Source organism: Cricetulus griseus (assembly GCF_003668045.3).
Source record: "Cricetulus griseus strain 17A/GY chromosome 1 unlocalized genomic scaffold, alternate assembly CriGri-PICRH-1.0 chr1_0, whole genome shotgun sequence".
NCBI classification, from domain to species: Eukaryota; Metazoa; Chordata; class Mammalia; order Rodentia; family Cricetidae; genus Cricetulus; species Cricetulus griseus.
In genome coordinates, this window is record NW_023276806.1 from 50,783,896 (window position 1) to 50,853,464 (window position 69,569).

General features: G+C 47.0%; 5 protein-coding genes across 5 annotated transcripts in view; 4 read left to right on the forward strand and 1 right to left on the reverse strand.

The window, feature by feature from the left end:
- Positions 1–11,787: 11,787 nt before the first annotated feature.
- On the forward strand, positions 11,788–25,837 carry Rorc (RAR related orphan receptor C). Its single transcript, XM_035451303.1, has 10 exons — positions 11,788–11,870; positions 15,008–15,134; positions 15,340–15,481; positions 16,601–17,122; positions 17,315–17,436; positions 18,838–18,970; positions 19,156–19,263; positions 19,412–19,522; positions 20,639–20,748; positions 25,343–25,837. The coding sequence occupies exons 1-10, from the start codon at positions 11,788–11,790 to the stop codon at positions 25,502–25,504; spliced, it is 1,620 nt and encodes a 539-aa protein (XP_035307194.1). The 3' UTR covers positions 25,505–25,837.
- A 1,903-nt stretch (positions 25,838–27,740) lies between these two features.
- On the forward strand, positions 27,741–31,670 carry Lingo4 (leucine rich repeat and Ig domain containing 4). The gene is made up of 2 exons (XM_027392764.2): positions 27,741–27,805; positions 29,879–31,670. Exons 1-2 carry the CDS (start codon positions 27,741–27,743, stop codon positions 31,668–31,670), a joined length of 1,857 nt encoding a protein of 618 aa, XP_027248565.1.
- A 12,942-nt stretch (positions 31,671–44,612) lies between these two features.
- On the forward strand, positions 44,613–52,036 carry Tdrkh (tudor and KH domain containing). Its single transcript, XM_035451304.1, has 12 exons — positions 44,613–44,727; positions 45,441–45,547; positions 46,213–46,402; positions 47,511–47,650; positions 47,738–48,059; positions 49,392–49,552; positions 49,683–49,855; positions 50,001–50,065; positions 50,355–50,506; positions 50,667–50,765; positions 51,471–51,567; positions 51,987–52,036. The coding sequence occupies exons 1-12, from the start codon at positions 44,613–44,615 to the stop codon at positions 52,034–52,036; spliced, it is 1,671 nt and encodes a 556-aa protein (XP_035307195.1).
- A 2,603-nt stretch (positions 52,037–54,639) lies between these two features.
- Positions 54,640–57,657, reverse strand: Oaz3 (ornithine decarboxylase antizyme 3). The gene is given in 5 exon segments (NM_001291938.1): positions 54,640–54,897; positions 55,703–55,788; positions 56,198–56,373; positions 57,014–57,156; positions 57,423–57,657. Coding segments are annotated over 5 exon segments (705 nt in total). The 5' UTR covers positions 57,590–57,657; the 3' UTR covers positions 54,640–54,763.
- Positions 57,658–66,152: 8,495 nt separating this feature from the next.
- Mrpl9 (mitochondrial ribosomal protein L9) overlaps positions 66,153–69,569 on the forward strand; it is a 5,058-nt gene continuing 1,641 nt past the window's right edge. The window contains exons 1-4 of the mRNA XM_027392762.2: positions 66,153–66,324; positions 66,502–66,658; positions 67,657–67,781; positions 67,952–68,002. Coding sequence (XP_027248563.1) covers positions 66,181–66,324; positions 66,502–66,658; positions 67,657–67,781; positions 67,952–68,002 — 477 coding nt within the window. The 5' untranslated portion in view covers positions 66,153–66,180. The remainder of the gene's footprint in view (positions 66,325–66,501; positions 66,659–67,656; positions 67,782–67,951; positions 68,003–69,569) is intronic.

Here is a 69,569-nt window from a genome sequence, read left to right on the forward strand (position 1 = left end):
AAAGCCAGGCCCAGCTAATCAAACTCTGGGTAGAGGCCACACCGAACTGTGGCATCCAGTATCCACAGAAGCCTTGGCTCTTGGCCCTCCTCAGACTCCAGGGCAGGCCTTCATATGAACAGGCTTAGTTGGGGACAGGGCGTGGGGGACTCCCCTCCTCCCAACTTATCGCCCAGTGCTTTTCTTATCCTCTGCTCTCCTCTCCTTCCTTTTACCCTGACTCTCCACTTTGCTCCTCCTCCTCCTCCACACATTCCCCCACCCTCCACCCCTCCAGGAGTATGGGAAGCACCTACAAGCCAGGGAAATCCAGAGGAGGGCAGCATGGGGTTAGATAGAGGCAAAGTAGACATGTCTCTGGGAACCCAACATGCAGAAAAGTATATCTGAGCCCTCCTGGAGTTCAGAGTCTCCTACCCCCACCTCCCTCCTTCCCCCTCTCCACTCCCCCATGCTGTCTCTTCTTTTCACTCTTCCTTTCTTCCCCTTCTTGCTATTCTGTTACCTGTCCTAGTCTGGTCAAAAGTCACAAAGACCTGGGTTCAAATCTCAGCTCAATCACGAATTGCCCATGTGAAGTCCTTGGCAAGTCTTCTCTATTCCGAGCAACAGTGGATTCATGATTATGAATAATCGCACTTGCCTGTAGAGGCGATCATGTGGGTCTCCAAAAACCACAATCTTGATTTACCTTCAATGCCTGGCAAAGAACTCAGCACACAGTAGGTAATCGATAAATGCTAGTTCCCTTTCACCTAGCTGTTTCTCCTCAAAACTCCAGACACTGGTCCACTGCTCTCTCCCTGAGTCCCCTCCTAGTGCCAGGACACTCTGCCAGCCACTCCTTTCCCCTGCCTGCTGACAAGCCAGGTGCTCCCTCCCTCTTCCCTCCTCCCTCCCCTGGGCCCTGCTCCCTGCCCTCCTGGGCAGCCAGGGCAGCAAGGACGGCACCAAGGGAGCTACCCCATGGACAGAGCCCCACAGAGACACCACCGACCATCTCGGGGTAAGAGGCCCTAGAGCCCTGCAGGCAGGCAGAAGGGAATGCCAGGAGGCTCAGAGGAGAGGAAGGCTGGGAAGATACTAGGGAAGAATCCGGGAGGAGAGACCATTGGCAGAGGAGAGCACAGAAGTGGGATAGGACAAGTCTTCATATAAAAGTAGGGAAACAGGAAGAAGGGTTGAGGTTACAGCAGGAGGAGACTTGGGAAGACGGAGAAGACAAGAAGGAAGAACCAGGCTGGAATGGGGGCAGGAGGGAGGAGCTGTGTTAGGGAGGCTAGACCCAGAGAAAGGATGGGAGTGTGGCTGGCTCCCAGGTGTGAGCAGGCCCCTCCCTGCCACAGGACCCTGGCAGTGGTAACCTTCCCCTTCATTCCCAGTGGAGTACCCTGTCTGCTGTAACGGGGGAGGGGGCAAGTGCAGGGTGGGGGGAGCAGCTGTACCCTTCCAGCTGCTCCAGCCCAGCAGTCCCACACTTTCCTTCAACCCCTTCCAGGAGTTTTATCTCTGCAGAGTGTGAGGCACCTGCGGAGCACAGGAAGGAACAGAGTGAATAGTCCTTGACTCCACCAATGGTGTGGGGAGGGAGGCCCTCAGAACAGGACACCCCCCACCATGCTTGTCAGCTGGGAACCTTAGGGAGAGTGAGCGACAGAACTACCAGCTTCCAGGGCCACCTAGAGGAAGGTCCCTGGGGCCAACAAGGGGAGTGCTCCCATGCAGGACTGCTCAGAAATGCAAAGCTGGAGGCTTGACAGGGGTGCCACGTCAGGGAGGAAACTGAGTAGGGCCAGACAGGATTAGCAGGGAGGTGGGCATGGCATGAAGCCACTCTCTGGGCAGAACTTCCCCTCCCCCACCCCAGGGAGCCAGGCCACTAGGCCCCATTGACCACCATGGCTATGAAACGTAGTTAGCCTGGCTGCAGGGTGCATCTCCTGGCAGAGCGACAGAGAGGGAGGGACAGAGTATGTGTATCAGTCTTGGTCCTCAGAAGGCAAAGAGTAACAGAACTGAGTCAAAGGTTAAGGACATTACAGGCATGGCTGATGGGCTTTCTGTTACAAAAGACTGGCCCTGGGCAGTGTGTGGATATCGGAAGTGGAATGGAGGTCTGGCAAGAAAGTCTCTTTTGCCAAGGGTTCCCTCTCTAGGTGTTGCCCAAATAACAACTGCATGCATGAACAACCCTGTAAGGACGAAGTAGCCAAGGCTACCCTCTCGGCAGCTGCTCCCTTGCACAGCTGAGCATTTCTACAAAACTCTCTGAATCACTCTGTGCCTCCCGCTGCCTGATCTTCACCCAGGCCCAGCCACAAAGCAGAGCGGCAAGGAAAAAAGCTCCTTCCTCTGCCACCTGCCTTGTGGGCCAGTGAAGCTCACAGCAGTGGTCAGAGAGGGTCTGCAATCAGCTCTCTCCTCCTCTCTTCCTCTTCTACCACCCAGCCCCACACCTCTGCAACTCCCTCAGGCTTCCTGGACCAGATGAGCAACCAAAGGATTGTTTTCCCACAGGAATGTAACTCTGGGTGCAGAATATTTGTGTACTTCAAATGTACCAGATACTAGAGGGTTCTGGGTGTCCCCAGAACAGCAAGCTGAACAAGACTGACTGTGGCTCTGCCTCAAGACCAGCTTATAATCTAGAAGGGACTATGGCACACCTAGGGCAACTGGCTGTTACATCAAGTGCCAGGAAACAACACACAGTGCTGACTGAATAAACCCCAGGGCAGGGGAGAGGGCATGGGTGGCTGTTCCAAAGAAAGACAGAGATCTGAGACCTTGCTCGATGGGGTGGGAGAGAGGCAGCGTGGCATGGGTAGTCCTGGAGGCAGAGAGGAGCTGGGCACTTTCAGGACCTGGAAGAAAGCCAGTGTGGCCAAAGGGCAAAGAGATGGGCACTGCTGAGGGGCCCGGCTTCTCCTCAGAGGCCAGGCAGTGCTAGGGAAAAAATGAGGTAGGATGGAGGCCAGTAACTGGGGGAGTCTGTGCTCACCCCCATGTCATCAACTATTGACTGGCCCCTTCCTTCTCTTTACAGAGCTGCTGGCTGCAAAGAAGACTCATACCTGTGAGTAGGGGTTTGAGCCAAGAAGGTGGTGCTGGGTATAGTGAAACAGTTCAGTTCAGGAGGCATGAGTAAAAGAAAGGCCCAGGACTGGACAGAAGTAAAAGAGGCAGGCCAAGACTGTAAGGCCCGAGAAATGAGGATGAAAGGAAAAGATCTACAGGCTGACAGTGAGGGACAAAAAAAGAAGCCCGAAGAGTGTCAAGTAACAAGCAGTATATAGAAAAGGGGAACTGTGAAAAGAGGAGGGTAGGGTGCTGGACAGAGGCTCAGGCTGCTGGGCCAGGGCAGGGAGGAGGTTTAAGGCCACCCCAGCCTCGGAATTTAGCAGCCACAATGGGAGGCCTAGGAGTGTGCCCAAGGCTTTGTGGTGGCAGAGCCAGGTTTGGTGTGTTCATCTCTGTGGTTAACACATTCTGAGGTGTGAGCAAGCCTGGATCGAGGCTCTGCAGAACTAGAGAGCAGGAAGCCTGCTGTCTGTAAGAAAGAATGGACAGGGACACTGTTTCTTGGGGTCCTGAAATCCTGAGGCTAAAATGTGTGAGGAGGAGCCTAGAGTTCCAGAAGGACTTCCCAATGGACACTTTCGAGTAAGTGTCTTCTCCAGGACCACTGCAGCACCTCAAATCCTGTCACAGAGAGACAGGCTATTCCCCCACCAAGTGAGTCCTGCCCAGCACTCTGAAAAAGACTTACACAAGCATGGACATTGAGTTGATGATGATCATCTCCTCAGAGGAGGTAACCTCCACGCCTCCATAACATACTCTTTGTCCACCAATTCCTCCCTCCCACCACCAAAGCCATCTGCAGCCTTGTGTTCCAGCATCCTTCCTCCCTGAGCTTGGGGCTTTCCATTCTCCTGGGGGGTCAGGCTACTTGGCTCAGCATAACCCTGATTAGCTTCGTGTACCACTAGCCACAGGGCCCCAAGGAAATGCTGAGCAGGCCCTGGGAGGAAATCAGAATGATGAAGGCAAGCTGGAGGAGGGGACCAGGGACCACACTATCAGGGGGGGAAAGGGGACTTTTGGAGAAAGTCCAAGCCTAGCTTCCAGCCCTGCCCTGCCCTGTCCTTTTAGTCCCCACTATGAATATCCTCATGAGGATCCAGGCCAGCCACCCTCACCAATCCAATGCACAACTCCCAAGCCGGTAGAGAGAGGCTTTCCTGGTTGAAGAGCTGAGGGTTCCAGCAAGATTAAAGACCTCTCAAGGGGGTTGGCCCAGATGTGGAGATCCATTCCCTGCCCCCAGGTCAAAAAAATAAAAACTGTTCCCCAAGTGAAATAACCTCAAGAAAGAGGTCCATGATAGGAAAATTAGGGGGCAAGACCAAGAGGGAATCTACTGACTAAGGAGCCCGAAGAGGGACCTCCAAGGCTGGGGTTGGGGTACTCCACACAGCAAACTGAAAAATGAAGGGACCCATCAGTAAGAAACCTCACACCAACAAAACCTACAGAGAAACTCAAGTGCCAGGAGACTGGCCAGCCTGAGACACACTCAAAAGCACACTTGAACCAAAAACACCACCATGTCCCTCAAGTGGATCTGAGATCACTTTGCCTGACCCATCTACTGTTCTTGACTTGTGTGACCTTGAGCAGGTTACTTAACCGCTCTGTGTTTCCCCTTACTCGTCTTTGAAATGGTAGCTATCACAGAAAGTATTTTGTGGGGCTTACATAATCCACCCAGAACTGAGTCATTCCCGGCACTGAGTTAAACACTACTGTTAAGAGGACGAAGATGGTGGTGCTCTCTCTGTGTATTCCAGTCTAGCAGTTCCTAAAGGCCTTTCTGAAGGACCAACCCATCCTACAGAGTCTTGGGTATTTGCCTAATGATACTGCCACTGTCATTTCCTCAGCCCAGGATAGCATCATGAGCAGAGGAGGAGGAGGGCGGGTGTGGTGAGGGTCAGCAGTCTCCTGATTACACCACACTGGGTATGGCTGTTGACAGTCCACAGGGTCTCAGTGCCATGTGACACCACCCAAGACAGATATCCTGTGACTTACCTCTGGGACATCCCTACCCCTGGTGTCACCTGGTGAGGAGGGCCTGGGGTACTCAGGAAGAGGGGACTTCGAGCCTGGCCTCTGCCCTTGAGCTCCACGAAGCTCCCCAGCTAGAACTGCCCTGGCAGTGGAAACAGCTTTTACCGCGGGCTGTGGCTGTGGTTTTGGAATTTTCCAACGCCCCCTGTGATTGGCTGCCCCGCCCCTCACACCCTGCCCCAGACCCAGATTGGCCACGTGGGGTGCCTGTCATCATACCCAGTGCACCTCTGGGGGCTTGGGGGGCTGTCACTTGGCCACCTGTGTGGTGCAGAGCTTAAACCCCCCTGCCCAGAAACTGTGGGGAAGAGCTTTGTGCAGATCTGTGGGCTGAGGCATCGCTGAGAGAGCTTCACTGCACCTCCCCTGCCAGCTGTGCGCTGTCCTGGGCTACCCTACTGAGGACAGGGAGCCAAGACCGGCAAGCCTAGGCTCAGTCATGAGAAGTAAGTGAATGGGGCCACCTGGTCATGGGGAAATCCTACTGAATAGGAGGGTTGTCTTGGAAGCAGTGCCTCCTTGGCAGGGTGTGTCCCAGTCAAGGTCAAGATCTGCTGGGAGATGGGTAGAGTCCCCAGGGAGTTTCTCTCCCCAGGCAGCTTCCTTGGCTGCAGTGGTAAATGGATTGTTGAGGAGTTCCTGCCATATGTTCTGGGAAGACTGAGAATGCCCCTTGATTCACAAAAGAAACCAAGACCAAGGGAGGGGAGTACATCACCCAAGAGCTCATAATTGGGGCCTGGGAGCCAGTGCAGGTTGGTAGTTACCAGGACTCAGCTTACTTTCCTAGCTCCTCATGAAGAGTTTCTCTTTGTGCCTCCAAACACAGGCACAGCTGTGCCCGGAAGCAGGAGTCACAGTAAACTGAGGTCAGCAAGCAGTGGGAGTCAGACAGCACCATTTAGGCCTCAGAACCTCCAATCTGTCTGACCTTACCCCCCCACACACACACAACATACACATACTGGGAGTGCTCTGTGTGTGCTTGAACATGTGTTTATGTATGCACTTGCATGTGCCTCCAGGTGCAGTTGCCCATCTGAGGCAAGTAGAGATGGAAGCTGACAGCCCTTGACCTCACTCCCTTCCCTGTTTGGAACCATGGGCTGACAGCTGCTGGGCAGATATCTGGGGACCATTTGTCTCCCAGTTGAGTAATATGGGCAAATGAGGCCACCCTCCATGTTCATGTAAGGGACACTAGAGGATCTCTGAGAGTCCAGAGTAAATGAGGAAAAGGGAAGCCTGTGACCTGGAGTCCTATAACCTGAGGCCTAAGGCTGCCCCAGCTTCAGCCTGGGGTCTTTCCACAAGCCACAGAAAGGAGGCCATTCTGGGTCTTGGAAAGACCCATGGCCTAAAAGTCTAGTGAGCAGATTCCAGCAGCAGGTCTCCTGAGGCAAGCCACTGGGCTCTGGGCTCTGGTCTCTGGCCACAAAACAAAAGAGGTAGTTTTCACAATAAAGCTAAACAATAGAGAAAGTCTCCCAGTTCTAATAGCCCAGGACCAAAGAGTGGCCCCCTTGTCTCCAAATGAGACACCCCCCAAGGATGAAAGAGAATTAACCCAAAATATATAAGGAAAGCAGGTCCTTGCAAGCATGGGATGGTACTACAGTTCAGAGACTGGAGCCTTGATGGGACAGGAGGACTAGGAGAAGAGCCAAAAGTCCTGATGATGGGAATGGGAGCAAGATCAGCCCTGAGATGTCATGTTTCTGCATATTTAATGCCCAAGCAAGGGGCAGAATTCTCCAACAGTGGCTGAGGGAGACACTTGGGCAGCTCTGCATTACACACACACACACACACACACTTTCTGACCCTATTGAGTACCAGTTACCACCAACTTGGGAGAATCAGAGTAGTAGACAAGGCTTGGGACCATGACACACCAAAGAGCAAGGCCGGAGAAACAAGGAGTAAAATGAACCCAGGAATTAAGTGATGGATTAAAGGTCAAGGATGGGTCTAATGTCCAGATGGAGGAATACCAGGTTTGCCATAGAATAAGATGCCCAGAAACTACTGGCCACAAGATATAACAGGATATAAGGTACAAACACAAAGGGAGATAGTAAAGATATGGACAGTGTCTCATAACCAAACAGACCCGCTGCCACTACCAGCCATCTTACTGTTAGGAGCAGCTGGTCAGTGTGGATGAGTAGTCAGGAGATCTGAAAGTGGGAGGTCACACATCTGTCGTCTTCCTTGAATCCAGCAATGATAATGCAGAATAGTGGACCTTAAAGAGCTGGAAGTCCCAAGTGTGTGTGTGTGTGTGTGTGTGTGTGTGTGTGTGTGTGTGTGTGTGTGTGTGTGTGCAGGTGCCACAGAGTGCACGTGGCAGGCATAGGACAACTTTGTTAGTTGATTCCTTCCCCTAGAGTTCTGGGGATCAAACTCCTGTCATCAGACTTCCGTGGCTAGCTTACCCACTGAGCCATCTCATGGCCCTATTTGGTTTTTTGCTTTTGTTTGCTTGCTTGTTTGTAACCAAAACTCATATAGCTCAGGCTGGCCTTGGACTCACCATACAGCTGAGGATGACCTTGAATGTCAGACCTGCCTACCTCTGCCTCCCAAGTGCTGGGATTATAGGAGTGCACTGTGAGCCCGGCTCCACCTGGGCTTGCTCCTTCCTTATATACCTCCGGCACCCTTCTGGTGTCCTTTCTTCTCATTCCTAGCTGAAACCCACCTGCCTCAGGCTCAAGGTACTAGAATGGGAAGCGCTTCCGTCTGTCCCATCACCATGAAAATGTATATTGATAACTGCTGTACCTACCAGGGGCTCACTCACCCCTCCTTTGCTCTGTGCTGCTGACTCAAAGCAACAGGGACAGGGACTTTCCCCGAGATGAGTGCTCTCTAAGGAAGATAGCCTGGGGTCTCACTCCTGTCCCCCTGAATATTTCCTGAGGTCTAATTTGTGCAACAACACATTGGCCTCTTCCCTGAGACTCCAAGGCTCACAGTGGAAATCTCTGTTTGGGAGCAGAACAGTAATAACAGAGTGTCAGTACCACAGCCAGGTGTTTCTGGGTCTGCTCACCTCCCAGAAGAGCCACTGCCCTGGAGACGGGAAGCTGCTGAGTGTGGTTCCCACTCCTCAGAGTTTCCTCCTGGTGATTCATCCCCTCCCCCATCCACTGCTTGTTTTCTTTGAGTTCTTTTATTTCCCCTCCTTTCTCCTGCCCCAGACTGTGGGGGTGGCGGGGGCAGCAAGAGGGGGTTTCGAGTGGCTGGCTGGCTTTCATGGCTTTGCAAAACCCTTCTCTCCCTCGCCCACCTGAGTTTTAGCGTCACTAGTTTTTTCAGTTCTGGGATCAGATATGTAAGTAGAAAATTCTCATGAGGGCTTGCCTGGGCTGGGGGCATGCCCACCAGGTAGATCAGTGGTTCCTAGCCCTGTGGTGGCAGCCACCACCTTGGTTTCCAGCAGAAAGTAGAGGAACTGAGAGCTCAGGAAGGAGGGAGGCTGATGACAGGCTGCGGTACACAGGGGACCGCTGGCTGGAGCTGTGGTCTCCGTGGAGAGAGAAGGGGCCTGAGCTAAGAGGTGCATTCCTCTTTCTCATCCAGCCGTTCACTCATTTCTGCAAAGAAAGGCCTAACTGGGATAACCTAGTCCACACTAAGGAGCTCTGCTGGGGTGCACAAGTGTTCTGACTAGAGAAGCAGATAAAGGGGGCAGGAGCCAGCCAGGACCCCTGGGGAAAGCTGGACCCAGGGAATGGTCTCTATCTGTCCATCCACCCATGTATCCACCTATCCATCCATCCATCTATCTATCCTCTACATATCTACCGTCTATATAACTATCATCTACCTACCTCTCTATCTTTGGACTTGGCATCAGTCCTGGTTTGTTCCTCGCCTAACCCAAAATCACCCTCATTTAGAAGTTGTTTATCTTGCAACCAATGACCTTGTTCCATCCCTCTCTCCTTTGGTGTACTTAGGCATCTCATCCTCCAAGAGGATACAGATGTAAATTCCTTGATTGCCTTTTTCTGGCTGTGTAGGCTTGGTCTGGTCACTCTCTAGGCCTCAGTTTTTTGAACTGTAAAATGGAGACAATATTAATAGACCTTACTCTACAGAATCCTTGTGATCATTGAAAATATATATAAAGAACCCCGAGGACAATGTGGTTCTGCAGCTATAGGACCTTGCTGTGCGATTTTGACAATTGAAGTTCAATCTCTAGAGCCCATGTGAAGGTGAAAGGAGAGAACTGACTCCAAGAGTTGTCCTCTGACTGCCACGTGTAAGTTGTGGCAGTTATAGATAGCATGCACTATGCAGTATAATAGTCCATGGATAATTTTTTAAAAGAAATCTGAGTGTGATAGTTCACATCTATAATCCCAGCACTCAAGAGGCTAAAACAGGAAGATCTTGCATTCCAGGCCAGCCTGAGCCCACAGTGAGACTCTGTTTAGAAAGGAGAGAGGGGCAGTGAGATGGCTCAGAGGACAAAGGCACTTGCTGCCAAGTTTGATAACCTGAGTTCAATCCCCAGGCTCCACAGGGTAGGAGAGCACCAACCCCTGTAAGCTGTCCTCTGACCTCCACACGCTCACCGTTGCAGGTGGCGTATGTGCATGCACAATCAATAAATACTGTAATAAAAATAATTTTTTAAGAAACCAAGGTTGGGGAAACGGATCTGTTTATAAGGTGCTTGTTTTACATGCATCAGACCTTGGGTACTGTCCCCAGCACCACACACACACACACACACACAGTGTAAAGCCTGGCATACACTAAGAATTCCGGTAGTGCTTACGTCTTTCATTATTATTCCTCTGAACTCAGTATCAGTTGGAAAGCGGGGAGAGAGGAACAGAAGAGAGAACCCTAGCATGCCTCTGCCTGAACCAATCCTTCCCTGAGACTGGGGCTTCTGGAGTGAGAACCCCTGGGTTGCAGCCCCTCTCTGTTCCTACCACTTCCTCTCTGTGGCTAGGCACCTGGTCAGGACCCAGGGCCCAGCTCTGGATAAAGTCAAAAAGCACTATCAATGAATCTTGCAGCTGTGAGCAGTGTGCGATTAGAGGAGGGATTAGAAGAGGTAAGAGGCAGAGGCACTTGCCTCTGCCTTATTTCTCCTTGTAGGAGGTTCTAAGGTACTCCCTGGGGAGTCCTCCCTGGGGAATGCTCCCTAGGAGTTTCTAGGGCTGAAGCAATCCAAAGGAGAGTCACTTTTGCTCCCCAGGGCTGCATCGTAATTATGGTTTTCACATTACATTAGTAGGGAAGATGCAGAGATAAAGTCGGTGAGCTGGCCTATGTAAGGAAAGGGCTTGGGAAGATCTCAAACCGACCTTGACGCCTTTGGAGGAGCAGCCAGATGGACTAAAATATTGCTATTCCTAATGTAGTCTCAAGGCAAAGAGGCACCATTCTGGAGCTCATTAAAGTACAGACTCTCCTGAGCCCGGCCTTGGCTGCTTAAACACAGACCTGCTTTTGTTTTGTTTTGTGGTGCTGGGCCACAGCACTCAGAACATTGTAACATTGTGAATACTGGGCCAACCCTCTACTACTGAGCTCCATCTACAGCCCCTGGTACTATATTTCAACAAGACCTCCAGGTTGCCTGACCATCAATAGCCTGCACCAGGCATTTCCACATTTCCGGGTTTTGTGAGACTGGAAATCAGAGCGTTTTGCTGTCATTTTTGAAACAGAGTCTCAAACTATATCCCAGGCTGGCCTGAAACTCATGTCAACTGGCCTGCCCCAGCTTTCTGAGAACTGAGGTGTCCCAACTTGAAGGTTTTCTTGATAACCTTCAGGAGGAAGGTGCGATGAGAGAGCACTTAAGACACAAAAATGCTAAGAAATTGTATAAGCGGTGTTTGGCTGCTGTAGGAGCCATAGGGCAGGAGCTGGCCTGGAGGCTCCTGACCTTTGATTGGCTCCAGTTCCTGGCACCGTTGGGCCCTGAGATGGTAAGTTCCTGGCAGACTAGGCTCCCAGGCAACAGTTTGAGTAATCCTGTGATTACTCAGCTCCCCCTCCCCAAACTGGGTTCCCATGGCCTGCTGTTCAGGTACTGGCTCACCCTGTAAGTCTTCAAGGTTGGCTGTGGAAGGCCCTGTTTTCTCTCTCTCTCTCTCTCTCTCTCTCTCTCTCTCCACACACACACACACACACACACACACACACACACACACACACACACACACACACGGTGCTTTCTTTGATATTTAAGCGTTTCGGGTGGATGGTACTCAAAAGACTGGAGGAGAGAAAAGTGAACTAGAGAAAGACAAGAAGCCTGATCATGTGGAGGGTGGGGAACAGGACCAGGACACAGCAGGAGTTTCCCTCTATTTCTGTTGTCTCTCCATTGCTGTAACTGACTGTTTACCCCCCAGTCCCCAACCTCTTAGTCTTTCTAGCTCATTTGGCGAGTCTAACACAGAGAGCTCTGATTCTATGTGCTGGTCTCATTGTGGACCACTGCCTCAGACTGATGATAGGGAAGACAGAGGAGGGACTGGGCTAGTAGCTGGCGTCTAGGGCTCCCACAGCCCCCAAATCTCCCAGTTCTTGGCTGACCAATCTCTTAAGACAGGCAAGGTCTTAGTCACACTGTACTAAGGCTGGGCTAGGACCAACAGTGGGTCAGGTATGGGACAGGGCGGTGTGACTGGGGTCATCCATGCGGTCAATGTACACACGCACACGGATGTGGCTCTTGGAGAAGGGAAGAGGTAGGAAGGCCTGTGGTTGCCTGCTGGGCCAGGGCCTGAGTTCCCACTGTGGCTTGGCCTAATCTCCCTACCACTTGCTTTTCTGGGTGACCTATGTTGGTTTCCCCCCTCTCTGGTCTTAGGGCCACTAAAGAGAGACACACCACACACAGTACATAGATGAGAAGGTATTGGGTAGGAGCAAAGCCCGTGGGCCAAAGTGCTTTAGCCAGCCTGCCGTGCCCATCAATTTGCTTTGTCTCAGACAACAATAACCAGCCCTTGTAATGTTCTGCTCCTCCACAGTGCACAGCCCCCCCACAAAAGTATGACCTACCCAACAGACAATGTTACTTTCGCCCTCGTTTGCTGCCAAAGGAACTAAGGCTGACAGTAATGTTAAGTGACTGGAAGTGTGCGTGCCCCCACACTTTCCACCCCTCTTCCAGACACCCAGGTCCCCTCTTGTTCGCTCTTCCCCCAAGCATTAAAATCAGCTTGTAACTTACAGGAAACAATCTGAAAAGTGCACTTGCAGTTTGGTGGCTGCAGCTTGCTGTGCAGTTGGCGGGTGGCACATACATCTGGGGGTGGGTCAGGGAACTGAGTTTTAGTGGAAGGATTTCAGAAACTTATGTGGCAGGTCCCTTTAAGAGACAGCTACTTAATCTGACTCAGCTCTAGGCTGGCTTGAGAAGATGGTGGTTTAAGGATGATGGAATATTTTGGGAAATGGTGGGCACATCACAGTCTACCTCTCTCCCTCGAAACAGCAGGCCCATGTGTGGTTTTGGTTTTTGAAACATGTCTTACATAGTTCAGGCTAGCCTAGAAGTCACTATGTAGCCAAGAATAATCTAGAACTCCTGATCTTCTGGCATCCACTTCTTTTTGTTTGTTTGTTTGTTTGTTTGTTAGTTTCTTTCTTTCTTTTTTTTTTTTTTTTTTTTGAGATAGGGTTTCTCTGTGTAGCTTTGGAGCCTATCCTGGCACTCGCTCTGGAGACCAGGCTGGCCTCGAACTCACAGAGATCCGCCTGCCTCTGCCTCCTGAGTGCTGGGAGTAAAGAGTAAAGGCGTGCGCTACCACCGCACAGCAAGGCAATCACTTTTTAAATGCTGGAATTACAGGGATGTACAGCCCCACTCAACTAGCAGGCTCACGTGTGACCAGGCAACAGGCCCAGGCTGGAAGTGAGCTTGTTCTACATGAGGCCCTTCCTCTGTCCCTACAGTGGGAGACATGTCACAGATGAGAGGTAACTTTACTCTAGACCTTTTGTTTGTTAGTTTTTGTTTCGTTTGGTTTGGTTTGGTTTTTCAAAATACATTTTTTTTTTCTGTGTAACAACATTGGCTGCCCTGGAACTGGCTCTGTAGGCCACACTGGTCTCAAACTCAGAGATCCTCCTTCTCTGACTGCCCAGGGCTGGTATTAAAGGTACATGTCACCATACCCAGCTCATCTAGCTCCCTCTCAAGGAAGGACTGGAACAAGGCCTCTTAATATCCCCTGAAATGCTGCAAAAGCTGTAGGCACTGACAGCGATAAGACAGAATAAAGGAAACCAGCCTGAGAGCGGCAGCCACCGCAGAGGGCGATCAGGCAGCACTTAGAGTTCAGTGGGAGTGAAAACTTGGTTTTTTTGTTTTGGTTTGGTTTTTGGTTTTCAGTTGTTTGTTTTTGGCTTTTCAAGACAGTTTCTATTGTAGCCCTGGTTGTCCTAGAACTGGCTCTATAGAGCAAGCTGGCTTTGAACTCAGAGATCCTCCTGCTCTGCCTCCTGAGTGATAAGATTAAAGTAGTGTGCCAACACCGTCTGGAAAAAAAAAAAAACTTGGGTTTTAGTGGTCAGTAGGCAAGATCTTCCTAACAAATGTAAACAAGTGCACTGGTAAAAATTATCATTGATCCACAGGCCACATATACCTTCTTTTTTCTCTTTCTTTTTTTCTTAAGACAAGATCTCACTATTAGCAGGGTGCTGGTGGTGCACGCCTTTAATCCCAGCACTCAGGAGGCAAAGGCAGGTGGATGTGTGTGAGTTCAAACCCAGCCTGATCTACAGAGCAAGTTCCAGGACAGGCACCAAAGCCATACAGAGAAACCCTGTCTGGAAAAACAAAAACAAAACAAAAAATCTCACTATGTAGCCCTGGATATCCTGGATCTTGATATGTAGATCAGGCTGGCCTTGAACTCACAGTGGTCTACCTGTCTCTGCCTCCCTAGTGCTGGGATCAAAGGGAGTGCCACCATGCCCAACAAGTCACATATACTTTTCACACAGGCACACACAAGTATGTCTTCAAACATGTCAAGAAGTCATGCACATAATACAAAATGAATAGTTCAGGAGGGTGGGATTGGAAAGCTGGCACTCAAGTAAACTAGCTGTGTGAGCCTGAGCTAACTAGTTCTTCATCTGTGAGGAGAACAGGTGGATGAGATGGTTTTAATCTCAGCCAATTTTAGCAGTTATAGTCAGTGCTCATAGGGATGGACACAGACACCTTTGTACATCCTCTAACGTGCTAATACACAGAACACTACTTTGTGTTGGTTCTGGGGCTAACAGCCTGGAAACCCTATTTGGACTCTTGGGCAGTCAGCAAAGGGTTGAGCCCTTCCTCAGACAGGCTCCATCCCTCTTTCTTCCTAGTCTCTCTGTACCCCACTGTTTTGGTCCCCCTCAATGTGGCCTTCCTTTTCTTCCAAGAGTGACTGACAGCTCTGTCTGGTGCCCAGTGGCTTGGTGTACCTCATGCTCCTGCCATGCCACATAACTCTGTTCATAGGAGCCAAGCCTCAGTAGGGGGAGGAGGCACAAAGGAAGCCCCTTGGGCGGGAAGCAGGTGTTATGAAGCAGTAAGGACTCCTCTGACTCTTTCTACAGGATGGGGGCGGGGAACACTGGAGATGTTCAACTTGAAGGATAAGCAGGTGGCCTCTTTGCAGCTGCTTTCTGCCTCCATTAAAGCTGCTGCAACTCCCAGCTGCTTTGTGAACAAAGGCACAGGCTCCTCAGACCCTTTGCTGAGAAGCATTTCTCACTTCACTTCCCCTTCTCTAATACAAGAGGGCATGCTGGAGCTCCCAGGAGAAATGGAGGAAGCACCAGATACCTGCACCTGCACCCCAGGTTCATGGTAGTGAAGTCCAGAGAAGCATCCTGGGCTAATTTCTCTCTCTCTTCCAGCACAAATTGAAGTAATCCCTTGCAAGATTTGTGGGGATAAGTCGTCTGGGATCCACTACGGGGTTATCACCTGTGAGGGGTGCAAGGTGAGTTGCACATGAACATAAAGAAGAGAACCTTCTCTTGGTGTGGGAAAGTGACCGCAGGGTCAATCACAATTATACAGTGGGGTTGGGGGGCTTTGGTGGGTTTCCAGATGTGGGCAGTCCTGAGAGCAATGCATGTGGGTTAGAGGTCCTCAGGACCACCTTGAGCTTGCCCTGGGTGGAATAAGCAGTCTCTGTTCCCCAGGGCTTCTTCCGCCGCAGCCAGCAGTGTAATGTGGCCTACTCCTGCACTCGTCAGCAGAACTGCCCCATCGACCGTACCAGCCGTAACCGATGCCAGCATTGCCGCCTGCAGAAGTGCCTGGCTCTGGGCATGTCCCGAGATGGTGAGGATGTGGGGGCAGGCCCCAAGAGTCCCTGCACTCTCTAGAGGAATCCTGGCTCTTGCCAGACAGAGTTGGCCTGCAAAAAACACCCTGCCAGGACCCTCTTGCCATTCTTCCACCCATATAGCCCTTTGTCCCATCTTTTTGGAGGTCCTCAAGGCTCTTCAGAGTCTCAACGACAGGCTCTGCTCCAGAAAACCTTTGCCAGCTCCCTATTACTCTTGTCTCTTCTTCCTCTCATGAATTCTCTTCACTCTGCCTTCTCCTGGCCTACTTCCCATCCTGTTTCCATATTGTTGTTTCCTGCCCTATCCTACCCTGTTTAGCTCCATCTCCCTCCCGAACCCTGTGTGACCATCCCCAGACACAGGATTGTGGCTGGGAACACCATCAGAGTTAGCCTGAGAATGACCCAGAAGGTGGGGGATGGAGTGTGGTGTTCCTAGGGTCTTATCCACCCTCCTCACCCACCATCCTCACCACAGGAGCAGCCCTGGGGGGGGGGGAGGGCAAGGTGAGGAGGAGCCAGAAGGAACCTGTCAGCACTTTTCAGTGCTCAAAATAACAAAGCGAAAGGAAACATGCAGGGGTGCAAAGGGGCAGGCGGGGCCAAGGGCTGTACCCCCACACCTGGGAGGGGTTGGGGGAGAGAAAAGGCAGGAAAGAGAGAGCAGAAGAGGATGTTCAGAAGAAGCCGCGGAGCCTGGGTTGGGCTGTGGTGAGTATCTAGGTCACCAGGGAGCCTACAGGCCTGACCACAGGGAGACCTATGTTCGCAGCCCTTCTCTTCCTCCAGCCCTCCCAGACAGGCACGCTGACCCCAATACAGCCTGAAGCCCCCTATTCGACCACCCCCAGTCTGAGACCAGAATCTCCAGCCCAAGCTCCTTGCTTGGTTTCTGTCACTATTGGCATCTAGTTTAGAATTAAAAAGATTTTGCTAGGGAGATGGAAGTGCTGGTGGGACAGAACCAGGAGCGGGAGGAGCCTAAACTCCTGCAAAGAAAGTTGACAGACAGAGCTGGAGAAATCCGACTGCGGATCAGATTTGTGTGCCTGTTGACCCTGCCCTGTGCTATGTTCTCCTGCCACCCGTACTGATTCCTGACCCTTCTTCAGCTGTTAAGTTTGGCCGAATGTCCAAGAAGCAGAGGGACAGTCTGCATGCAGAAGTGCAGAAACAATTGCAGCAGCAGCAGCAGCAGCAGCAGCAGCAACAGGAACAAGTGGCCAAGTCTCCTCCAGCAGGAAACCATGGAGCAGATACCCTTACATATACTTTGGGGCTCCCAGATGGGCAGCTACCTCTGGGTGCCTCCCCTGACCTTCCTGAGGCCTCTGCTTGTCCCCCTGGCCTCCTGAGAGCTTCAGGCTCTGGGCCACCATATTCCAACAACTTGACCAAAGCAGAGGTCCAAGGAGCCTCCTGCCATCTTGAATATAGCCCAGATCGAGGCAAAGCTGAAGGCAGAGACAGCATCTATAGCCCAGGCAGACAGCTTTCTTCTGGAAGACGTGAACTTCATTTTGAAGGATCCAGGCATCCTGAGCTTGAGGAACCAGAGCAGTGTCCAGACAGCCACTGCAGTCCCAGTTTCTGCAGTGCCCCAGAAGCACCGTATGCCTCTCTGACAGACATAGGTGAGCATCTGGGAAGGGGGATGGGTGGTGAAAATGCGAAGAACGTCCCCCAGTGCCCCTTGTAACTAAATGTTAGTCCTAAGGGATTAGGGACAAAGAGTCAAGGGAGGAAGCAGAGCAAGGTAGACCCGGGAGAGCCTCTTTATGAGAGTCAGGGTGACATCTAGCCATGCCTTCCTCTTCTGGCCCCAGAGTACCTGGTACAGAATGTCTGCAAGTCCTACCGAGAGACATGCCAGCTGCAAGTGGAGGACCTGCTACGGCAGCGCACCAACCTCTTCTCCAGGGAGGAGGTGACCAGCTACCAGAGGAAGGTGAGGGCAGGAGACATGAGGGAAGGAAGGGCATCACCCCCCACCATCAGAAGAGCCCAGAGATGGCTACTCGCACCGGTATGGGGGCCGAAGAGTATCACAGACAGGCTGGCCAAGTGTGTCTGTCTATTCCCTAGCAGCTAGATGAGAGTGTTTCCCTAGCTCCTGCTTACTGAAAATGTACCCAGCTAGCAACCTGCCTCCTCTTCCATCTGGACCTTACCACAGCTGCCTTCATGCTCCATCAGTACCTGACACTAACGGATATCTGAGGGCCATTTATTGAATACTCTTTCTTATCAGTCATTGTAATAGAAGCTTTGATGGAGTATGCCCAACATGCAGCCTGTGTGCTACATGTGTCTAGAGATAGTGATAAGTGTGGCCCAATGCACAATCATGAGGTTATTTTGTTTAGTTGGTTGGCTTTCGGTTTTGTTTTTTTGTTTTTGTTTTTTGTTTTTTTCCGAGTCATGGTTTTTCTGAGTATCCCTGGATGTCCTGGAACTCACTTTGTAGACCAGGCTGGTCTTGAACTCCAGTCTGCTTCTCATGAGTGTTTGGACTAACGGTGTACACCACACTTGGCAAAAAAAAAAAAAAAAAAAAAAAAAAAAAAAAACATGAGATTTTAAAAACTTGATTCCCAGGTGTGAATTTTGTAGATAACCATGTCATATCACCATGTCAAAGGTTAGACATACCTGTGAGATCATCCTCAGCCCCTCCAACAACTGGCCTCTGAGAATAGCATTCCACTAAGGTCAGGTGCTAAGAATCACAAGGTGATCGAACCAGTCCAGTTCAAATCTGAGGTCTCTACAGTATCTGCTGTTCCTTCAGTCACTCCAGGACTATACCAGCTGCTTTGAAATCAGCTGGCACTTCCCATCTGCATCTCTCAGCTGCTGAGACCTTCTTTAGGGGGTACCTTACTTAACAATGTGTACCTTGTTTGCAAGTGAAACTATCTTGCCTGGTTTCCCTTTCTCCACTGCAGCAGGAAGTTTTGCTTTCTACACCATGTTTCAGGAAAGCCATCACCCCCTATCTGGAGTCACCCTCTAGGAGTCTGGGGGGTTCTCTGGAAACCTTTCCTTGCCCATAGCAGAATCCTCATACCTAGTATTGAAAAGGCATCATGAAAGAACAGGTTATCAGGAAGAAGGTAGCTTGGATATTAGAAGCTCTCATCCCTTATATACCTCTTCATGTTTCCTTGTACCGGGCTGAGGGAGGGGGGATATCAGTAATTGGAACCCACTGACAGGAATTGGCCCTGGGTACCTTTGTGCTAATAGGCTTGAGTGTTGAAACATGGAAATGGAGAACCAACTCCCCGCAGCTTACGGGGATGCAGGGACCTGGGAGGATCACGGGTTTCCTCCTCTGTCCCTGCAGTCGATGTGGGAAATGTGGGAACGCTGTGCCCACCACCTCACTGAGGCCATTCAGTATGTGGTGGAGTTTGCCAAGCGGCTCTCGGGCTTCATGGAGCTCTGCCAGAATGACCAGATCATACTCCTGAAAGCAGGTGCCCCGGGATGGGCTGGCTGGGGGATGGGAGGAGAGCCTGGGCTAGGGATGAAAGCAGATCAAGTCTGGGAGGCGGAGCCAGGGCCAAGTGGAGGGAGGTAGCCTAAAGAAGCCAGGATACTGGGAGAGTCGTTGCCTGGCTTTGCTTGACACTGCCCACCTATCTTTCTCCCCCTTATCCAGGAGCAATGGAAGTTGTGCTTGTCAGGATGTGCCGAGCCTACAACCCTGACAACCATACAGTCTTTTTTGAAGGCAAATATGGTGGCGTGGAGCTGTTCCGAGCCTTGGGTGAGGGGCAGGGGAAAATGAAAAATTCCCGACGCCAATCTCTCGAAAGCCTCTACAAGGCTAATGGTCCCCCTACTCTAAACACCCAAAGGGTAGTGCCCTTGGGAACCAGCTACCATGCTTACTGTCTTCATCTCCACTCTGGCAGGCTGCAGCGAGCTCATCAGCTCCATATTCGACTTTTCCCACTTTCTCAGTGCCTTGCGTTTTTCTGAGGATGAGATTGCCCTCTACACGGCCCTGGTTCTCATCAATGCCAGTGAGTGTGGCTGGGCCTGGGAAAGGGCACTCTGGTGACTAGGGCAAAGCAGCTAATGGAGAACCTAGGTCTTCGGATGTAGCTAAATCTGGGAGATTGCTTGAAACAGCAAAATGAGTTCTGCCCAATGCTTCTGGAAAATAAAATAGATTAAAGCATCCAGAGGAACCTTTAGACAGAACAAGAGCAGCATATAATGGGCAGGAGGAGCACGGAGAAGGGAGGTTGGGAGGAAAATGAGCCACTTCCCCAGTAGACATCCACCTGTTGGTCAGTGTGTGGCAGTGACACCTTTGTAGCCTGGCAGTCACCTGGGGAGTTTTAAGAACTGATTGTGTGCCTGGTTCCCACTTCCAGATTCTGATGTAACTCATCTGAGCTGCCCCCAAAATTTTAATGGCCACCTTCAGATTGAGCCACTAAGATTGAGAATGACTGCTTGGTGTGGGCTCATTTTGAGACAGAATGCCTGCAGTGGCAGTAGGGCTCTAGGTATGCACTCCACTGGACTAGAGTCAAGTCAGCTGAACACTATCCAGAGAACCTAGGGCAGTGAGCCTGCTGCTCAGGGTTTGTTAATTAGCAGCACAAGTCTTCCAACTCTACTAGCATGGCCTCAAGCTGGAAGCAAGCTGACTTTATAGATGACTTCTTGGTATTTGAGAGAAGCAAAGCCAGAGATAGCTTAGGAGTTGACAGAGCCACAGAGTCCTACTTTAGAGGCTTTGATGCCCACCTGGATGGCTTCAGGAGCTCACATGAGTCACTCTTGTAGGAGCGGGAAAACTCTTTTCCAACATTTTACCTCCATGTCAGAAATCTACTGCCTGACATTGAATGAGCTACATGAGAGACCAGGTTACCTGGGCTGAGGTAGTTTGGAGTTGGAAGGCTAACAGTCCCCACCCTTTCATCACTACAGTTTCCCTAGTAGTTAGCTAGACATCTCTGCTGCTATCAAACCAACACACACACACACACACACACACACACACACACACACACACACACACACACAGCTGATAGGGCCTCTTCAAGAAGATACATGACACCATTTTGCTGGGCAAGACTATCTGTGTTGTTTCTATTTCACTCTGGTCCCATCCCTTCCTTCAGACAGGCCTGGGCTCCAAGAGAAAAGGAGAGTGGAGCATCTGCAATACAATTTGGAGCTGGCCTTCCATCATCATCTCTGCAAGACTCATCGCCAAGGCCTCCTAGCCAAGGTAGGAGCAGTCCATAAGACAGAAGAGACCAGACCTACTGCCAGTTCTGTGCCATCAGGGCTGGGGTCTTCAGGAGCCAAGGAGGGAATGCTGAAGTGCTGTGTTATGTCAGAGTGTTTGCAACAGCAGTAGGGAGGCAGGAACAACTCTTTCCATGTACCAAGAGATGGAAAGTTAGCCTGGAGTTGTAAGAGACCTCCAGGGAACAATTCAGTTTAATTTAGCCAGCACTTACCCAGCACCTGCTTATGCAAAGCACTGTGGAAAGATACAGAGATGCAGTTCTTGTCCCCACTAAGATACTGGTACAAAGAGACTTGCATGCCTTCTAATATAGCTCTAATATGGAGTAGGATGTGTGATATTTTAATAGTGAGATTAACAAAATGCTTTTGATGATATGTCCCTTATCCTTAAGGCAATCCAGTTATGATCGGACAGGTGTTAAAATCTTCCTGTAACAATAAAGTGACTTCCATGACATGTATTAACTGATAACATGAATCTTAATCACAGTGCTCTTTCAACAATATCCTTGAGACCCCTAGTTTAATATTATAAAAGCTCTTAAAATCACAGCATTGGTGGTACGTGCCTGTGATACCAGCACTCAGGGGGAAAAAGGAACCAAGAGAAACAGGAATTCAAGGTCATCTCAGCTCCATAATGAGTTTGAGGCCAGCCTGGGCTACATGAGACCCCCCTCTAGAAATGGGGGGCACTTTTGGAAAAATTATGATGATGTGGACAGGGATTCAAAATAATTTAAGGGACTAGTGAGATGGCTCTGTGAGTAAAGACATTTGCCACAAAACCTAGCACCATGGCCAGAGTTTGATCCCAAGAACCCACATAATGAAAGCAAAACTCTTAACTCCTGCAAGTTGACCTGTGACTTACACACACACACACACACACACACACACACACACACACACACACACACAAAATGTAAAAATTCTCCACAATTTGAAGGTAAAGAGAGTAGAACATAAATGTGAGGAGGGGGATTTCTGTCCCACCTGGTCCCACAGCCATTTAGACCCAAATAAACACACAGAGGCTTATATTAATTATACACTGTTGGGCTGATGGCTTAGGTTTTTATTGGCTATCTTTCTCTTAATTATTAACCCATGTCTATTAATCTGTGTATTTCCACATGCTTTTGGGCTTACTTGGTAATGCCTGGACCTCTTCCTTTCTCAGCAGCTACATGGCATCTCTCTGGTCACTCACTCTCTGCATTCCTCTTCCCAGACTTCCGGTCTGCTAGCCTTGCCTATACTTCCTGCCTGGCTAATGGCCAATCAACATTTATTCATCAACCAATAAGAGAAACATATTCACAGCATACAGAAGGACATGCCCCATCATAAATGTTTCCGAAAAAAGCAAGAGGATGGATGAGGCCATGAAAGATGCCTGGTTTCAACAAACATTCATGAGGGCAGAGAGGTGATCCAGGCTTAGGGAAGGAGATGAATGGAACTCTGAGGAGGCCAAATAGTGTAGAGGGAGGGTAGTTCATGGCACATGTCACATATTCCTATATATGTGCATGTGTGTCTATGTGATTGTGTGCACCCGGTGCACATGCAGAAGAGGATGTGTGTGTATGCCTTTAGAGACCAGGCAACCTAGGGTATCATTCCTTGGTGGTGCCACCTTTTTATACTTTTCATTCATTCATTCACTTATTTATCTATTCATTTTGAGGCAGGGTATCTCACTGGCCTGGTCAGTGACTGACCGAGGACTGCCGATGGCCCCAGAAGTGTGCCTGTCTCTACCTCTCAAATGTTGAGATTATTTGCATCTGCTACCTTGCCCAGCTTTCTTTTTTTCTTCTTCTTTCTTTTTCTTTTCTTTTTGTTTGTTTTTTGTTTTTGTCTCAAGTCAAGGTTTCTCTGTGTAGCCATGGATGCCCTGGAACTTGCTTTGTAGACCTCAAACTCAGAGATCAGCCAGTCTCTGCCTCCCCAGTGCTGGGATTAAGAAAGTGCACCACCACACCCAGCCTTTGCCTGGTTTCCTTCATATGGGTTCTGGAAACTGAATTCAAGTCCTCATGCTTGAAGGCCTGCACTTCATTGACTGAGCTGTGTCCCCAACCCTCATGGCGCTTTCTGCTAAATGTGAGGCCAGAAGCTGGGTAGCCTGGTGAAGCAGGAGATTAACAGAAGGTGGGCGTGAAAACTGTTAGAGGAACCAAAGCAGCGAAGACTTTCTGTGCCATAGGAAGTGTGAAGGCTTTGCTTCTAGGCAATGGGGAGCCCCCAAAGACTAGAGCAATGCCGAATTCAGAGCTGTCATTAGAGAATTTACTTCCTAAAGGGCCCACCTTTGTAGTCATCCTCTTAGGGCTCTTGTGACACACAATCATCGTGCTGGTACTGAGATACAGAAGTTACCTCAAACAGTGTCTCCCTACAGAATGTAAGCTTCAATCTACAACAAAACAGGTTTAAAGAGGGAGAGACTGGGCCTGGGGAAGCAACTGGAATGCAAATGTGGTTGGATCCACTTTGGTGTGTTTTATATTATTTTTTTGAGACTTGGTCTCATGTAGCCAAGGCTGGCCTTGAACTCATGATCCTCCTGCATCCAGCTCCCAAGTGCTAAGATCTCAGGCATGTACCACCATGCCCAGAAGGATCCACTTTGAAAATACATCACACCTTCCATGATAAACCCCCAGCTACTGGCGACACTAGACTATTAAACTCCTAACTCAACTTCCCACTCCGTCTTTGTCTGCCAGACCAGAGCCACTCAGTATCCACGCTAGCCCCTTTAAGGAGTCAAGACCGTTACCTGTTTCTTTTGTTCCCCACCCTCCTGTAGTTGCCAAGGATTCAACTCTGGTTCTGTGTATGGTCACCCTGCCTTCTTCCTACCTGACTTTGCACCACTCTTTTGGCTCCATACTCTAACCACACTGTTTCTTTGCTAGTCCTTCAACAAGCCATGTCTGGTCCCAACTCTCTCAGAGCCTTTGTCCCTGCTGTTGTCTCCTATAGGATTCCCTCACCTCGCCCCTCCCCCCCCCCCCCGGTTTCTAAATGTTTTTCTTCATGCCTTCATTCAGGAGAGGTTTTCCCTAAACAATTACCCAACAGAAGGACTCCGTCCTTCACCCTGATTTAGTACTGCGTAGAACTGTACGCTGCGTACTAACAGGTGTATGTGCTAAGAACACAGACAGCTTTACCTCGTGGGGTACCACGAGATATACTCACAAACAAACACTGTAGTTTAGAACCACTGTAGTTAGAGGTTCATAATTTCCCAAAAAGTTTTTAGGCAGCATATAGCTGTACTTAGGACTCCCAGGCTACTGTGTACATTTAATAAAAGTACAGTTTTTAATTCACTGATGTTAAATCAGAGCTCATGACAGTGCCTCATCTAGATTTATTGAGTTTCTCAACAGATGTCTTTTAAATGAATAAAAGAAATTATTGTAGTAACCCAGGCAAACCCAAAGTACTAAAACACAAAAAAGATAATAATTTCAAGAGATATGGGGGAGTCACCCCATATCTTGTCTGCTTTTCTCTGACTGGTACTTTTCAAAGGAGTTAAGATAAGAAGGGAAGATGGCAAGAAAGAGGTGTTTTTAAGTCTCACTTGGTTGTGCTGGAAATTGCACAGGAATGATGGTGTCTGAATCTTTCTCCCTGCCTCTGTCCCATGGGCTTCTGTACCTCCCTTTGGCTGAAGGCTGACTCTAGACTGATTTATATTTGCTGTGTTGGGTACCAGCTTAGAAACTCTGTTTAGTTCAAACAAGCAGTTCTTGAGCTTATATGTCACCATTATAATAGGAACACAGAAGATACCTAGTGAGAAAAAGACAGATGGACCTTATCTAAGTGAATGCGGGGCAGGAGGGCAGACTGGATCCTTTTTCTACAGTGTGGCAAGTACTACTATATAGAAGGAAGCCTGTAGGAAGGGCTTTAACCCAGTAAGGGATGGCGGGGAGAGTGTCCTCAGAAGAGATAACACCTGAAGGTAAGGACTGGCAAAGCAAAAGACAGTTAGAAAAGTGGGGCGTTGGTGGCGCATGTCTTTAATCCCAGCACTGGAGAGGCAGAGGCAGGCAGATCTCTGTGAGTTCGAGACCAGCCTGGTCTACAAGAGCTAGTTCCAGGACAGCCTCCAAAGCCACAGAGAAACCCTGTCTCGAAAAACAAAAACAAACAAACAAAAAAGATAATTAGAAAAGTACTCCAGATGAGGAAACAATATGAACCAAGGCAGTAAAGTCAGTTCAGGGGTAGGCAGAGCCATGTATGCTGTCATCCAAGCATGCCCTCGCTAAGCCAGTCACAGTGCTGAGGGTACGGAAGTGACTTTCAAAACTGAACCCAGAAAAGGTTCACCTGTCTCACAGCCGCCCTCACTTACCCTTAGGTCTGCAGACACACATACGTCTTACCAATGGGACTGACTGCTGGAGGGGTGGGGAGGCTGGAATGGGGGAAGGCAGCAAGGAGGGTTACCCTAGCTCAACAACAGCAGGAAGACAGTTTTGCTCTGGTAAGCACTGAAATACTGACCCTCATTCCCTCCTAACCATCCCCAGCTGCCACCCAAAGGTAAACTCCGGAGCCTGTGCAGCCAACATGTGGAAAAGCTGCAGATCTTCCAGCACCTCCATCCCATCGTGGTTCAAGCTGCCTTCCCTCCACTATATAAGGAACTGTTCAGCACTGACGCCGAGTCCCCTGAGGGGCTAACCAAGTGACCTAGAGGAAAAGACAACTTTCTAGTTCCTTCAGCCTGATTGCCAGCTGTCTCCCTGGACTCCATTCCCTCAGCCTTCCCTTTCCTGTGCTCTATGGAGGGTGGTCTCCCTAGGAGTAAGCAAATGCTAAGACTGGTTTTTCTGCCCCAAGGCTTGCCTGGCAGAACAACAGTATCAGGCGATGAAGAAAAGGCTTGTTATGTTTGATTTCCCATAAATTCCACCCTGGCTTCTGGAAGGTGTGGGGTAGATGGGATATAAAGGACTGTAGGCGACCAAGTCAAACTAAAAACAAACAAAACAACAGGGGGATAAAGTCAAACTAAACAAAACAAACCAACAGGGGGAGAAATCCAGGTACGGGGATGAAGAGAACTCAATTCTAGGCTCAAAAGCTAACAACAGTTCTTTGAATACCTCATTGTATTTCCCCCATGGGCTCCGGCTGGGGGAGATGGATCTAGCTCAGAGACTGGTGGTAGCAAGCAGCCAGAAGGACCTGTATATAGCAAGAATCCAGAACCTTGAGATTTTCTGCCTTCCTCCTTCTTAGCTCAGTAAAGAAGTTGTTGGCCACCCTGCCCTTTCTCTGGGACCTAAAATACCTGGATATGTATTGAATAAGGATGGGAAGGAAATGAGAGCCAGGATAATGGTTTGATAGGGTTTGGGTGTGGAGAAAGGGAATGGTGGGAGCTGAGAACATCACTGGAAGAATTAGAATGTGAACCTCTTGTGTGCACTTTAAAAGCCGACTTTGTTAGCACAGTCTAATCAGAGACACACATCCACGAACAGAGATGGAGCACAGAGCAACTCTGCCTGCAGTGACACACTTCTGTAGACACTTCCCCAGTGACACCATCTCTTCCTTGAAGTCACAGCTCAGAGAAACCTTAGGGTCTTAGCAAAGAGTTCCAATACATGCAGGGTGCCAGAACATACCATCCCAGCTCCAGCTGTTTTCTATACTGAGAACTACCCCTAAGAGAAACAGAGGACTCGATGCTGATCAGCCAGAAATCCAAGGACCAGCACCAGGGAAGGTGTCGCTACCCTACTACTCTCTTTATGAGGAAGGAGGGCAATACCACCCCACCCTACCCCCGATCTGTGCCTGTGTGCCACTGACTCCAGCATGAGAGAGTGACTAGGAACAGGGCAGGGACCTGTTTCTCCTCCATAATCTTGCTCAGGACTTCTCTCAGCTTTTTTTTTTTTTTTTTCCTCTCAGGGAAAGGGTTTACCTACGTAAACATAAACCCTTACTTGTGCATTCTTTATAAAATGATTTTAAAGGCTGCAAGTGTGTGTGTGTGTGTGTGTGTGTGTGTGTGTGTGTGTGTGTGTGTGTGTGTACTTGTGCAAGGGTGCAGGGCACATGTGTTGGTGGGAGACTTGAATGTGACTGCCCAGGATACACCCCTACTCTTCAGTCTTGTTTCTGTGTCAAGCCAGCAATCCATCTGTTTTATAGGAATTTTAGCCCCCTCAGATTCTTCTGCAAACTAAGCAGTCCCCAGGGAGACTTGGAAACTGATGCTCAGATCCCCAGCATTGGAGGAATGTCAAACCAAGCTGCAGGAAGACATTCTGGACTGAGAACTTCTGACAGATGATACCCACAGGCCCGTTTAGATTTAGAGACTGCACAGAATTACCCTGCATCTAAAAGACTAGAAGCTGTGAAGTGGCGTCCCGGGAGCTCTCTAGCTCCCCAGGAGGAACCAGGATGTCAGAACTCTTTCAAGCTTCCCAGGAAGTCTCAGTGGCAGACCCTGCCCCTGCCCCTGCCCCTGCCCCTGCCCCTGCCCCTGCCCCTGCTCCTGCCTGCCCTGCCCTGCCCCAGGGTCCCTGTCTTCATTTCCCCCATTCTGTCATCCCATAGTGACCCTTGCTGCAACCCTCCCTGGTTGCTTTATTTTGCACCAACAGAGTTGCTGCAGACAACTGATTTAAAAAGAGAGAGAGAGAGAGAGAGAGAGAGAGAGAGAGAGAGAGAGAGAGAGAGAGAGAGAGAGAGAGAGAGAGAGAGAGAGAGAGAGAGAGAGAGAGAAGGAGAAATGCTTTCTGGCTCCTTTCTCTCCCTTGGTCTTGGCAGCGAGGCCACAGTAGCAGTAGCGGCGGCGGCAGCCGCAGCAGTCCCGCCAGCCGGCTGACGCTGCAGGCGGCTTGGCAGTGGGGAGTGGAGAGTCACACACAACAGGGGAGGTGGAGGGGCCAAGGTGCAGCTCGGATGGGACAGACCCCAGCCCCAGAGAGATGCAGCGCCCAACTTGATGCCAGCCTCCAGCTTCTCCGGTAAGTGCCCCTGCCCTCTTTGCGGAAGTCTCAGCTGCCCTTTCCCGTGGCTTTCTCAAAGACAAGGCCAGGCTAAGTGTGCCTGTAAAGGAAAGGGAGCTTGCGCACCCTCCGCCCCAGTCAACCATTCACCCTGCCCCACAGGGCTGTGATTGGAAAACTAAAATGTCCCAGATAACCCTGGTGGGGGGACTCCAAGGAGACCACCCCTCCTTCTCCCTAGTGTTGCTTCTACCTCTAGAAAGGGTTTTTCCCCCCTACAGTCAATGTGGATACTCGAAAAATCTCTCTCCTAAGTGACCCCTCCCCATGCAGGTCTCCGTGCCTCAATCAGGTGTGCTTTTAAAGTGGATATGTGTTCCTCTGGGTCTGTGGTTGTCACACAGAGACAAGAAGAAAGCTCCATATCCCTGAGGGGGCAATGCCCCAGACTCCAGACCCTAGAAGGAGAGAAAGGGCTTCTGTAATATCTGTCTCTTCCTGCAAAGTGCCCAGAGGCCAGTCCTGTAGCCACAGAGGATAAGAAAGTAAGACTCTGATTAAATTAGCCACCTTATAAATAAAAGATGTTAACCCAAAGTTCCCCAGCCACTGAGCCAGAAGGCTTTGGGGACAAAGAGGAAACTCATGGAAGCAGGAAGGAGGGAGCTGGCACACATGCTTCACTGCACTTTTGCTGAATGCAGAGCAAAGGAATGAGCAGGAACTGCAGCAACAGTGATGAAGAGCTAGCTGTCAGGTGGACTTCCCAGAACAGGCACAGGGAGAGGAGAGGCTGAGAATTCATAGCACCCCAGAGATGCCTGTTGTTCTGGGAGGGGGTCAGAAGGGTCAAAATTTAGCAGCCATTGTCCCTTGTCACTCTCCCCCTCCCCAAGTCACCCCATAACAGTTTCCCTGCATCCCTCATCTCCTGCTCTTTCGTCTATCCTCCTTACTGAGGATTCAACTTGGCATCCATGGTTTCCCAACTGCTTTGGTCCTCTGAAGTGGCTAGAGAAGAATCTCCAGAACGATTCTCCAAGAGTGCAGGAAGAGCAGGAAGTCGCATCTCCTAACAGCCCCTCCTGTGTCCCACATGGAAGTAAATAGGACATGCAGCAGAAGGCTTGAGGCCCCAAAGTCCAGAGGTGCAGGACCTTCAGCTAGGGGAAACACAGCAGGTAGCCTGCAGGATGTCAGCTTGTCCTGCTCCTGTCCCTCTGCCATCTCTTTCTAGCTCTACTATTCCTCCTCTTTGAGGTCCCTATTGCAGTAGCAAGGCAAGCAGGGGCACTGGACAGTTAAGACATCTCTATCTCTGTCACCTTGTCCAGCTTCCCACAGTTATCATGGTCACCATCTGCTGATACTGGCCAGGCTTCTGGTACCCAGAGTCCCACTTTATATAGATGGGTGCTATGCACTGCTTGTATCCAGGTGTCCCCTATGCTTGCCAGTGGCTCTCTGCCTCCCCACCCATGGCATCTGGTCATTGCTGTCTCTCCCTCTTTATCCATGCTTCCTTGTCTCTCGGGCAGCTCAGGTGGAAAGGGGGCAAAGCTTTCTTCAGATGCACATACAAATGAGACTCAAAACACCACTAAGGGAGGATAGAGGTGTAGTCCAAGGCTGAGGACCCCATGCAAAATCTCAGCACCATTTACATAGTTTCCACATCCCAACCCCTCTATAAAGGGAGAGGTGCTGTCCTGGGGGCTCTTGTAAGGGATCCCCAGTCTTGTCATCCAGTGCCCCTGTACTCTGTTCCATAGCTAATATACAGTGAGGCTTGTCATCCCCACAAACATTCTGGGGATACCAATATTGGCTCTCCCAGAGCCTGGGCCCTGAGCCATGCACAGGAAGTTCATGGCTGGTTATCCAGAACTGCATAGGACAGATTTCCCCACAAGAGGAGCCTTAAGAAGCCCCAGGGAGGTGATACAGGTTTTCCCAGATGTGTGGCACACTTGCTGGCAAGCTCGAGACAACAGACCACTTTTCCTCCCCTTTAAGGAGGCTCAGGGGAGTACAGGGTCGCCATCATCTAAAGCCACTTTCCAAAAAAGGCCATATCATCATCTATTCCAGGCCTCAGGGAATGGACGCAGCCACAGCTCCAAAGCAAGCCTGGCTCCCCTGGTCCCCACTCCTTTTCCTGCTCCTCCTACCTGGAGGGAGCATCAGTAGCTGCCCTACTGTGTGTGACTGCACTTCCCAGACCCGGGCAGTACTCTGTGCCCATAGGCGACTGGACGCTGTCCCTGGAGGGCTTCCTTTGGACACAGAACTCCTGGACCTGAGTGGAAACCGCCTGTGGGGGCTTCAGCGGGGCATGCTCTCCCGATTGGGCCAGCTCCAAGAACTGGACCTCAGCTACAATCAGCTCTCTACCCTTGAGCCTGGGGCCTTCCATGGCTTACAAAGTCTACTCACTCTGAGGCTCCAGGGCAATCGACTGAGAATTGTGGGCCCTGGGATCTTCTCAGGTCTGTCTGCTCTCACACTGCTGGACCTCCGCCTCAATCAGATTGTCCTCTTCCTAGATGGGGCTTTTGCTGAGCTAGGCAGCCTCCAGCAGCTGGAGGTTGGAGACAATCACCTGGTGTTTGTGGCTCCTGGGGCCTTTGCAGGGCTGGCCAAATTAAGTACCCTCACCCTGGAACGCTGCAACCTCAGCACAGTGCCTGGCCTAGCACTTGCCCAGCTCCCAGCACTAGTAGCTCTTAGGCTACGAGAACTGGATATTGAGAGGCTGCCAGCTGGGGCACTTCGAGGGCTCGGGCAGCTAAAGGAGCTGGAGATCCACCACTGGCCATCTCTGGAGGCCCTGGACCCAGGGAGCCTGCTTGGGCTCAATCTGAGCACCCTGGCCATCACCCGCTGCAATCTGAGCTCAGTGCCCTTCCAAGCACTGTACCACCTGAGCTTCCTCAGGGTCTTGGATCTATCTCAGAATCCTATCTCAGCCATCCCAGCCCGAAGGCTTAGCCCCCTGATCCGGCTCCAGGAGCTCAGGCTGTCGGGGGCCTGTCTCACTTCCATCGCTGCCCATGCCTTCCACGGCCTGACTGCCTTCCACTTGCTGGATGTAGCAGACAACGCTCTTCAGACTCTAGAGGAAACAGCCTTCCCTTCTCCTGATAAACTGGTCACCCTGAGGCTGTCTGGTAACCCCCTAACCTGTGATTGCCGCCTCCTCTGGCTGCTCCGCCTCCGCCACCACCTGGACTTTGGCACGTCCCCCCCTGCTTGTGCTGGCCCCCAGCATGTCCAAGGGAAGAGCCTAAGGGAGTTTTCAGACATCCTGCCTCCAGGCCACTTCACCTGCAAACCAGCCCTGATCCGGAAGTCAGGGCCTCGGTGGGTCATTGCGGAGGAGGGAGGGCAAGCTGTTTTCTCCTGTTCTGGAGATGGAGATCCAGCGCCCACTGTCTCCTGGATGAGGCCTCAAGGAGCTTGGCTGGGAAGAGCTGGGAGAGTACGGGTCCTGGAGGATGGCACACTGGAGATTCGCTCTGTGCAGCTTCGGGACAAGGGGGCCTATGTCTGTGTGGTCAGCAATGTTGCTGGGAATGACTCCCTCAGGACCTGGCTGGAAGTTATCCAAGTTGAACCACCAAATGGTACTCTCTCTGACCCCAACATCACCATGCCAGGGATCCCAGGACCTTTCTTTCTGGACAGCAGGGGTGTGGCTATGGTGCTGGCAGTGGGTTTTCTCCCCTTCCTCACCTCAGTGACCCTCTGCTTCGGTCTGATCGCTCTTTGGAGTAAGGGCAAGGGCCGGGTCAAGCATCACATGGCTTTTGATTTTGTGGCACCTCGGCCCTCTGGGGATAAGAGCTCTGGGGGTAACCGGGTCACTGCCAAGCTGTTCTGATCTTTTCTCCCATGCTGAAGACTACCCAAGTCCACCTCAGAAGCCAAAGGAGAGGGAGGACTAAAGTCTCTTGAACCACAGCTTCATGTCAGACAACACAGCCTCCTACAGCTGTCACTGCATTCTGAAAGCTGCTGTAGTCTGAAGACAGCAATGTCACCTCTTGCCGAGGGCCCCAGGGAGCTATTGATACAGGCCTTATCGCCAAGACAAGCCTCACTTGGCACCCCCACACCAGACAGAAAAGAAATGCATGGCTTCAGTCCCCTCTTCACACATGTATCCTTTAGTATTCAGGACCAGTTGCCAAACACAACCGTAAAATTACTTCAGAAGTGCCACAAACTTCTTAGAGTCCACTCATCTGGCAGGCATTCTCCCTTTCTTTTCTGCTACCCAGTACCAAATCCAGCAGCACCCCTGGGTGCAAGAAGGAACTAGAGCCAAGGATTCAGAGGATGCCTGGGAGTGTGGCCTGATTACACTATGGCACTCTGCTGGGAGGCAGGAGCCTCTACCACCTTACTGACTGCCGAAGCCACCACAGTGGCAACAAAAATGAATCATGATCTCGGGAACTTTATTTACTTCAGACTACTTCTTTCCCTTCCTCCCATTTCAGCTATTGATCATCCAGCCTCCACTTTTCCCTTTACTCTTCTTTCTAGGGCCAAAGAAGACAAGATTCCCCCACCTTTGAAGGGATCCCTATACAGAAACCTCCTATTTCACATCTTCGGTATTCCAGTGTTACAGGTCCCAAGCATGCTTGGCAAGGGGAAAGCCAGAGGGAAACGCCTAGAGAAAGGCTAACAAACACAAGAATGTGCAGCTGGGGGCAAGGATGGGGCTCTGTAAGCCACAGTGAGAAGTGGAGGCAAGAGGGCAGCAGCTGCCTGGATGCTTCACACCAGCCTCAGCTCCCCAATCTGGATTCAGTATGGCCCTAGTGGGAAGCTGTCCCTGGATAAATGTCACCTCAAAGAGGACGTGGAGTGAGAGGTAGAATTGCTGACTGCTACTTGCGCTTCCAACAGAGGGCGGAGTCGAGCTCCAAAGCACAGAGATGCTGGGTGCTCTAGACAGTGGCAGCTTCAGCATCAGAAGGGGAGGAGGAAAGGGGGGTAGGGAGGACAGGAGGAGGGACTGACAAATGGTGAGTCGTGCAGCCCTAGCGAGCCTTTTTCTCTTGGCTGCAGCATCTACCCAGTGTCCTTAGTTTCCTTCCTCCTTGCTGAGTCCCTGCCCACCTCACACCATGAGCTTTCTTGTGGCTGCTGTTGCCTTGCTAGGAGGAGACTCCATTCACTGCAAGATTCCCAGCTCAAACTGTCCCTGACAGGTGAGCGCAGCTGGTGGCACTGAGCCAGCAAAGCTGCACTGAGAGGACACAAGCGCACAAGCACTTGGGAGCAGTGGAGAAGTGGCTGTGAGAGTTTAGGTGTTTATAGAGCAAGGCTTGAGAAACAGGCAACCCTAAGACCCCCAAGCTGCTCCATGCCCTCACAGTCCAAAGAGCATTTAGGCAACCTCCTCTCCCTCATCTTCTACCAGCAGCTTGTTAGGTTGGGACCTGGGAGATGCCTGTGGTTTGCTCCCTACTACCCTGATTCTAAGAGTTATCTTTTCTATTTTATGTGTATGTATGAGTGTCGGCATGTATATATGTGTACCACGTGCGTACTTGGTGCCCACAGAAGCCAGAAGAGGACACTAGATCCCTGGAACTGGAGTTTCACGTGGCTGTGAGCCAACATCTGGGTGCTGGTAACCAAACCCCGGTCCTCTACAAGAGCAACAAGTGCTCTTAACCACTGAGCATCTCTCCAGCCTCCCTCCCAACTCTGCCCACCCCCAGCCCCCCCTTTTAAAACAAAGTCTTACTGGCTGGCCTGCAACTCAATATGTAGACCAGATTGACTTTAAACTCACAGAGGTGTGCCTCTGCCTCGAAAGCATGGGACACCATGCCCACCCCACCTACACCCCAATCCTTATTCTTATTTTAAAACAATCTTTTCTCATTTTACATACCAAACTGTCCACTCCCTCCCCTTCTTCTGCTCCTCCCCTTCCCCCCATCCCACCCCTCATCAACTTCTCAGAGAGAGAGGGTAAGGCTTCCTTCCCATGGGGTATCGACAAAGTCTGGCACACCAATCCTTATTCTTGCATAGCTTTCCCAGGAAGCCTTGGAGAAGTGAAGCCCGTTCATTTAAGGTCACTGTGTTGAGCACTCTCACAGCTTTTCTGGTAATCTGCAAGTCAGTTCTTTATCTGACCTTCGCCTGGAGAGAGGGTGCTCTTAGCTCAGCTGATTGCACAGGTTAGGGTGTGTGTGTGTGTGTGTGTGTGTGTGTGTGTGTGTGTGTGTGTGTGTGTGTTTAATCCTCATATCAAGCCTAAAGATAAATTAGATTAAGTTGTTCAAGTGTACTTGAACTCAGAAGTGACTGACACAAAGGTTACCATTTCTGCTATATCACATAGTCTCTGTTACACTCTTGTAAGACTTTTCTCAGAGCCTCTCAGTTGTATGACATGAAATCGTGAGAAAAGGGACATTTCCTATCCTACGCACTCCAATGTTAAGGGGATATGGGTCCAGCTGTTGATTCTGGCTTCTCTTCTGTAACTGATGTGCTTGACTCAGGACACTGTTTTTCCTTTCTTCTCCCTGTCTTCTTAGTAGTCTGCCTCAAGGGCTGCGAAAAAGACCAGAAATTCCGGGCATCAGACAGATGGAAAGGGAATGCCTGTGTCTCCCAGAAAAGAATTTTATCATGATTAAAACATGGATCTTTCAGGGGTTCTAACTTCAGAAACCTCTTAGTTTAAAGAAAGGCTTCCAGTATGTTAGAACAACCAGGTCATTTGACTCCACTCACCCTGCCCAGCTTTTGCCAACACCCACTGGAAAGGACCTTCTTTCTGTTTTGAAAGAGCATCAAAACTTCTAGGCTGACAGAACTACAGATCCAAAGCCCTCTGGGACTATTTCAGCACTCTGGCATATCAGTCCCTGGTAGATGGATTTCTCTAAGTTCTGATTTCTGGCTTTTCTGTGCTATGCTGGATTCTGTTCAAGGGTGAAAACCCTGCAAAGCAGCACCCTCACCTTTGAGTCAGACTTCTCTTGAGACTACGGGGTGTAAGCGATGATGGAAAATGTTGCCCATTATCCAGGCACCCAAAGCCATCACAGACCCCATGGAGTGCAGGTTAAGGTCTTGGGTCTTGGAAGTAAAGCAGGAGTAAAGCTGAGGTGAGCAGGCTGCCTTTGCTATCCCCCCCTCCTGCCCATTCATTAAAAACAAAGACAAAAGGGTCACAGTGTAACAGAAGTGCTACAGCAGGTGCTATGGCAGGCAGTCCCTTTGCCCTGCTACCAGCCCTCAACTCTCAGGGACAGGTAAAGGCCTCTGGGTGGGACATGAAGATAACTCAGACTGGACAATATCTCAGAATAGCATCCCACAAATTCTGTTCCTTCAAACTGCTTTGTAAAGGAAACCAAGAAGGAAGCCTTTCAAGTGTGGTGGTAGAGGAGGCTGAGACACCTGATCAATCTGGTATAAAGACAAGACAGCAGCGCCAGCAGAAATGACACAAGTAAGCCTCCTGGTATCTATTACTAGTTTCTGGCAGAGATTTGACTGATGAGGAAGCTGTGACTCCCACAGCGGGGCAAAAGGAGAGATAAATGCTGCTTTCAACGGCTTACACAACACAGTATCAGTTGAAAGGACCAGTCACATGTGGCTGGGGAAGGGAATGCTGAGCTGGAGCTCGGAAGCCAGGCTACCTTTGAGAACCCCATGCTATCCAAAGTTGGCTTTTTTTTTTTTTTAATACATGTCACTGTATGGGCATGTGCATGAGAATGCAAGTGCCCACAGGTGCCAGGGGCCGTGGACTGCCCTGAATCTGTAGTTATAGATGGCTGTGAGTGGCCTAGGAAGGGTGCTGGGAACTGCTCCAGAAGAGCAGTATGAACTCTTAACTGAGCCAGACCCCAAACCCTAATGCCAGCTTTCTGGTTTGGCTTACTGATTACAAACACCTGTCCATTGAAGCCCAGGCTGCCCAGACTTTAACTCACTTTACCTACAACATCCTGAAACCTGTTCAGAAGCTTTTCAAGGAAAGAGAAGCTTTTTAAAAGGAGCTAGAAAGTAAAGAGATCACAATTTATCCAATCCAGCATCTCACAACTTCAATCCTGATTTGTGTTCCTGAGAGAAATGAGATGACCAATCCAAAAGTCAGTGATCTGGGAGTGAGTTTGAAAGCATTTCACTTATTCCTTCTGCTCCCCAAATTCCTTACCCAGACAGTGAGACAGGAACCCCTTGAGGAGCAGTAACACCTGAATTGTTATTACCCTGATTAAGGAGTCCCTCCAGGGCTGGAAAGATAGCTTAGCAGGTAAAGACTGATGTGACCTGGGTTCAATCTACGGGACCCATAAGGTAAAAGGAGGGAAACGACTGTCACAAGTTGATCTCTAACACACATGCAGTAGCAGGGACATGGCCACACTCTCACACACACGTTATTAAATAAATTTAAAAACATGTTAAGACAGTCTTCCTGTGTTATAATTTTAGGGGTTTTTTGTTTGTTTTTGTTTGTTTGGTTGGTTGGTTGGTTTTTAGAGACAGGGTTTCTCTGTATTCCTTGGATTTAAATACTCCACCTTTTTAAGCCGGGTATTGGTGGCACACGTCTTTAATCCCAGCACTCAGGAGGCAGAGGCAGGAGGATCTCTGTGAGTTCGAGGCCAGCCTGGTCTACAGTGTGAGTGCCGTGCCAGGATAGGCTCCAAAGCTACACAGAGAAACCCTGTCTCGGAAATAAATACTCCACCTTTTTAAATTAAAAATAGCTATAGTGGCTATTTCCTAGGTAATGGCAATTGCTGCCAAGCCTGACAACCCAATTTGTTTGTTGTTGTTGTTTTTGTTGTTTTTGTTGTTTTTTGAGACAGGGTTTCTCTGTGGCTTTGGAGGCTGTCCTGGCACTCGCTCTGTAGACCAGGCTGGCCTCAAACTCACAGAGATCGGCCTGCCTCTGCCTCCTTAGTGCTGGGATTAAAGGCATGCACCCACCAACGTCCAGCCTGACAACCCAATTTGATCCCTGGACCTGTATGGTAGAAGGAAGAACACTCACAAGTTTTGGTTTGGTTTGGTTTAGTTTAGTTTGGTTTGGTTTGGTTTGGTTTGGCTTTTCCAGACAGGGTTTCTCTGTGTAACAGTCCTGGCTGTCCTGGAACTCAATTTGTAAACCAGGGTGGCCTACAAGTTGTTCTCTAACCAGCCACACATATACCACAATCATTCAAGAAAACACAAACACACACACACACACACACAAAAAAAAAACACAAACACATTTTTTGACTGCCACAGTCACACCATGGCATGCACTTACCCACAACCTCACAATAAATAAACTACTTAATTATTTAATCAAAAACAAAAATGTAAAGGGGAAACTAGAGAGATAAGTTAAGAGTGTTTGCTATATTTGCAGAGAACCTGAATTCAGATCCTAGTGCTCATGTTAGGTGGCTCACTACTGCCTGTAACTCCACAGCTACCCAAATTCATATGAACATAACTACATACACATGAAAATATATAAAATATATTTAACTATATTTTATCTATAGTAATCATGGCATTCATATACCTAGGAATATATATATATATTTTTTGTAATATATATATATATATATAATGTAATATATATATATAATTTTTTTGGTTTTTCGAGGCAGGGTTTTTCTGTGTAGCTTTGGAGCCTGTCCTGGAACTAGCTCTTGTAGACGCAAACTCACAGAGATCTGCCTGCCTCTGCCTTCTGAGTGCTGCTGAGATTAAAGGCGTTGCACCACCCAGCTGCTAGGAAAAAATCTTAAAATACATGTAAATACTACAAGATGAAGACTTTAAAACACAAAATGGGACATCCAAGACTTAACTTACAGGAAGATTCTATATTATAAATACAACAATGGCCTGATGTTGGTAGCACACACCTTTAATCCCAGCACTCAGGAGGCAGAGGCAGGTGTATCTCTGTGAATTCGAGGCCAGCCTGGTCTACAAGAGCTAGTTCCAGGACAAGCTCCAAAGCAATACAGAGAAACCCTGTCTCGAAAAAAACAAAAACAAAAACGAGAGAGAGAGAGAGAGAGAGAGAGAGAGAGAGAGAGAGAGAGAGAGAGAGACCCTGTCTCAAAAAGCAAAACAAAACAAAACAAAAGGTGATTTCAATCAAAAATGACATCAATAAAAGAGTAAGGTAAATTGTGGGAAATTCTCACAATGTAATATGACACAGCAAGGAGAAGGAACACAATTTATATATTATAAGGTTGGATCTCATTGAAATAATCTGAACCAATGAAGCCAGACACAAAAGAGTGACTCCCTCTTGAGGGAAATAGTGATGGGAAGGGGACTTGTGAGTGGCTTCTGGCAACACTGGTAATGTTGGGTGTGGATTGAGAAACAGCATGTAAAGATGCTTAGAAGAAATAGACACAGAATAGACTCAGGAGGGCAATCCAGTTAACATTGAATGTCCCATGTTTATTCTTCAACATTCTTAAGTACCCCAACCAAAAAAGGGAAAATGACAAAAGACTTCTTTATCAAGATACAAGGAAGAAACAGACTTTCTTCCTTAATTCTCCAAACATTTGGTAACCATGCCTTAGACTAAATCTCTAACTATCCAGATGTGAGGGTTAAGAGTAACCACACCTCAGACCAAGTCTATTGTTATTAAAATAAGAGGTCCACCCCTAAGACCAAACATCCTACAGTAGCCCTGCCTTAGATCTTTAGGTTTTCTGAGTTTAACCTTGGAAGAGTAAGGCTAGATTTGAACTCTCTGACCTTAAGTCAAGATAAAGCAAAGCTGCTTTTATGGGCCCTGACACTCCAGGTTCAGGGAGAAACCTGGCCTTAAAAAAAGGGGGGGTGGTTGAGTAAGGTGTCTGGGTCCTATGTCTGACCTCTGTCCCCCAGCGCTGCCAGAAGTACGGTACACCTGCAAACACACATATGCACCCATACAAGCATGCACATATCACACACACACACACACACACACACACACACACACACACACACAGAGCTGTTGTACAGCAAAACCATAAACAGTTTGAAATTACATAAAATAGGGTTTGGAGAGATTGCTTATCAGTTAAAAGTACTGGCTGCTCTTCCAGAGTACCATGATTCAGTTACCAGCACCCACATGACAGCTCACAACCACCCATCACTCCAGTTCTGGGGGATCCAAAGCCCTCTTCTGGCCTCTGTGAGCACCAGGCACATACATGGTGCACAAACGTGCATGTAGGCAAAACACTCAATCATAAAAATAAAAAATTATTTAAATAAAAATGAAAGACAGAATAAACTGGAAAAATGTGCAATGTGCATTGTACATTAATGTACAATGAACAAATATGATTCAATAACCACTAAAATATTAATAAAGCATGTGACCAATTTGCAAAAAAATACAATTGCACATAGCACATTACATGCAACCCTACTTATAATAAAATGAAAAATAAAATTGCAATGACATAATTTCCACTATCAGATTGTCAAAAAAAATCAAGATATGCGACAACATGTGGTTTAAGTATGCTATCAAACTGGTCCTTCAACTGGGTGGTGGTGTCAAACACCTTTAATCCCAACACTCGGGAAGCAAAGGCAGGCGGATCTCTGTGAGTTCAAGACCAGCCTGGTCTACAAGAGCTAGTTCCAGGACAGCCTCCAAAGCCACAGAGAAACCCTGTCTCAAAAAACAAACAAACTGGACCTTTTCATGAATGCCTGATAGGTGCAAAACTTTTTAAACATCTGTGGAAGACAATCTAGCAATACTAAAATCTTTTTCAAATATTGTTAATTGAATGAAAATTGGAAAAATCTTGGTGGAAAAATCTTTGCAAAGCTGTGTACATCCAAATGAAGTAATAAGGCACACTTCTTTTGAGCTGTTTCATTCTTAAGTGTTTACCATGGAGATATTGTCATGTAAAAGCAAAATGAACTTGAGCATGGTGATATAAGCCCAGGTGGATCTCTGTGAGTTGGCGGGCAGCCTGATCTACATGGAGAGTCTCTGTCTCAAAACAAAACAAACAAACAAAACTGGTCTACACAGGGAGTTCCAAGTCAGCAAGGGCTACATAGACATACCTTGTCTTAAAAATAAATTTTTTAAATACAAAGTGAAGTATGTTTGAAAGTGAACATGTTAAAGTTCTGGTTAAATACATCTACATTCATGTCATATCTTGAGATTGAACTATGAGGCACAGAGGAATGTTGCTATGAAAAACTTTATAGATTATATAAAAAGTTACTAAATTATATATATAGCATGTTTTCAACTGTGTAAAAAAATACATTTACATGTGTTTTAACTATGGAATGGCTTGTGAAAATTTCCCCAAGAAACTGGTTATACTGGTTGCCTCTGAAGAGACATTTTCTGCAATAACCTTTTGTTTCTTGTGACTCTTCTAGAAGGTGCATGTATCATTTATGCAAATATATTTTTCTGAATGACTAGATAGTCGAGCTTGTCTGTACCTCCCAGCTACTCAAGAACCTGAGCAAACAGAATCTGAGGACAGCCTGGGCAACATACCAAACACCTGTCTCTAAAATAACAGTAATAACAATAGTAACAATAATAATGGGAAAACTGACCCAAAGACTTCTGAATGACCAGACACAATGCTGTAGTCACTCAACAAACATTTATTGAGTGTTCATCACGCTCCAGGCATGACAGATGATAGTTCAAAACATCTCCCGGTGTCTCGGAGCGATTGTGCCCTCGCCACAGTGCGAAGGCGGTAGCAGGGCCAACCGTTCCTAACGGTCCGGGAACGACCCAGACAGCGGCTGGAATTCAGTGTTTCAAGCAAACTGCTGCCAGCCAAAGCCTCCCCCTTCCGCGGGCCGGGATCAGGGCAAGCGGGCCGCGGGTGCGCTCAACCCGCAGCTCCCTTACCCGGGTGGTGGCCACAGTGACTTTCTGTCCTCGTGGAGCGTCCAGGGCTCGGCCGCAGTGCGGTGCAGCGTCCGCCCCCATTCCACTCCTTTAAACGTAGTTGTCTTCCTGTCTCCTAGCCAAGATGGGCATGGGGAAGGATCCAGGCAGAAATTTTGTTTTTTGTTTGTTTCTCGAGACAGGTTTTCTCTGTGTAGCTCTGTAGACCAGGCTGGCCTCGAACTCACAGAGATCAGCCAGCCTCTGCCGGGATTAAAGGCGTGCGCCACCACTGCCCCGACAGAAATTCTCAACTGGTAATTGGAGCCGCACAGCCCACCACGAAGCGGCTTCCCCCAGGCCAATGAAGGGATTCAACAGAGCAGGGAACACCCACGAGTGATCCAAGTCCCTTGCGGGTTGAGGCCGAGCTCAGAGGAGATCCGAGGACTCCAGGATCCTCCAGTTGGCTACTTAATTCTCGGCAGGTGCAAGCTCCATTAACACCATCTGCTTCCCGCTGCTCTGACTGGCTAGTGAGGTGGGCCGGCTCGGACTTTTCATCCGGGTCATTGGATTTCAGCTCCCATCGCTCACCGCAGCCCGTGCAAGGATTGGCTGCGGGGTGGGAGCGCGATTGGTCAGACTTCAAGACAGGCGTTGATTGGTGCGGGCGTGCCTCGGGGGCGGGGCAAGAGGCTGCTAAATAGCCGCCTGCTAGGCTGCTGCGCCGTGGTAGCGACCGGATAGCGGCGCGAGTGAGGTGCGAGGCGAAGGCGCGGGACTCCGGACGAAAGGTAAAGGCTGAGCTCGAGAGAGGAGTTTGGGGCTTGGGAGAGGCTGGGTGGTGGGCAGCCTGGCAGCTGGGAGGCAGAAGTGCTGGATTGAGGGCGGGACGCGTGGGGCGAGGGCCGGGTGTCGGGGTCCTGCACGGGTCACCGTCTGGGGCAGCTGTGCTGGGAGATAGTAACTGGACCCAGAGCAAGGGCTCTGGCCCCAGGGGCTAGGCCCCCGTGGCCGCTAGGGCACTCGCCACAACTGTTTGCACTCCTAGACTGGCTCCTTTTGAAACAAGGGGCCTTTTACCTTCCCCAATTTAGTCCGATGACTGTTTGCAGCTGCAGGGTATTTCGTTATTTATTTAGTGACAGGGTCTGTGTCAAGCTGGCTTTGAACTCCTCCAGCCTTTACCTCAGGAGAGATGGAAGTACAGGCAAGCGCCAGAATACCCTACTTTGAACTGATTTTTTCCTGTAGTCTTCCTTTGTTTGTAAGATGTAGCACTACTAATAAAAACCCAGTGGCAGATATTGGGCTTAAAGCTGAAGATCTGAGAAGCAAAGTGGCCAGCCACTAGAGAGTTCTCATCAATGTTCATATTGAGGGGCGATCCTGTCCTCAGACTACATCTGTCTCTACCAAATCTTTGACTGCACTGAGCTCCTGTCTCCCAACTTGTGCTGGGATTAAAAGAGTGGGATCTCAAATACTGAAAAAACCTTTGTGTGAGTTGTTTCTGTTTTAGACTGGATCAATTTCGTGTAGTTCAGGGAGGCCTTCAAATAACAGATCTGTCTGCCTCTGTCTCCTGCGTGTTAGGATTAAAGGTGTGTCCCACCACTGCCTGGCCTCTATGGCTAACTAGTGTGGCTGCTAGGATTAAATTCTGCCGCCATTGCCTGGCTTCAGATCCTTCTGCCTCCACTTCCTTGGTGCTGGGGTTATAAGCATGTGTTTCCACACCAGGCTCAGTCCTCATCAGTGTTTAAGTAAAATTGTTGTTTGTTTGCCTGGTTTGAGTTCATTAACCCATTCCTTAAGATAGCAACGGTAACGCAGCACAAATTTATTTGTAATATCTGAAGTTAGATTCGCCTGTTGGTTCAAATGGATATCACTCAACAAACCTGCCCTTGTGATATTCTCTTGACAAAAATCATCAGTGTCCCATTCTGAAACCTGTAATGATCTCCTTGACTTTGCCCCCTTATAAAATCAATTGTCTTTATCTGCTCTAGTCATCTATTGGTCTGTGTACCCACTTACTGCTTACAGTTCATTCTTCTAATAGACAGAGCTATTAAATAAGAATTATGGGGAGCAGTAAAATGGCTAATCCAGTCAAGGGAAGCCTGATGCATTCAATCTTCAACTGTATGACTGTAGTTCTGATAGAACTGAAGGGCCTCAACAAGGAGATGCAATCATGATTGGCCTTCAGAACAATTACCCCCCCTTGCATATTCTAGAAATGATAGACCAGCTATGTGATCGTAGTAAAGTAAAGTCCCCTTATATTTATAAGCCTCAGGCTTCCCTAATTGTTACATGAATGGAATGAAGTAGTCTTTATGATCCATCCCAGTTTGTTTTTTTCTTTTTGTTTTGTTTTGTTTTGTTTTTTGTTTGGTATGGTTTTTCGAGACAGGGTTTCTCTGTATTGCTTTGGAGCCTGGAACTCACACTGTAGACCAGGCTGGCTTAGCACTCAGAGATCGGCCTGCCTCTGCCTCCCAAGTGCTAGGATTAAAGGCATGCATCACCACTGCCCAGCCCTCTACCACTTTTTTAATTGAAGTTGACCAAAATAGAGAACTATATATTGTTACCCTGAACCTCTAAGTACAAGGAAAGTTAAAAATACATTTCTGAAATTACTTGACTAGACTTTTCATAAGCAAATAACTCAAATTCTGGGTGATAGGTAAATGTGCACCTCTATAAAAATGAGGTTATTCCCTACTTTACAAGGTTGTGTGAATATTGAATAATTTATGCATATAAAGTGGCTAGGATAGTAGCTATTAAGCACATTTATTTTTTTTCTTTGTTCCTACTGCCACAGTAGTGTCTAGCACATGGAAGTGCTTAATGTGCTTTAACTGCACTAGTAAAACCTAGTTTAGAAGAAGCAGGGTAACAGACAGGTACTATGGAGTAGTAATATCTACATTAGTCAGCACTAGGAATCCCTAAAATCCCTAAAGCTTCAGAAGAGGTGATAGTGTAAAAGATGAAACTTGAAAGACTAGAACTTGATTAGGGACACTGGCAAGAAATAGGAATACACAGGTGACATTTGTCAGAGGAAGATATGTAAGTAGATCCTATTCCCCTAGCAAATATAGAATAAAAAAGAGTCTATGAAGATGGCAGGCAAAAATCAAAGTATCTTTCATCCCATTAAGGAATTTACATTTAGGCAGCTGAGAGCCACATTGCTGGGTGGTGGTAGCCCACACCTTTAATCCCAGCACTCGGAGGAAAAGGCAAGGGCATCTCTTGTTCAAGGCCAGCCTGGTCTACAGAGCTAGTTCCAGGACAGCCAAGGCTACACAAACCCTGGCTGCTCAACACCACAAATGCTTTGACCTGAAGATGGACATATATGTGTTTTTTTTTTAACTCCTTTGTCTTTAGGAATTAGTTTTTCACACACACACACACACACACACACACACACACACACACAAATGTGAAATGGGTGCTATATAAATTTCATGTACCTTAGTTAACATTTTTTAAATGTCCTAAGACTTTTCTATGAAATAGATTTTTTTTTTAACTAGAGCTTTTGAAATGGGAAAATAGACAGGTAAGATTTTTTGTTTGGTTTGGTTATTTTATTTCTTGTTTTTTGAGACAGGGTTTCCTATGTACCCCTACATGTCCTGGAACTTACTCTAAAGGCCAGCCAGGCTGCCTTTGAACTCAGAAATCTTCCGGCCTCTGCCTCCTGAATGCCAGGATTAAAGGCGGTGCACCACCACTGTCTGGCTTCGTAGTGGGTGTTTTTTAGTTTTTGTTTTTAATACAGTGTGTTCTCATGCCTCTCTGCCAACAAGACAAGTTGGTGGTAAAAAAACTACTTCTTGATTTGTTTGTTTCAGAATACAGTAGAAAATGGCCACTTCATGGACAAGGCTGTCCACTATTCAAAAAATAGCCCTGGGCCTTGGAGTCCCAGCAAGTGCGGCAATTGCCTACATCCTATACCGCCGATACAGGGAAAGCAGAGGTATGTGGACCCATACAGTGCCTGTTCCATCTGCGTTGTTAAGCTGAAATGAAAGCTGCCTTTGCCACACCAGTACTGTTTGTTAAATAATTCATTTTGTGTGAGAAATGTTTGAAAATGTCATTTCTGTTGATACTGGAAAGCTAGTTTATGGAAGAAACTCATGATGTCATTGATTCTTTCCTTAGCAAACCCAACTATGTGATTATTGAATATATATATATATATATATATATATATATATATACTCATTCTGCTGCTGAACGCCCCCCAAAGAAATGACTATTATAAAAATAAGTTTTTAGACTAATGAATGCCTCAGACAACTTTTAGCTTTTATTGCTCTATAGAAGTTATCTTAGAGTAGCATCCTAAAAGCTAAAAACTTTTGTTCTTCAGAATCTTTTCCCATTTTAGAATCTGAAATAGTATCCCAAAGAGAAAATGCCAAATTCTCTTTGGAGGAGGGCAGATAGAGTGCTGGGGATTAAAGTTGCCCTTGTGTATACTCTGCACCCTTACTTCTGAGCTATTACACCCAGGCCCATCTCGTCTTTGGAACCTTGTAATTACCATTCAGTTTCTATGTCTTGCATTGTGGTTGAGATCCACAGTTTGTGTCTTGGATTATCATCTCTGACAGCCTGACTCAGGAAGGGATAGTAAGTAGTAGCTTTAGTGTATTTAAGTCTGGTCTGTCATGGTCTTCACAGAAGAACGACTGACATTTGTTGGAGAAGATGATATTGAGATAGAGATGCGAGTTCCCCAGGAGGCTGTGAAGCTCATCATTGGTCGACAAGGAGCCAATATTAAACAGGTAAGTGTATGAGCTGGCAGATGGTTTTCTATCTATTCATGTTTCCTTCCTCTGACCACATTACACAGAATACCCACACTGTCTATATATTTTAAAAGAAAAAATACAGGAACTTGTTAAGCTAACTGCGCTGTTTTCTTTCTAAAAATTAGTACCTCTCCTCAGATGGTAGATGACTAAGCTTGAAATAGTATTTGATTAGATGATTCTCAGCTTTATATAGCATGAATTTTTATTAGGTAGTTAATGAGTTCCCATTAAATGACAATAAAGATTGCTACCTAGCTATTCCGTCTTCCATTGTTTAACTGAAATGTCAAGAAAGCAAAAGTCTCTTTAATAGGGATGTGGGTCATCACTAAAGTATTTATTAGCTCTGGGAGGACCTGGGTTTGCTCTCTAGCAGAAAAAGAAAATCTTTATTTGCTGATCCATACCAAGAGAGCAAATGAGTTGTAAACACAGAAATGGTTTTAAGTTAACTACTATTGGGATTACCTTTGTCACTAATCTTCACGCATAAATACAAGTAAATGAAGGCCATTGATACTTTCTTAATTTAACTGAGGCTATGTCCAGCTCCACCTGCCTCCAGGTTTGATAGAATGTCATTAACTAGGCCCAAATTGAAGTTCTATAAAGTACATGCCGCCTCCTCTCTGCAGCTGCGGAAACAGACAGGCGCTCGGATTGACGTGGACACGGAGGATGTAGGTGATGAGCGAGTGCTGCTTATCAGTGGTTTTCCTGTTCAGGTGTGCAAGGCCAAGGCAGCAATCCATCAGATCCTGACAGAAAACACCCCGGTGTTTGAGCAACTCTCAGTCCCCCAGCGATCTGTGGGCAGAATCATAGGTACCACTGGACAGCTTCCTCTTTATTCTTTACCTTCTATGTCTTTCCCACATTCCCAAGGGTTTTTCCTGGCTTTCTCTTCACTTTGTTAGGGGAGAAAGACACACTTAGTTCAGAACTTGGCTTTCTTCACAACTGGTGTTTTAAAAATCAAGAAGCAAGATGAGTCTTTCAGATAGGTTTTTATGTGCCAGCAAGGTGGCTCAGTGGATAAATTGCTAAGCCTGACAACTTGTTCCATATGAGGCCCCACATGATGGAAGCAAAGAACCAAGTTGCCCTCTGACCTCCACACAGATGCTGTGGTACACCCTGATTCATATAAACTGCACATGTACACACAAAATAAGATTTGCAGGGATGCTAGGTGTAAATGGAGGCTTTTCTATGTCCTGCCCAGTCCTGCAGCCATTTCCAAATGCTTGACTGATGGCTCAGGCTTATTACTAACTAGCCCCAGGTTGGGTGCCAGATAAAGTGACAACCCACAGACATATAAGGGATGAAATGGAAAAAAACACACTCATGAATACGGAATGAAGTGGCACCGCTGCCTTTTCCACCAGGGAAGAATGGGGAAAACTACAGATCAGGTCATCTAGCCATGGCATCAGGAAGCCACATCCTTAGAGAAGACACCACACCCATCAGGCCAACCCATTCCACTGGTCATTAGACCAAATGGCCTAATTCCCACAACAGCTAGAGATACCTGTAGAGAGTCCTTGTTAAGTTTTTCCCTGGATCATTCCTTAGTGCTGCTATTAGAGGCAAAGAAGTATCCTGTCCTCCTCATTTCAGGGTCTGACACATTCTATACCATGTGTCTTACAGATGAAAATAGAAAGTATAGCTGCTGTGTAGCCAACAAGTGGGAATATCCTGAAGTTAATCTGGCCAAAGCATAAGTTTAAAGAAAATGGTTAAAACAGTCCCATATTCTCTTTTCTCCAGTAATTACTTTAGTAGCTCCTTACTCCTATTTACTATCTTACGTTCTATTCAAATTGATTATGAGAACTGACTTTTGTAACATGTACAAAATAGTGATTTCTCTTCTAGTGAATGTTGGACTCAAGGAATGACAGGCTTTTCTGTATTAATGTAGGGAGAGGTGGTGAGACCATTCGTTCTATCTGTAAGGCTTCTGGAGCCAAAATTACATGCGATAAAGAATCAGAGGGAACGTTACTACTGTCAAGGCTTATAAAAATCTCGGGAACACAAAAGGAAGTGGCTGCAGCTAAGGCAAGTATACCAGAGAATGAGGGTGGCCCTTCTGGCCATCATGTCAGTATCTGGCTACACAGAAATGACCCCTCATATTTCTCACAGCATCTAATACTGGAGAAAGTGTCAGAAGATGAAGAACTTCGAAAAAGAATTGCCCATTCTGCAGAAACCAGAGTTCCACGAAAGCAGCCAATCAGTGTGAGAAGAGAAGAAGTGATGGAGCCAGGTGGAGCTGGTGAAGCAGCTTTATGGAAGAATACCGGTTCTAGCATGGGGCCAGCTGTACCCCTGGAGGTTCCTCTCCGCAAAGGTGGTGGTGATATGGTTGCTGCAGGACCAAAAGAAGGTTCCTGGGAGAAACCTAATGATGACAGCCTAAAGAATTCTGGTGCCCAAAACAGTCCAGAGACGTCCGTGTTTGAAGGTATATAATGGACAGAGCCTATTTATTAACCTATTTATTAAAAGATAGGAATACTAGATTAACTAACCTAAAATAGGAAACAATTAGATTCTGTTTTTGTAATTTCCATCTGTCATCATAGATAATGCCTTTCTGCTAATACTAAACATAATTTCTGAGTACAGCTTAGTGGGTTCTAAAAAATACAGTGAATGGTTCCTGGGGAGCAACATACAAAGCTGTTCATGATTAGCCTCCATGTAGAAAATTAAATGTTCACAAAGGAAAATCTGAGTAATAATCATTAAATTTTTATTATTCTCTACACATATTTTGTGTGTGCGCGTGTGCATCCATGTGCACGCACACATGCTTGTATGCATATGTATATTCATGCAATGAGTATGGGATATACATGTGGATGCATGTGGATGGAGACTAATCATGAACAGCTTTGTATGTTGCTCCCCAGGAACCATTCACTGTATTTTTTAGAACCCACTAAGTCCAATCAGTGCTACCTGTATTTGCATGGGTGTGGGGCCATCCATTGGGCATGGGTAACCTACAAGTGGCTACAGTCCCAAAGAAAAGTGACTGCTTCCCCTACCATCTAGCAATGCCAGTATTTCCTTAGCCAGACATAGGGCCTCAGGAGCCCTTCAATCAATGCTGGAATTTTTTAACTGGCTTGATTTTGTGTAGGTGACTGCAGCTTCTGTGAATTCGTGTATCCAAATGCCTTGTAATGTCCAAAAGACCACATTTTACAACACTCCTTACCCTCTGGCACTTACATTCTTTCTGTCCCCTCTTCCATGGTGTTCCTTAAGCCTGGGCCTATCTATTGCTAAGTACTCTCATATCTAAGGCATACTTTTCCATAAGAAATTTTCAACTTTGTTTTTATATTGCCTGTTTCATTACTGTTTCTAAATGTCATTATTGAAGAGTGAAATGGCCATGGGCTTCCTCTTCTATGCACAGGTGCTAGTTTGAACAAGATCAGAAGCCCTAAAAGAAGCTTGCTTAGGTTCACATTATAAATCCCTGGTAGCAGAGAGTCTGTATCTGTGTCCTTTTTTATTGATCCTGCCAGGCCTAACAGATGAAGGCTTAACCTTCACTGTAATTGCTGCCTCATTTGAGTTCATGGATAATGACAGTGTAAACAAATCAACTTGGTTACATAGAAAGATATAGAAGATAATTTGAGTCAGCAAATCCCTCTAATCATTTCTAAACTGGTAAACAGCCACTGTATTTGTGTCTTTCATCTCCCTGATTCAGTCTCCCCATTCCAACCAAAGATGATACTTACTAATATGGTCTCCATACTTACCCTGTGTTCAGTTCCCAGTCCTGACTTCAGTTTCCATGCGGACGAGTACCTAGAAGTCTACGTTTCTGCTTCCGAACACCCTAACCACTTCTGGATCCAAATCATTGGCTCCCGCAGCCTCCAATTGGATAAACTTATCATTGAGATGACCCAGCACTATGAAAATAGTCTGGTGAGTTGCTATAGGGAGAAGGTTACGCTGGGATTTATCTTTTTCACTGTAAAATGTTCCTTTCTGTTATTCTCTATTAGCTACCACTTCATATAATAACCCCCTCTTGACTTCCCATCCCCATGTATAGCCTGAAGACTTGACTGTGCACGTAGGAGACATTGTAGCAGCACCTTTATCTACAAATGGTTCCTGGTATCGAGCCCAGATTCTTGGTACCCTGGAAAATGGGAACTTGGACCTCTATTTTGTTGACTTTGGAGATAATGGAGATTGCCCACTGAAAGATCTCAGGGCTCTCAGGTGAGTGTAGAGCTAGTGTGGAATCTGCTAGCATCCCAGCTGTTGGCTCACTTCTGCTGATAAAGTGAGCTGTTGGTGTATATCAAGGAGATTTAGAAAGAAATGTGTACACCTGGGATTCTAATTTCAGTTTCTTTGATTTTAGGAGTGACTTCCTGAGCCTTCCCTTTCAAGCAATAGAATGTAGTCTGGCACGAATCGCCCCCTCAGGTAACCCAGTCATGTCACCTATTGCCTTTACCTCCAAACAGTAGCTCTCACACAGCATGTAAGAAGAAATCTCACTTCCCAAGCTTTTTGAGTTCTGGAGACTTTTCCTTATCAGCCCTAGAAAGCAAGACAGAAACTTGCTTGGCAGTCAGATCCAAACCCACCAGAAAAAGACTATAAGTACATTCCTGGGGAGAGCATAAGAACATTCATTCCTGGGATATATCCTGGATGTATTCCTGTTATCAGCCCTAAGGCTTAGCCCTTCTTTTCCCTTATGATCTTCCAGGTGAACAGTGGGAAGAGGAAGCTCTAGATGAGTTTGACAGACTCACTCACTGTGCTGACTGGAAGCCATTGGTGGCCAAGATCTCTAGCTATGTCCAGACTGGAATCTCAACTTGGCCAAAAATCTATTTATATGATACCAGTAATGGGAAGGTAAGGATGAGGTTCATGCATTGCTTTGCTGCATCATCTATATTTTCTTTCCCAGAAACCTTTATCTGATAATCACTTCTACTCTGAAAGATCTACTGACCATTTCACCCTATTTTCCCTTACAACAGAGCATCATTGCTTTCTCATTTTTCCTTTTCAGAAACTTGATATTGGGCTAGAATTAGTGCGTAAAGGATATGCAGTTGAGCTTCCTGAAGATGTGGAAGATGGAACTGTCCCAGATATGTTGAAGGACATGGTGAGTTTCTGTAGTCATTTAAGGTGCTTCTTCCAGAAATATCAAGTGCCTAGTGGCACTTAGTGATACATTTTTATCAATTTTTTTCTTTTTTTCCCATTTATCAATTTTTGAAGATTCTTTTCATATGTGTGTTTTGCCTACATGTGTATCTTTACACCACATGCATGTAGTGCCTGAAGAAGCCAGAAGGGTGTTGGTATCCCTGGAACTTGACTTAGAGACAGTTGTGAGCTGCCATGTAGAGTTTGGTAACTGAACCTGGGTCATCTGGAAGAGCAGCCAGTGCTCTAACTTCTGTGCCATATCTGTAGTCTCTAACAATTATTTTTTTTAATCACATGTATGTGTGTGTGTCTTTATAGTGTATGTCAAGTGTGTGAATGCCCAAGAGGCATTGAATCTCCTGAAGGTGAAGTAACAGGAGGTTGTAAGGCATCTTACGTGGGTGCTGGGAATCCAACTTGGGTCCTCCAGAAAAGTAATGTGTACTCTTAACCACTGAGTCATCTCTAGCCCCATTTCACCAACTTTAATGAGATGAAGCTTATGCCATCATGAGAACCTTTAGACTACTTCGTTTTCCAGACTGATTAAAAATGGATCAAAGACATTGTGTCTTTCTAAATAGTGAAACCTATGATCAAAATGACAGGCAGGCTTCTCCCTTCCCACCAGTTTTCTTTTTCTCTTCTATGCCCTAAGGCCACGGAAACAGATGCTTCTCTTGCCAGCATACTCAATGAGACCAAAAAGAGCCCTGAAGAGTTACCACATACCCTGTCCTGCCTCAGCTTATCAGGTACAAACAGCAATGCTGTCTTACAGCATTTGTGAAAGTTACTTTTTCTTAGTCTGTCCAGATTAGGGAGGTCAGTTACAGCTCAGTTTTGGGACTGGGGAATGTGACTTGGTTGGTAAAGTACTTGACTAACATGCACAAAGCCCTGGATTAGATCCCCGGGACTTCATAAAACTGTGGAGGCATACATGCCTATAATTCTATCATTGGTAAGTGGAGGAAGGAGCATCCGAAGTCAGGGTCATACTTGGCTCAATAGAGTTTGAGGCCAGCCTGCACTGCATGCAACTCTGTCTAAAAACAGAAAGCCACTTGGCCTTTAGGACCTTGAGCACCAACCGCCCATTTTCCTGCTGATCTTCGCTGGCAGTCCTGCTGGAATAACGCAATACCATGTTCTTGTTTCTGCTCACTACTAGAAGCTGCCTCCGTGTCTGGTGATGATAACCTTGAAGATGACTTATTCTGAAGTCTGGGCTGCAGCTACTGGACCAGCCATCTGCTTTGCTGTGAGTAGTCTGTAGCAACAAAAAACTCATAAGGGCCTTTATTTCCTCTTCCCTCTCTCTTTTGTGTTTCTTTCTCTGCAGCATCTTTGTAGCTTAACTTGCTCTTTCTTTGGCAGGATTTGGTGCCAGGAGAGAGGAGTCTATGATATACAGAAATCCATGGCATGGCTTGCTATGGATCAAACCCATTTTTCCGTTCCATTGAACCTACCAGAAAGTGACAGATGGAGACACATTTCTCACGGCTGGTTCCTCCCCCACCTTTCAATGTTTGGGATGCTGCTGTGTAATTCCAAGCCTCTTCATATGAGGTTCATTCTCCTGCCAGTAATTTGCATTACTGCTGGACTGCATTCTTTCTGAGGCTGGGAAACAGCCAGAGTTTGGGCACGGGAAGTGATGATTCTGTGGATTCCTGACCCACCTTATCAGTATTTGGACTCTGAAGACTGCAGTTGTCAGAAGACAAAGGGAAAAATCAGCATAAATATAAAGGTCTCATGGAGAGGGGAGTGCTACCTCTCACCCTCCACTGCTGAGGTTATTGAAGATAAGTTTTTTTTTTAAACAGTCCTTCAGTATTTCTTTATGAACTTTAGTTTAATACAAGTAGAAGAAATGGAGTGTCAACTTAGGAAATGTAAAATTTCCAGTATGTGTCTGTATATACACATCTAGAGAAATAAAAAGAATGTACTTCTGCTTGGAGGATTGTTTGCTGATATATTTCTCAAACCATATACTCTTCATCACTTGGAAGTAGGCCTGTGGGTAAGGTCTCAGAATCTGAGTAAATCTTGGTAGTAATTGCCAGCTACCTCACATTTAGAAGCCCATCTTCTGAAGGGTCTTTCCCATATAAAACATTCACATTCTACCCCTAAGGTTATGAAAGTCAGCTACTCCCTCAGAACCATAACCAGTTTCACCTATACATACCCCACCTACACTGTGAGAAGGCCTGGATTAGGACTCCAGAAACATGTGTTCTAGAAGTAGATCTTCACTGTAAACTTACTGAAAGACTTGAGGTGTCTTATAATAACCATCTCTCCATTGGTGATGGTATTATAAGACTCCATTGAAAATCTTGACAGTACTTACAATTAAATATGAATGTACAATAGTGTAATAAATGGTTAGGAAACAAGGTGAGATAAACTGGGATACCTAAAATGAATACATGGGTCTCTAGGGTTAGTAGCTAGGCCTGGGCCTAAAACCCCAGCTACTTGAGGCCAAGGCAGGAAACTGAAAGTTTAAAAAATCTTGCCTGAACAACTTAGTAAAATGCTATTTCAAAAAGTGAGAAAAGACAAGGGTAGCTCATTGGTATAGCACCTCCGTCATTTACAATATCCTAAATTCAAAATTCTTGAACCTGTAGGTCCTGGAGGAACCTACACAGTCTATTAATGTTCCGGCCATGGTGAATCACTGACATGCTCAATCTGGCATTGGAGTTACTATATAACAGGGTCTGGAGCCATTAGTCCTACTTTTCCTCAATGCTTCCCTCAGGGATAGAGGTCATAGGACTTGCAGTTCATCATATAAAAGCTCATTAAAACCAATTGTTTGGGGCTGGAGAGATGCTCAAAGGTTAACATTGGCTACTCTTGCAGAGAGCCCAAGTCCAGCTCCCAACACCTACATGGTGGCTCACAACCATCTTGTACTTCCAGTCCCAGGAGATCTAGTGCTCTCTTCTAACCTCTGTGGGTACCAGGCATTTGTAGGGGAAGCTGTAGCCACGCCTTCTTAGGGGCTGGCTACAGGTGTACCTGACCATGCTTGTGAGGGCGTGGTCAGAGTGATGTAGTGTTTCGGTTTCTCTTTCGTCCTTTCTGTACAGGCTGCTAACCCACCTGCTGGCTAGGTCGCTCTGTAAGGCTTTTCCCTATTAAATACCCTTATATTTCTACCTGACTCCGTATTTGTAATTTCCCACTATAGGCATGCACATAGTGTACCTATATACAAGTAGGCAAACATGCACACACCTAAAAATAAAAATTAAACACAATTATGGCACTTGCCTCTTTTCAGCATTTGAATGTGAGGTCCCTCTCTAGTGTGTTTGAGGCCAGCCTGGGCTACATGAGACCTGTCTCAAATCCCTATTCCTTTAATGTGTCCATTATGTCTTGAGTCCCCTGCCATTTTTCCAGTACACCCCAGTATTTGCTGCTGTCTGGAATACTCTGTTTCAGTTGTAATACTATCCCTTAGGATGTATACACTTTTTCTGGTTTTCTTCACCTCCAAAGAGAAATTTGCACTTGTCTAGTTTGAATTGAAATATATGAATGCATTCTAGCAAGGCTTAGTCTCTGTGTACTTTGTAGTTGACTGGTAATTGATCTTGGCAGGTGCTCAGTAAATGGTAATGGAAAATGGTTTAGGGACAAGAAGACAAAAGGAGCCCTCCCATGTCTGACTCAGGTCACTGATTTTTTTCAGTCATTAAGTATGTTCTGCAGTTAATTAATCTCTGGCAAGTTCATATTCCATTCCAATACCCCCCCACCCCTCACCCCCGCCGCCAAGAAATGGTGAACACTTTGATTGCACTACCCTTTATTTCCTAGGATGGAGGTGTCTCAAATCACATCCTGGGCCCCAGAGTCCCGTGTGTTAAGGTTTCCAACCCCTCACAGAGATGGAATAAACATGTTTAGGGAGGCTCACTGGCCAGGCTGGCCAAGGTCCCTTTCAAGGGGATACATCATGAAGATGACATTGTCCCACGGAGGGAGAGCAGGATGATCTGGTCTGACCACCTCAAAGCCCATGTAGCTAAAGGCTCGAAGCAGGGCACCTGTAGAACAGAACAAAAGATTAGCACATCCACTGAAGCTCAGCCCATGTAACTCTGATTTGTTTTCTTCAGGGAGTGACTCTGGAAAGCAGTGTAGTGCGGGCTTAGAGGGCTTAGGGTGTGCTTTGGAGTGATAGACACAGGCCTACCCTACCTTAGTGTTCACATTAACATTTGAGTTAACCTTTCAGAGCTCCAGTTTACTTGTTTGTAAAGTGGGCATGAGAAACTTCCTCACAGATTTAAGATGTGATTGTTCAAGCACTTAGTGCAATGATGGCATTCTAAGCTCTAAAATGGTATCTGTTATTGCTGGCAATTGAGCAGCATCTGTTTATTTTGTTTTGAGATCTCACTATGTAACCAATCTGACCTTGAGTGTCGAATTCTCGTGCCCTAGATTTCCAAATGCTAGGACACTGGCTTATACCACCATGGCCCCGTTCATCTTATCTTATATCCAGCAGAGTATAAACTCAAAGATAACACTAACATATTGCATCTGGTTAAATATGTTCCTGTCCTTGTAGCCTTTTACACATATCCTTTCCTACTGTGAAGGCTTGGTACATTTTCTTGACACCTTTTATCAGTCTACCACAAGACATCCTGAAATGGATCCTGTGTGATTTCTCCAGTGCTCCCAGCCTTGTGCCTGATACCACCTACAGGGGCTTCTTGTTAATCCAGTTGTAATGGGACAGAATAGAATGCTGTGTGCCTTCATTTCCTTTGCAGTAGAAGTGGGGACACGGGTGCTGAAATGCCAGAGAGGAGGGACTTATCCCAAGAAGCCTAAGCACACCTCTGTCCTTCCGATCATTTTGGAAGTTCACAAACACAGAGTCCACATTGGTCTTCTCCTCCACATACTCCAGTGTTGCTGTCAAACTAGAGACCAGAAAGAAAGTTAATGCTTAGCTAACTCTAGAAAGTCAGAGCAGGAGAAGTACTGGTGAGTGTTTTGCTCTATACCTGCAGAAACTGGGAAATTATAAGTTGCAAATGGAGTTTAAGTGGCTATTCTCTGAAACCAAGGGATTCTACCCGACTGAGGTATATGTCACAGAAGGGGTCACATTTGAAGGGACTGCTGAGCAGCAAAATGTATTCAGCTATTTGGATGCTCACTTTGGTGTTCTGAGTTCAGCAACTGGCCCTCAACCTAAAATTATTCCTCGAACCCCAAGATCTTATCTGTGTGTTACTAGCATGCTGTGTCTGACCCAGATCCTAAGTCACTGTGACATGATAAAGGTGGAATACCCCATCTCTTCCCCACACCCACCCAGCTCCTCACCTTTCTCGGTTGCCGTGATCTAAGGCCTGATATGGGATATCCAGGAAGAGTCGATGGTCACACAGAAGACCATGCCAATGAGCAGAGGAATGGGGAGTGGGATGAAAGTGGAAATCTAACTGAACTGAATCTTGGTGAAGCAGAGGGTCAGTTGATAGCACTGTCAGGTTCCCAGCCTGGAAAAGAAAAATTGAAGCCATAATCTATTCTCATTGAGTCTTCAAATCACATCTAGGGCAAACTGGAATGCTTTTGTAGAGCCAACAAGAGGCAGATGAACAAGTCAAAATCTTAAGAGATGTAACAACATTCCTTAGCCCTAGGCATAGCCATCCAATACTGAGTTCTACTTGATGTCATATACCTAGGATTACTTTCTAGTGCTGGGAAGCTCAGGGTGTCATCTTACTCAAGCTATATTCCCAACCCCGTTTTTACTATTTTTTGTGAGACTGGGGAATAAGGTCTTGCTAAGTTGCTGAAACTAGCCTTGTATTCACTTTGTATCCTAGAAAGCCCTTTCAAGAAACTGGGATTACAGGCCTTTTACCACCAGATACATCTCTAAACTACTTTGTTCAAAAGTCCCCTTATAATCTGCTATACCTTTATTCCTACTTTTTTCCCCATCCTGCTGTTTGCTACCAACTGTATGAACTTTAGATCTCTGGGCCAGAATCCATCCAGAAAGCAAGTAAATTTTACGCATGAGTTCAGGGTCCTACTTAGCTCTAGTTTTTATGGTTATCAATGTTCCCCTAACAAAGTCATTACAGCAATCAAAGCTGTCATAGCACCAGCTCATAGTCTACTTACTGAATACAGTTCTTTAAGCTGGCTGTGGTCTTTCTCCTGATCAGTGCTTCTGCCCACCTGGAGGCCTCCTAGCGACTCAGGGGCACGGGAGGCAGCAGTAAGGGGGCCGGAGCGTCAGGTCCTCCTGTTCTTTGCAAGTGATGCTTGTTTGGGAAAGAGACTCAAATTAGTTTACCTCAGAGCCTGGGATGAAAAAACTATGAAGGTAGTGTCCTGACTTCAGCTGCGTAGGACCAGTCTTCAACACTGTTTCCTGTATCACCTATGAATTAGCTTATTTTTCCAAGCCAACCAAATAGAAAAATTATACAAATCCATGCCAGGCTTCTACCCTGCCACTCAGGAAATTCTTTCAAATTGTTTTCTGATATACTTTATGTAAGCCATAGTTAAAGATAAAAACAAGTACCTTCTGTAGCAACAAGGCAGCATCCTTTCCCGGAGGGTGAACCGATATTTGTAACAGTAGAGGTAATAGGCGTATGGTGACCAGATGGGGTAGTAGTAGTTCCGTGTTTTTCCCCTCTTGATATAAGAAAGGGAGTAGAGAGAGGGGTGGGACCTGATACAAGGCAGTTTCTCTGTTCAGTGCCTCCCTGCGGCAAAGTGAGGTTCAGGGGATGAGTGGCAGAAGTTAAAGCAACCTTGTCATTGTGACCTGGCAGGTACTATGACATAGACAAGAGGTCAGTGACTGTGTCATCTCAGTTTTACCCCATCCTGTCTCATTAGCCAAGGCTCATATTCAACTCTGCTTAACCAAGATCCAGTTCAGTTAGAAACTGTACTGATAGTTTAAAATGTTTTAAAACTTGCAGGGTAGTGCTGGCACATGCCTTTAGTCCCAGCACTTTTGAGGCAGAAACAAGCAATCTCTGTGAGATTGAGGCCAGCCTGGTCTACAGAGTGAGTTCCAGGACTGTTTCACAGAGAAACCCTGTCTCAAAAAAACAAAACAAAAGCAAACAACAAAAAAAAAAACCTTTAAAACTTACCTACTGTTGACAAACACCCCTGCCTGAGCTCTTGTACCCACCACCCTGACCCTCCCTCTGGAACACTTCTAAATCCAGCAACTACAGAGTTGGTGTCTAATGCCACAGTAAACTTCCAAGACCCTGCTCCAACACTGATCTGATTAGTATTTCTTTTATAATTCTTTATTTTTACTATCATCCCTCTCCATAGCATGGAAAAGTGATACAAATTACAGAACTTCCTCTGTTGTCTTTATAGGGTAGTAATTCCAAATTAAACATCTCTAGAAACCTGTAACACTATAAATCCTTAATTCCAGCAATCAAGAGGCAGAGATGGTAGGATTGCTCAACATCTGGAACCAGCCTGGCTTGCAATAACAAAGTTCTGTTTGGACAGGGCCACATTGCAAAACCCTGTTTCAAACACACACACACAGAGAGAGAGAGAGAGAGAGAGAGAGAGAGAGAGAGAGAGAGAGAGAGAGAGAGAGAGAGATCCACAGGCCCAGCCAATGGAAATGAGTGGGGTTACAGAATAGCTATATTAAAATGATAGAAAGCTCACACCAACATAACTCAGCAACAAGTTGCTGTGCCAGAACACAGAATCAGTGCTAAATCAAAACTTTTCAACAGAAGCTAGAAAGATTTTACAATAAATCACTCACACTCACACACACACACACACACACACACACGCACACGCACACGCACACGCACACGCACACGAACATGGCAAGGAGAGGCTCTAGCAAACTGGTTGTGCTAATTTTATGTCAACTGATGCAAGCTAGAGTCATTTGAGAGAGGTAAACTCAACTGAGAATTTCCTGTGGACAAGTCCTGGGGCATTTTCTTGATTGATGAGGGAGGTCTCGGCTCACTGTGTTCAGTGAACCCTTGAGCTGGTGGTCCTGGGTGCTATAAGAAAGCAGTCTAAGTTGACCAAGTCATGGGGAGCAAAGTAGTAAACAACATTCCTCCAAGGCCTCTTCAGTTCCTGACTCCAGGTTTCTGCCTCAAGTTCCTGCCCTGATTTCTCTCACTGATAGAATATGAGAGTTGTAAGATAAAGTAAACCCTTTTCTCCCTAAGTTGTTTTTGGTCTTGGTGTTTTATCACAAAAATAGAAACACCAACTAAAGCACTGATAAAATTTAAGGGCAAAATTTGGTTCAAGAACCAACAGTTTGAGACTTCTTCAAATTTATTATGTATCAATTCAGATATTGAGGGCCCACTATAAGCTTGGCACCTCTATGGTGCTTAGGCCATGTCAGTGAACTATAGATCTGTGCTCTCTAGAACTTTTTAACATGAGAGAACAAACTACATAAGGGTATATAAAATAAGTATATCAGAAGAGAAATGTTGGGCTGGAGAGATTGCTCAGAGGTTAAGAGCACTGACTGCTCTTCCAGAGGTCCTGAGTTCAATTCCCAGCAATCACATGGTGGCTCACAGCCATCTGTTATGAGACCTGGTACCCTCTTCTGGTGTGCAGATATACATGGAAGCAGAATGTTATATACATAATAAATAAATAAAAACTTTAAAAAAAGAGAACTATTATGGGGGAAGCAGGTTAAAAGAGGATCAAGTCAGGTGTGGTGGCACAAACCTTAGTCTCAGCACTTGGGAAGCAGAGGCAGGCAGATCTTTTGAGTTTGAGGACAGCCTGGTCCATGTAATGAGTTCCAAGCCAACCAGAGTTACACTGTGAGACTCTATCTCAAAAAAAAAAAAAAAAAGATTGAGTATGGGATGTAGAGCAAGGTTTCAGCACAGGTGACCCAAGTAGGCCTCACTTAAAAGATACAGATGTTAATCAGTCAAGCTTGGTAAAGCATATCTTTAATCCCAGCTCTCAGAAGGCAGAGACAGGCAGATCTCTGAGTTCAAGACCAGCCTGGTCTTCAAAGAGAGTTCCAGGACAGCCAGGACTATAGAGAAGCCCTATCTCATAAAAAGGGAGGGGGCTGCTGGAGAGGTGGGTCAGAGGTTAAGAGCACTGGCTGCTTTCCAGAGGTTCTGAGTTCAAATCCCAGCAGCCACATGGTGGCTCACAGCCATCTATAATGAGATCTGGTGCCCTCTTCTGGCTTGCATGTGTACATGCAGACAGAACATTGTATGCATAATAAATATTTTTAAAAAGTGGGGGGGGGCTGGTACCTAAGAGGCATGTAATAAGCCTCATCTGGTAAAGCTACTTACTGCCAAGTCTAATGGCCTGAGTTTAATCCCTGGAACCCATGCAAAGATCAAAGAGAATAGATTCCCAATGACCTCCACATATGCCCTGTCTCAGGCATCCACAGATGCAAACATGCATATACCACACACACACACACACACACACACACACACACACACACACACACACACACACACACACTAAATAACTGTAAAATTAGGCTGGGCACTGGTGTCACATATGTTTAATCCCAGAACTTAGAAGACCAGCCTGGTCTACAAAACAAATTCCAGGACAGTCAGGACTACACGGAAAAACCCTGTCTCAAAAATAATAATAATAAACTGTTAACAAAGCTAATGTCTATGGATGAGGATCATCCCATTCAGAAGCAACAGTCAATGCAAAAGCTAAGAATGCTGTTTTCAACAGCAAGGTAGCTACTATAGGTGAACAGGGCAGCATATGCTACGGGGAATGGGAGTTAGTAGGGCGCATAATACAGGGCTATCTACACCATTCTTTGAACTTTTGAGTAATGTGGAAGTGGCTGAGCAATGTTTTGCATGAAAAAAATGACTAGATGTGGCATGCTTTAAAAATGATCCTTAGCCAGTGGTATATACCTATAATCCCAGCATTTTGGAGGCTGAAGTAGGACAAGAATTTGACATTGAGGTTAATTTAAGTTATCTATGTCTCAAATAAAAAAAAATCTTTTTAAGACAAGGTCTTATGCAGCCCAGAATAGACTAGAACTAACTATATAGATGACTTTGAACTTTCTATCCTCCTGCCTCTACCTCCAAAGTGCTGAGATTATAAGCACGTGCCAGCACATCTAGCTTACGGAAAGAAAACCCTGTAAAACTGTGCAGTAGACATCTCTGATTCGGTGACTACTACAGAAAAAGATAATGTAATTTTCTCCACAGTGGGGCATTAGAGGTAATGGTGAGGCAAGCAAGCATATGGATAGTTACACATCTTTCCCAACAAAGCACTTAGCAACCTGGGACCCCGTACCTGCATCAAGCTACACACATACCCCTCCTTCAGAGCAGTAACTCCAACAAGTAGCTCCCCAGCAACCCTTAGTATTTCTTTTGTGGTCAAAGGCATGTCCTGAAACCAGGATCAATGGTTGATCCAACCTAGGCTGTCCATGTGCAATAAAGAAAACTGTTTCTTGTTGTAGAAAATACCATATTTGCCATCTTATGCCTATGCATGATAGCTTATGTATATAGTCAAAACTAGATACCCTGTGGTATCTACTTTTAGAACATGCCCTATGAACAAAGGCTTATATAGCCCATACTTATCAATTAAAACAAGAAACCTTGAGACTGAGGATGTAGCTCAGTGTGTAAGAACACTTGCTTTACAAGCTTAAGGACCTGAGTTTGAATACTCAGCACTCAAGAAAAACGCTAGAGGTGGCCACATGCCTAGAACTCTCATGCTGTTGGGAGTGGAAACAGAATGATAATGGGGCTTGCCAACTGCCAACCTAGCTCCAGGTTCACTGAGAGACCCTGTTTCAAGGGAATAAAGCAAAGCAGGACACCTGAAGTCCTCCTTTGACCTCTTCACACAGGCATACGCGCTCACTCAAGCTTGCTCTCTCTCGTTCTCCCTCCCTTTTTCCCCTCCCTCTTCCTCTCCCTCTCTTTCTCTCTCTCCTCCTCTCCTCTCTCCTTCCCACTTTCCCCCTTTCTTTCCCTCTCTACATCCCCCCCTCTCTCTCTCTCACACACACACATCAAAAAGTCCCTTTCCCCTTAATAACCATCTGCTCTTCCTCTTGAGCCCATAGAAAGTCTTAGACAGTAACCAGGCAGTCTTGAGCTGCCTGCTTGCTCAGGACCTCAGCTTGTCATATAACTAATTTGTACTTTTACTTTGCCTCTGAATAAGATCTCTTGCTAGTTTGCTCTTTGTGTATTCTCCCTCCCTCCCTCCCTCCCTCTCTCCCCTCCCTCCCTCCCTCCCTCCCTCTCCCCCTCCTCTCCTCTCTCCCTCTCTCCCTCTCTCTCTCTCCCTCTCCTCCTCCCTCTCTCTCTCTCTCTCCTCTCCCTCTCTCTCTCTCTCTCTCTCTCCCCTCCCTCTCCCTCCCTCTCCCTCCCTCCCTCCCTCTCCTCCCTCTCTCTCTCTCTCTCTCCCTCTCTCTCTCCCTCCCTCTCTCTCTCCCCTCCCTCTCTCTCTCTCTCCCTCCCTCTCCCTCTCTCTCCCTCCCTTCCCTCCCTCTCCCTCCCCCTCCCTCCCTCCCTCCTCCTCTCTTCCCTCTCCCTCTCTCCCTCTCTCTCTCTCTCTCTCTCTCTCTCTCTCTCTCTCTTCCTTTGAACAAAGTGCCAAAAACCTGGAAACACTGGGACTCTGGAGAAACCGATAATAAAATACTTGGTGACCCCAACCAGAAGAGAATAAATCCTCTCTGTCTCGCTGATGTAAATTTCCCTCACACATTCTCCAATCTGATACCTATGGCTGTCTCAATATTTAGCTCTGGATGTCCTGGGACTCACAGAGATCTTCCTGCCTCTGCCTTCTGAATGCTGGGATTAAAGGTGTGCACCACTACAACTGGCCCACCACTTGGATTGTTTCGAATTATGTGTAGACCTGTGTGTGTGGAAGTCAAAAGACAGTTTTCCCAGGAGTCTGTTCTTTCACCTTGTTTTTGAAACAGAATCTGTCTTGTTATTTCTGCTGCTACACTATGAACTTGAGCTTCTGGTCAATTCTGTTTCTACCTTCCATCTCACCAACTCAAGTCATCTGGCTTTTATTTTGTGTGTTGTGGGACTCTAACCCAGGTTGTCAGGGTTACACAGCAAGTGTTTTACCTACTGAACCGTCTTTCCAGCTCTGCCACTTAGATTTAAAACTTTTTCTTTCTTCTTTCCTTTTCCTTTTCTTCTTGCCTTTTCTTTGATCTCATTTGTGTCTTCCTTTCAGAGTGTAACAACAGTCTTACAGGAGCTGACCAAGGTAGTAGGGAACTTTGATAATTGCTCTGGGGTGGGTCCAGGGGTAGAGCACGGGGGGGGGGGGTAGAGATGGTGAAGCTATTCCTGGAATTCAATAACTAAAAACATAACTTCCCATCTGCCTTTAGCCTTTTGTAGATTAATTATGTGCTTATCTGCAGAAGCAAGCAGAAAATCCAGAGGAAAAGAAATAAATTCACAGGTCAATGAGGCCATTGTCTGGACAGTTGTAGCCATACACAACTCCCTCCAGCTCTCATTCAGGCAGTCAGCCAGCACACATGTCAGCACCTTTCCCAAGAAGCTCTTTGGGTAACACTGGCAACTGTTTGGGTTCTGGAAATAAGTAAAAGGAAGAACACATGGGGTTTCCTGTTGGCCTGTGAGATTAAAAAAAAAATGTTCTCAGGACCCAGAGGACCAGAGGTGGATCTGAAGTGAAATCCTCCTCCTTGAGGACTAGCTTTCATGATACCAGAAGGTGCCATGTAAGCTTCCAAAGGAGGGAAGCAACTGATTATTCTACCTATTATGATGCCTACCAATGAAACAATGACCAGCATGTCATGTGTACCTTGGCAGTAACCAACAACTCTCTAGTTGTACTTAAGGTCCTCTCAACAAGAAGAAAATCATGCCTGGTACTGGAAACCAGGCCTACCCAGGGCTAGTGAAGTCATGGACCTTGAAGGAGAACCTATATCCTCCACCTTACTAAACCGGCATAATCTCTAACTATATCCTTATATCCACAGATAAGTGTACTGCTTGGTGCTTATCAAGGAAGGTCTTTGTAACAGGTGGACATCATTCCAAAAAAATACAACCATCAAAATGCAGAGTTGTGAAGCCCAGTCCCAACTGATCTATCTATAACATAACTTCACCTACAGAGGTTTTCAGTGAAGGGGAAAGGGGTCACAACAACTTCTTTGGGGGGTCAAATGACCCTTTCACAGGGGTCATATATCAGATATCCTGCATATCAGATATTTACATTATGATTCATTCATTACAGTAGCAACAAAATGATTTTATGGTTGGGGATCACCACAACATGAGAAACTGTATTAGCATTAGGAAGGTTGAAAACCACTGTTGTGGAAGAGGCAGAGAGATTGTAAGAGCCAAAGGAACAGGAAGTTTGCTATGAGACAGTGTCTCCTAGGAATGCCAGGGAAGCTATATCCTTGAAGTCTCACAAACACAGCTGCCTAAACAAGACCTGAACAAGGAAGATACTAATATATATGCTAATGAGAAATGGAAAGGCTCACAAGGCCTTAACCCTAGATGAAGAACCACAGGCAACTACGGAATGCTGAGAGCAGAAGAAAGAGTCTTCCCCAGGGAAGAACACACCAATTGGGTATCCAATACCAATGGTCAGCTCTAAAGACATATATATGCAAGTAACATTATACAGACTGAGCAGGTTGTATTTATATATTTAAGAATATATAGGGGGCTAGAGAGATGGCTCAGAGCACTGGCTGCTTTTCCAGAGGTTTTGAGTTCAATTCCCAACAACCACATGGTGTCTTACACCATCTATAATGAGATTTGGTGTCCTCTTCTGGCATGTATGCCTACATGCCAGAACACTATATGCATAATTATATATTATATATATATATATATATATATATATATATATATAGTAGGGCACACCTTTAATCCCAGCACTTGGGAGGCAGAAGCAGGCATATTTCAGTGAGTTCAAGAATTCAAGGCCAGCCTTGTCTACAAAATGAGTACCAGAACAGCCAGGACTGTTACACAGAGAAACCCTGTCTAGAAAAACAAAACAACAACAAAGAGGAAAGAAGCCTTGAATTTTAGAGAACAAGGAAAAGTACATGGGGGGGTTAGAGGGAAGAAAAGGAAGGGAGAAATAATATCTCAAAAAATAAATGTGTAAAAAATTTTAAATAATAGAAATATGTGTCCAAGAATGAAGAAGAACAAAACCAACAACAAAGCAGTTACCAGATGAACTGAGAAAGCCTGCATGTAGGGCAGCTTTGGAAGAATGGGGTATAAATTGGTTAACTTTTAAATGTTTGTTAGATATGTAAGACGGTAATAAGATGTTGTGAGATTCGTGGGAAGTCTAGGATACAAATTTATACATCACTGGCATATAAATACCAGCCATAAGATAGAACAGAACATCAAGAGTGGATACTAAGAATACAATTCCACATACTGAGTGCAGGGTGCAAAAGATGAAAAGTAAGAAGACTGCTGAAGACTGCTGCCCTGGAAACCAAGGGAATGCGTGTGGGAAGTCAGTCTACTGAAGGGCACATGCGGTGAGGCGTAGTGCATCCTTCCACACTCTGTAGACCCTCACTCAGCCCAACTTTATAATCTATCCAGCACAAAGACTCCACAGAAGGAACTGCGTGGTCCTTACAGTAGTTTTTCTCTATATCTAATGTCTCCTGCAACTCTAAATATTAGCTTAAATACTATAGTGTAACAATATCATAGAGAGTTAGCGGAGCGTTTAGAGGATCCCACCCTCTGACCGCTTTTTGATAGTGGCACCCATATTCTTTTAGTGTTCAGAAATTAAATCAATCCATTTTTATTGTTATCATTAGTTTTTATTATTATTGATCTCGCTGGCCTAGAGCTTGCGGTGTAAATCAGGTTAGCTTGGGAACTGTCCCATTGAAAGGTTACAGGCATGCTGCCACTGCACACCCCCTCTGCTGCTTTTTAAAAGTGAAGCTAAAGAAAAGATATGGTTTCCATTGTCAGTCCACTCGATGCGCACTACATTATCTGTGGAGAGGGGTGACGAGAATAAATGGCTGTTCTCCCCATTGTCCTTTCGCCGGCCGGCGTGGAAGGTGCAGCAGCTGCCCCGCTCTGAGTCCCAGGGTCTCTGCAAGAGTCAGCAGCCGTACCTGTCAGGCGCGCCGCGGGCAGCCCCGAAGGCTCGACTGCGCCTGCGTGGGGCCCTTCCTCCGTCTCTGTGCCGGCGTCATGGCCGCCTCCATGGCTACCCGGGCCAGGAGTCTGCTGTGGGCTGGCGCCGCTTGGCTGCGTCCAGGAGGCATCAGAGAGCTACTCCGGCCGCGAATTGAAGGGGGCGCCCCGGGGCGTGACTTCAGTCTCTCTCATTACCGGGTGAGGGCCGGCCGGGCTTGGGGTGGTAGACGGTGAAGGGCAGGAGGGCCGCTCCGCGGGGTGGCGGGCTTTCCCCGGGATGCGGGCGACTGTGACGGGGTGGCGGGGTGACCGGGCGGCGGGCGAGCGCGGGCGGGCGGGCGGGCGCGCGCTCACCCCAGCTCCCCCGGCCGCCAGAGCACGGTCATCGTGGAGCGCTGGTGGAAGGTGCCGCTCGCCAAGGAGGGCCGGAAGCCGCGCCTGCACCGGCGACACCGCGTTTATAAACTGGTGGAGGACACGAAACACCGGCCCAAAGATGACCTGGAGCTCATCCTCACGCAGTCTGTGGACGGTAAGGCTTGGGCCCGGATGCTGACCCCCTCCCCTGGGCTGCTCCTTTGTGACGTTAGCCTCTCCTGCTTCTCCTCATTTGTTTGCCTTGTTTTTACTACTCTGTGGCTCCGGTGAAAATAAGACGTCAGAAAAGGTGCTGTGATTTAGATGCTGGCCTCCAGCACGGAAAATTAAAACGTGTGTGCAATTACCCTGAAGAGAGAACCCAACAGTTTGCATCGCAGATAATGAAATCCTTTGGTTGAACAACTCAGTCTGCACCGCTTTTTAAACTAGACTTGTGACAACTGTGGTTCCTAATAAACGTGTGATGGGGAGAAGGCCAAAGGTCCAACTTATCCTCTGATACAGGGCATAGAGCTGAGCCCCTGGAATCTGCCTATTTCCTCCCTAAAGTGCTAAGGTTATGGACCACACCCAAACTCGGGTCCTCTGTGCCCCAGTGAATTGACATTTTTTTTTTCTATTTTGGTTTTTCGAGACAGGTTTTCTCTGTGTAGCTTTGGAGCCTATCCTGGCACTTGCTCTGGAGACCAGGCTGGTCTCGAACTCACAGAGATCCGCCTGCCTCTGCCTCTCGAATGCTGGGATTAAAAGCATGCGCCACCAACGCCCGGAAGACTTTTTTTTTTTTTTTAAGATTTTATTTATTATGTATACATCTTCTGTCTACATGCCAGCTGAGGGCACCAGATCTCATTCAAGGTGGTTGTGAGCCACCATGTGGTTGCCGGGAATTGAACTTAGGACCTCTGGAAGAAAAGTCAGTGCTCTTAACCACTGAGCCATCTCTCCAGCCCTGAATTGACATTCTTTTAAAGGAAGAATTAAAATCTGTGAGGAAATAAGCACTGTCCCTTTTTATGCCCCCACCCCCAGTTGGTTGATCTTCTGGCCTAAGTATGCTAAGGCAAGGCCTTTACCAGTACCCACGATGGTCCGTCTTTCTGTAGGGACTCCTGCAGAGTTTTCAACTATTCATGTTCTCATTGGCAGAAATTGGAGTTCGGGGCGATCTGGTCTCAGTGAAGAAGTCTGTGGGTCGAAATAAACTCCTTCCTCAGGGGCTGGCTGTGTATGCATCCCCTGAAAATAAGAAGCTGTTTGAAGAGGAGAGATTGGTGAGCCCAAAGGATATGGGGTAATAAAACATTAAGGTTCCTGCTGGGAATTTGTTACTTAATTTGAAGATGGAGTAGGAACTAGAACAAGAACCCAGAAGCCCAGCATAGTTGGAGTGTTATTACTTAATATGGGCACATTTCTTCTACTCAGTTTTTCTCTTTTTCAGCTGAGACAAGAAGGAACACTGGAGAAGATCCAGACGAAGGCAGGAGAGGCGGTAAGTAGGAAGTTTTTACTAATTCCTTACTGAAGTCACCAACCTCCTGAGAGTCTCCTTCGTCTGCTTACTGTTACAAGGATGACAGAATAGCTTTTTGGCTGTCACTCTACATAGCTGGTATGAAGTCTTCTAGAAATTCTGGGTTTCCCTGTGTGCCCGTGACTGTCCTGGGCACTCTGTAGATCAGATTGGCCTCAAACTCAGATCTGCCTGCCTCCACCTCCCAAGTGCTGGCATTTAAGGCATGCTTTTTTACTTTGTTTAGGAAAATGTGCCAAATTTTTAGTTTGCTACCTTCTTGCCTGACATCCTTGGCCTGGGATTCTTTGCCAATAGTGCTCTAGCTTTTGAGGGAGTCCCCAGTATGGGAATCAGGATCTGTGGGAAAATGTAAGATGAGGACTCTGCCTTTTGGGAGTATTTACAGGTGAAGAGAACGTAGGCACACAAGAACGTGAACAGTAAAGTGAAGGCGTTAGAGCAGGAGTTATGTGGGCCCGAGTGGGTTTGGAGTTATTGAGGGGAGGGAGACTTTTTTTTTAATATATATAGTATTAAATTAGGCTTTTTCTAGTTTGGGGCAAACTAGGAAGTATGAGTGAATATTTAAGGTGTGTTTGGGGGGGGGTGTTATCTAGCTCAAGCTGGCCTTGAACTCCATATGTAGCCAAGGCCTGCCCTGACCTAATTCTCCTTACTCTACCCTTCAGTTGGTGGGGTTGCAGCTGTTACCACAAAAGCCAGTTATGGATGCTGGGGATCAAACCCAGGCCTCATGTATGTTAGGCACATGTCTATCAACAGCTCTAGGGCATATTTTAAAATGAAGATAGTCTAATCTACCTAAAGTACAGGTTTATATAGTGTAGTATTAGAAAATACATGGCTGGAAAGAGGGTTGGGACAAGATGTAAAAATTAGCTTGAATCTTCAAGTGATTTATACTTCATTTTATAAGCAAGAAAGAGCCAGTGATGGAGTGAGAATAGAATTGGAATTCCATAAGTGTCAGGTTAAAAGGCTATTAAGAGTCACTTCATCCTGAGATACAGTAGGAACCTTCATAGATGACCCTACATTTATTATATTTATGCATTTGGGGGCAGGATATATGAGTAACCCAGGGGACAGCCTGCATGAGTCAGTTCTCTCCTTCCTCTGTGTGGGTCCTGGGGCCAACTCGGCTCATCGGGCTTGGCAGCTGGCACCTTAACCTACTGAGCCATTTTGCCAATCCAAACCCTGAGTTTAATACAGACTATGTCTCTCTGCCTAGAAACAGCAAGGTGGGGGCTGGAGAGATGGCTCAGAGGTTAAGAGCACCGACTGTTCTTCCAGAGGTCCTGAGTTCAATTTCCAGCAACCACATGGTGGCTCACAACCATCTGTAATGAGATCTGGTGCCCTCTTCTGATGTGCAGATATACATGGAAGCAGAATGTTGTATCCATAATAAATAAATAAATAAAATCTTTAAAAAAAAAAAAGAAAGAAAGAAAGAAATAAAGAAAGAAAAGAAACAGCAAGGTGGAGATGAAATCCTTTGTGAAGTCTTGAAAAATAA

What these genes read in the sequence shown, in the direction of transcription:
- Rorc (XM_035451303.1), top strand. Translation starts at nt 11,788, where the DNA reads ATGGGACAGGGCGGTGTGACTGGGGTCATCCATGCGGTCAATGTACAC. An exon ending in TGCCTCTCTGACAGACATAG is followed by an intron (nt 17,123 to 17,314) that starts GTGAGCATCTGG and finishes TTCTGGCCCCAG; the next exon opens with AGTACCTGGTACAGAATGTC. An exon ending in CCTGGTTCTCATCAATGCCA is followed by an intron (nt 19,523 to 20,638) that starts GTGAGTGTGGCT and finishes CCCTTCCTTCAG; the next exon opens with ACAGGCCTGGGCTCCAAGAG.
- Lingo4 (XM_027392764.2), top strand. Translation starts at nt 27,741, where the DNA reads ATGGGACAGACCCCAGCCCCAGAGAGATGCAGCGCCCAACTTGATGCC. An exon ending in GCCAGCCTCCAGCTTCTCCG is followed by an intron (nt 27,806 to 29,878) that starts GTAAGTGCCCCT and finishes CATCTATTCCAG; the next exon opens with GCCTCAGGGAATGGACGCAG.
- Tdrkh (XM_035451304.1), top strand. Translation starts at nt 44,613, where the DNA reads ATGGCCACTTCATGGACAAGGCTGTCCACTATTCAAAAAATAGCCCTG. An exon ending in AGAGACGTCCGTGTTTGAAG is followed by an intron (nt 48,060 to 49,391) that starts GTATATAATGGA and finishes CCCTGTGTTCAG; the next exon opens with TTCCCAGTCCTGACTTCAGT. An exon ending in AAAGATCTCAGGGCTCTCAG is followed by an intron (nt 49,856 to 50,000) that starts GTGAGTGTAGAG and finishes CTTTGATTTTAG; the next exon opens with GAGTGACTTCCTGAGCCTTC.